This window comes from Gorilla gorilla, chromosome X, assembly GCF_029281585.2.
Source record: "Gorilla gorilla gorilla isolate KB3781 chromosome X, NHGRI_mGorGor1-v2.1_pri, whole genome shotgun sequence".
Taxonomy (NCBI): domain Eukaryota; kingdom Metazoa; phylum Chordata; class Mammalia; order Primates; family Hominidae; genus Gorilla; species Gorilla gorilla.
The window spans coordinates 131,209,650-131,280,654 of record NC_073247.2 but is presented as its reverse complement, the minus strand read 5'-3'; the positions used below and the strand labels follow the sequence as shown (position 1 = coordinate 131,280,654).

Sequence of the window (71,005 nt, the reverse complement as noted above, 5' to 3'; positions counted from 1 at the left end):
CACCTTGGCCTCCCAAAGTGCTGGTATTACAAGCGTGAGCCACCGCACCCGGCCTGATGTTTGGTTTTATAAGAAACTACCAAACTGTTTTCCAGAGTGACTGTATCATTTTACATTCCCAGCAGCAATGTCTGAGTGATCCAGTTTCTCCTCATTTTTGCCAGCATTTGGTATTGTCACTTTTTTTTTTTTTTTTTGAGATGGAGTCTTGCTCTGTCACTCAGGCTGAAGTGCAGTGGCACAATCTCGGCTCACTGCAACCTCTGTCTCCCAGGTTCAAGCGATTCTCCTGCCTCAGCCTCCTGAGAAGCTGGGATTACAGGCACACGCCACCATGCCAGGCTAATCTTTGTATTTTTAGTAGAGACGGGGTTTCACCATGTTGGTCAGGCTGATCTCGAACTCCTGACCTCATGATCTACCCCCCTCGGCCTCCCAAAGTGCGGGGATTACAGGCGTGAGCTACTGTGCCCAGCCATTGTCACTTATTTTAGCCATTCTAATAAGTGTATAGTGATACCTCATTGTGATTTTAAATTGCATTTCCCTGGTGGCTTGTGATGAACATCTTTTCATGTGCTTATTTGCAATCTGTCTATCCTCTTTGGTGAAGTATTTCGTTTATGTCTTTTGTTCATTTTTTAATTTGATTTTTTTTCTATTGAGTTTTAGGTACTACTAGTCTTCTGTCAAGTGTGTGGTTTACAGATATTTTCTCCCAGTCTGCATCTTGACCTTTCATCCTCTTCACAGTCTTTCAAGAGCAAAACTTTTTACTCTTTTTTTTTTTTTTTTTGAGACAGAGTCTCGCTCTGTCACCCAGACCTAGACTGGAGTGTAGTGGCACAATCTCGGCTCACTGCAACCTCCACCTCCCGGGTTTGAGTGATTCTCCTGCCTCAGTCTTACAAGTAGCTTGGACTACAGGTGTGTACCACCATGTCCAGCAATTTTTTTTTTTCTATTTTTGTAGAGCTGGGGGTTTGCCATGTTGGCCAGAGTGGTCTTGAATTCCTGACCTCAAGTGATCCGCCCACCTCGGCTTCCCAAAGTGCTGGGATTACAGGAGTGAGCCACCACACCCAGCCAAAACTTTTTAATTTCAATGACGTCCATTTTATCACCAGTTTCTTTATGGATCATGTTTGGTATCAAGCCTAAGAACTGTTTGCCTAACCCTAGATCCCACAGATTTTCTCCTGTGTTTTTTTTTTTCAATAAAAGTTTCATAATTTTATATTTAGGTTTATGATGTATTTTGAGTTAGTTTTGTGTAAGGTGTGAAGTTTAGGTTGTAGAGTTGTTTTTTTTTTTTTTTTTTTTTTTCCTATGGATGCCTACTAGTTCCGGCGCCATTTGTTGAGAAGGCTATCCTTCCTCCATTGAATTGCCTTGGCACCTTTGTCAATAATCAGTTGAGAATATTTGCTTGGGTCTGACTGTGAGTTCTTCCCCCATTAGCTTTTTTGCTTGGGTCTGACTGTGAGTTCTTCCCCCATTAGCTTTTCACCTAATAGGTTTAGCAGCCGTTGATAATTTCTTTTCTTTTTTCTTTTTTTTTTTTTTTTTTTTTTTTTTTTTGAGATGGAGTCTAGCTCTGTCGCCCAGGCTGGAGTGCAGTGGCGTGATCTCGGCTCGCTGCAGCCTCTGCCTCCCAGGTTCAAGCAGTTTTCCTGCCTCCGCCTCCTAAGTAGCTGGTATTACAGGTGTCCACCACCATGCCCGGGTAATTTTTGTATTTTTAGTAGAGATGGAGTTTCACCATGTTGGCCAGGCTGTTCTCGAACTCCTGACCTCAAGTGATCCACCCGCTTAGGCCTTCCAAAGTGCTGAGATTACAGGTGTGAGCCACCATGCCCGCCTGATGATCATTTTTTATTATAGGTTACAAAATGGTAGTAGTCCATTCCTTCATTTATTAGCTGGAATGCTTCTCTAAAAGACATTTTCCTCATCATCTCTTTGGTTGCTCTAAGTACAATTTATACAGGAAAATACAGGATAAATGTTTGCTTTCTTCCTTTCATATTTACCTATTTGCAGAATAATGACATGGTTCCTTCCATCCTCCAAAGGTGACCAATAATAGTTTGTAAGTATCATTATGAACTAATGAATTTTCAACATATTTGATATATTTCAATCCATTGCCATCATTGTTCTTATCGATATTTGAGTTGGCTCACTTTGCCAATAAGAGTCTATTCAAATTGGCTTCTGAGTCCATTTGACACAACACCTTTGATCTTTGACAGTTTCCTTGGTTTTAGGTGCTAGAAGATTTCTCAGGCTCACCTTAGACATTTCCTGCCACAGACTTAGAATCAGCCATTTCTCTAAGGACCCTGATTCCATTTCATGAGAAATGATAGAGACCACAGTCAAAACAAGTCATGAATTTATACTGATATTTTCAATTCAAATTAAAGATAAGGTTTTTGCTAAAATTTTTTGAGTTTATATTTGTATGTCTTATGCTGAAAAATCTTGATTCCTAATTAGTAACATAATTATTCATTTGATGGGTAAATATTTTAGGGCCGATTCTTTGCTTTTATAGCCAAGATACCCTGTTGATAAAGTCTTGTGGGAGCAATTATAAGACTGGCTTATTTTGAAGCTTTTTAAAAAAGACATCCTTACCTGTTTTAACTGTAGATTATATTAACTTAAATAGGTACAGCCCACGCTTGATGGAAAAAATTCTCCAAATGGCTGAAGGTATTGATATTGGGGAGATGCCTTCATATGATCTGGTGCTGTCCAAGCCTTCCAAAGGTCAAAAACGCCACCTCTCAACATGTGATGGTGAGTATACTTGTTTCTGAAAGGTGGGATTTGAAGAAACAACATGGCTTTAAAAAAAATGATATGAGTGTGGTATATGATTTCAAATAACATTGGTAACATTAGTTCTTACGGGTAAAAGAGTTTTAGCTTTTAATTATATACAATTTTTTGAGGATGCTAAATAGAATTGAAAACTAAGAATATTGAAATCATGTTATTATGCAGTCCTTGAAATTTATGTCATGGAACCGCCCTCTAAATAAAATCTTATACTGTGATCACTTGAGCATCTAAGTCACTAAATCCTTTTGGATGGGTCCAGGATGGACGAGCTTTCTACTGAGCAGTGTTACAGGGAGGAAGCTCTAGTGTCTAGTATAGCTTCATCAGAGTTCTTCCATAGCTTTAAATTTGGCATCTCACATAAATCATTAGTTTCCAGCTGTTGTTTGTTCTAGAAAGAAAATAGAGCAAACACCCTTTTGTGATGAATGGGTCAGAGCTGAGGTTTTGAAGTTGAAAACTTTCGGAATCTTTTGATAATTCTTTTTCTTTGATTTTTAGTCACAACTATGTAAAGCACCATCACAGAGTCACTCACCTCTGATACAAAAGAGAAAGGCTTTGTAACTGCCTCTGCTCATCATCTGTCTTGCGTTAGAGCCATCTGTTCCATTTTCAATCCTTAAGTGAGCTTTTCAGCATGGGTGGTATGAGATTGTACTGGAACAATCTTCCAGTCCACTTCACCTTCCAGCACAAGTGAAGAGTATACTTCACCTGTGCTTTAGCTCATTTGATGCAAAAGCAGCTACCAGTCTTGTGTGGTGGTGACCTGCATACTTGACTTAATGGTATATTTTCTATCAAGGGTCTTCCCTTACATGTGGAAAGACAGGGAGCATCCCTCCTTATGCTGGAATCTTACATTGATAATTGAGTCTCTTCACCCAAATGGCGTGAAGTTTTTGTGATGGAAGTGTCTCGTACCAACAATGCAGCTTGCAAATAATATGGTTGGTACTATTTTCCTGCTTGGTTCTTTTGAAATATTCCCATTTTAATGAATTGTAAATTTCACTCATTCTATAGGTCAAAATCCTCCTAAAAAGCAAGCCGGTTCCAAATTCCATGCGAGACCTCGTTTTGAGCCTGTACATTTTGTAGCTAGTAGTTCAAAAGATGAAAGACAGGAAGATCCTTATGGCCCTCAAACAAAAGAGGTAAATGAACAAACACATTTTCCCAGCATGCCAAGAGACATCTACCAAGATTATACTCAAGACTCTTTCAGTATACAAGATGGGAATTCTCAGTATTGTGATTCATCAGGATTCATTCTCACAAAAGACCAGCCTGTAACAGCCAACATGTATTTTGACAGTGGGAACCCTGCCCCAAGCACCACATCACAGCAGGCAAACTCTCAGTCAACTCCTGAGCCTTCACCATCACAGACATTTCCCGAGTCTGTGGTAGCCGAGAAGCAGTATTTTATTGAAAAATTAACGGCAACAATCTGGAAGAACCTTTCTAATCCAGAAATGACTTCTGGATCTGATAAAATTAATTATACATATATGTTAACTCGTTGTATTCAGGCGTGTAAGACAAATCCTGAGTATATATATGCTCCTTTAAAGGAAATTCCTCCTGCCGACATCCCCAAAAATAAAAAACTTCTAACTGATGGCTATGCTTGTGAAGTTAGATGCCAAAATATCTACTTAACTACAGGTTATGCTGGCAGCAAGAATGGGTCCAGGGATCGAGCTACAGAGCTAGCTGTAAAACTCTTGCAGAAACGTATTGAAGTTAGAGTTGTCCGGCGGAAATTCAAGCATACATTTGGAGAGGACCTCGTGGTGTGTCAGATTGGCATGTCCTCCTATGAATTTCCTCCAGCTCTGAAGCCACCAGAAGACCTGGTGGTGCTGGGTAAAGATGCTTCCGGGCAGCCAATTTTTAATGCTTCTGCCAAACACTGGACCAATTTTGTCATTACAGAAAATGCAAATGATGCAATTGGTATCCTTAACAATTCTGCCTCATTCAACAAGATGTCAATTGAATACAAATATGAGATGATGCCAAATCGCACATGGCGTTGTCGAGTGTTTTTACAAGATCACTGCTTAGCTGAAGGTTATGGAACCAAGAAAACAAGTAAACATGCAGCTGCCGACGAGGCTTTGAAAATTCTTCAAAAAACACAGCCCACTTATCCATCTGTCAAAAGTTCACAGTGCCATACAGGCTCTTCACCCAGAGGATCTGGAAAGAAGAAAGATATAAAGGATCTTGTAGTTTATGAGAATTCTTCAAATCCCGTGTGCACGCTGAACGACACAGCTCAGTTTAACCGAATGACAGTTGAGTATGTCTATGAAAGGATGACAGGCCTCCGCTGGAAATGCAAAGTGATTCTAGAGAGTGAAGTAATTGCAGAAGCAGTTGGGGTGAAGAAAACTGTCAAATATGAAGCTGCTGGGGAAGCTGTGAAAACCCTCAAAAAGACCCAGCCAACTGTCATTAACAACTTGAAGAAAGGAGCTGTTGAAGATGTGATTTCAAGAAATGAAATTCAGGGCCGCTCAGCAGAGGAGGCTTACAAACAGCAAATCAAAGAAGATAATATTGGAAATCAGCTGCTGAGAAAGATGGGTTGGACTGGTGGTGGTTTAGGTAAATCTGGTGAGGGCATACGGGAGCCTATCTCAGTCAAAGAGCAGCATAAGCGGGAAGGGCTTGGTCTGGATGTAGAGAGGGTGAATAAAATTGCCAAGAGAGATATTGAACAGATCATCAGAAACTACGCCCGCTCCGAGAGCCACACAGATTTGACTTTCTCTAGAGAGCTGACTAATGACGAACGGAAGCAAATACATCAGATTGCCCAGAAGTATGGTCTTAAGAGTAAGTCTCATGGGGTGGGCCATGATAGGTACCTAGTGGTAGGTAGAAAAAGACGGAAGGAAGACCTACTAGATCAGCTCAAACAGGAAGGCCAAGTGGGCCATTACGAGCTTGTTATGCCTCAAGCAAATTGAGATCTTACTAATTTATTTTGTAAATGCCTAATGAGGCAGATTTTTGAATTAAAGAAATGCTACATGTTCCGGTTGCAGAGTATATTCATAAGATGTCTCACCTTGTTCATTTCACATAGTGGTTTATTAGATATTGGAACCTAAAGAATTCTGTCCACTTGTATTAGCTTAATCCAGCAGATGATATTGTGCAGTTACTGTTTGTGTCTTTGATATTGCTGTGTCCCTCAGATTTTAGTAGTTTGACAAGCAAGAACACATATCCAAATGGAATTTTACCCTGAGAAATTATCATTTTAAAGGGCATAGCACAGCAATCTGCAACAATATGTAAAGTTGATATTGACTACAATAAAAATCCAGTCTTAATTACAGATTTACTGAAAATGTCAGATCATTTTGTATTAATCTATTTTCATCTTTGTGTGAAGCCAGTTATAGAATGTTTGACAATAAATTGTGCTGTACACGTAAATGTCCTTACCAACTAAATGATGTAAAACTTTTCTTAAAGTAATTTTAGTGTTCATTTATTTATAACTTCTACCATGTGATTTCCAGACTATTGGAAGTGATTTACTGTATCTTGTGATATATGGGTTTTAACAAATTCTAGTCTTCACGCTGAGAGAGCACTACTTGAGAGAGCAGTTGAAAGTTTCAAAAACTTTGGTTCAATCTGAAGAAAGGAAGCTTGAACTGTTTGTTCTTGGTGCCTTGCAGAGAGACTCACAGCAACTCTCCATTATAGCTTTCACATGGTTTGGATGTGCAGCACATCCAAGGCAACCACAGCTGTGGTAGAGCTTGGTAAAAGACTGAAGATACATTGGTGCTTTGATGAAAAGGTCAGTTGGCTGGTCCCTCTCTCAAAAAGCTTATTAAGCCTGAAAAGCCAACTTTGTAACATATTTAAAACTGCTATTTTCGCTTATTTCTGGAATGTAAAAAAAAAATGTATAAAAAGAATTAGTGTATGCTTCCTGAATAAAAAGGAGCCAAAGTTGATCAGAATGGTGGCGTGCTCATTTCCGGGCAGCAGCCTTGTAGCAACACTGGGTCTTTGGAGAAGGGAAGTGGTGTTTGCACAGAATAGTTCAGCACCCAGAGCACATGTGGATGAATGTCCGGATTTAACAGATAGGAATCAGTCAACTATCACTTTTTTCCTATGGACCAACATGCTGGCTTCAGCCAAATCTTAGGCTGCCCCCTTTTATGTGATTTTATTTTTGTATCTCAGATAAATCAAGTATAACCTCATAACAGCACAGGTGAATTTACCATTGATCACTAGACACCTCTAATGAAATGATGTTCAGGACAATTAGGTGGTTCACAGTGCTTGAAAACATTTAGCACCGTGCTTGACATGTAATTGGCCAACAAGAAATCGTAATTTCCTTTCCCCTGTTTTTTGTTTGTTTGTTTTTGAGATGCAGTTTCGCTCTTCTTGCCCAGGCTGGAGTGCAATGGCGCAGTCTCGACTCACTGCAACCTTCACCTCCTGGGTTCAAACGATTCTCCTGTGTCATCTTCCCAAGTAGCTGGGATTACAGGCACCCGCCACCACGCCCGGCTGATTTTTGTATTTTTAGTAGAGACGGGATTTCACCATGTTGGCCAGGCTGGTCTTGAAGTTCTGACCTCAGGTGATCTCCCTACCTTGGCCTCCCAAAGTGCTGGGATTACAGGCTTGAGCCACCGTGCCTGGCCCTGTTTTTTATATTTTACATTAAGCAGCTGCCCACTGTAGTTAAATTAATGCTTAAAAAATATAAAGGGATTAGCCTTTACACCTGGATTTCTGTAACTGGTAATCATCTACGGTAACTAAACAGTGTGATAATTGTTTTCCATTAACCGTCTTCCTACAGTGCATAGCCTTTCTTAATGTTGGTAGGAAGAGAAATGAGGTGTACATTTTATTTTGCCACTTCATATTAACATTGGCAAAAAAAATTAAGCAAAATATTTATAGATTTTATAGGATTACAATTTGTTTTTTCAGACAGGGTCCCACTCCGGTTACCCAGTCTGGAGTGCAGTGGCGCAGTCTTGGCTCACTGCAACCTCCACCTTCCGAGTAGCTGGGACTTCAGGTGCGCACCGCCTGGCCTGGCTAATTTTTTGTATTTTTAGTAGAGATGGGATTCTGGTCTCTGCCAAAGAGACCAGCTTGGTCTCAAGCTCCTGGAGTTACGCAGTCCACCCTTCTCAGCCTCCCAAAGTGCTGGGATTACAGGCATGAGCCACTACACCCAGGCTACAATTTTGTTTGTTTTGTTTTTAATTTACAAGGTTCATGCCAACCTTCAGAAGCTATGGTTGCATTTGTGAGTTAGAAAAAACCTGTCTTCAATTCTCTGAGTAAGAGTGGCTTTGGGATTAAGGGATATGAAAACTTCACTGATTACTCTCTTTACGTTTCTTTCTTCCCCCAAATGATTTTGAGGCGGGGAAAGGTAGGGGATTGTTAAATATAATCTGGTTTGTCTAGGTGAGTCCAACAGAACAGAATATTAAGGTAGTTACAGTTAGGAAGGCTCCCAAATAATTGCGCCAAGTAGATACAAATTTGGTTACTGGATTTGAGGGGCCAGATTGCCTAACTTCTTAGGATCTGTGATACTGATATAGAATTAGAGCAAAATCACTTACCTTGCTTGAGGATAAAATAATGTTGAGAATGGCGTTGGCATGAATGAGCTGCTGACAAGCTTGCTGTTGTTCCATTTTGTTCCATTTTGTCCCCTTTCAGTTGGTTACTGTATTTTCCCTTTCTTTGAAATGTAGTCATTCTTAACCCAGTAACCTTCCTATAAAATCTGTACAGGTACATGAGCAATTTCAAATTTTATTTGGATTAAGTGTTTTTTATACTGAGGAACTAACTGTTCTTTCCATTTTATATCTAGCTTTTAGTCTCACAGATCTACTTTTTGGATGTTTTTCCTCCCCTTTGATTGCAAAATGAATGGCAATATCATGCACTTTGTTGGGATTCTTTTTTAGTAGTATACAATGCATTCTCTTTGCTATGAGTAACCCCTGAAGCTGGAGATGGGTCCTAAATAAAGGATTCTAATTGCAGCTTTGGTTCTTCATCATACCTCCTTCCCCACATCAGCACGTGCAGAATTGAAAAGTTCAAACCTGACTGCCATTTGAAAAAGGGACATTGCAAATTTGTTTTCATTAACTTTGTTATCAATACATGTAGCCTGTGGTGTTAAAAATTTTAAAGGGAGAAAGAGGCAATTAGCATGAAATGTTCAAATGAATGGTTTGTGGTGCCTTTGACCATGCATATGTTGTTTTGGGAGGTCAGCTTGTTGGCTCTGTTGTAAGGTTTTAAACGGATTATCCTATGAAAGAGATTGGGTATAGTGTTTCTCAGGAGGTGTACAAAAGAAAAAAGTTATTAAACCTGACCATTCTGAGTCTCGCCTTACATTGTTTCAGGTATGATTAACAGTGTCAATATTTAAAGCACTCAGCCACATAGCAGGATGAAAAAGTTAATGTAAAACTAACCCACCAAATAGAAAAATTTAATGTGGTTCTACTTTGAAGCAGAAATGGATTTGAGGGAAACTATTAAGCAAATTGAAGGACATTGCTCCTAGGTGAAACAATCCAAGTAATGTGGTAATTAGTGCAGATTGTACTCCATACTGAGGCTTCAAGTACCATGTCTTAAAAGATGAGTGAGATACATGTGTCATAAGGACTTAACTTCATTTAGCCCCATCCACCCAACCAAACAAGTACCAAGAGGTGGTAGTTTTTACAAAGTCATTGTCCTTGCCTCTTTCAAATGAGATGGGTTGCTCCTCAGAAGAAAGTAGTTTTGTTTAATCAAAGTGATTGAGGATATCTGTACTCCCAAACTTTACATAGGATTTAAAATACCATCTAGGCCGGGCGCGGTGGCTCAGGCTTGTAATCCCAGCACTTTGGGAGGCCGAGGCAGGTGGATCATGAGGTCAGGAGTTTAAGACCAGCCTAGCCAACACAGTGAAACCCCGTCTCTACTAAAAATACAAAAATTAGCTGGGCATGGTGGCGAGCGCCTGTAATCCCAGCTACCCAGGAGGCTGAGGCAGGAGAATCGTTTGAACCCAGGAGGCAGAGGTGGCAGTGAGCCAAAATTGCACCACTGCACTCCAGTCTGGGCGACAGAGCTAGACTCCGTCTCAAAAAAAAAAAAAAAAAATAGTTTGGTACTGTTTGTTTTTGAGCTAGGGCTTTTAAAGAGGTGGTATGTCAGGATCAACAAGTTAGATTTTGGTCTCTGAGGGTGCTGATAAATACCTAGGTTGGTTTATCCCTGCCCCCCCCCCACCCCCCATAACTTCATTCCCTTGATTGATTATAATGTATACTGAGGTAACTTTATTTAATAATTTTACATTCTGTTAAATTTTTTTTTTTTTTTTTTTTGAGAGGAAGTCTCACTCTGTCACCAGGCTGGAGTGCAGTAGCGCGATCTTGGCTCACTGCAACCTCCGCCTCCTGGGTTCAAGCGATTCTCCTGCCTCAGCCTCCCAAGCAGCTGGGACTACAGGGGCATGCCACCACGCCTGGCTAATTTCTTTTTGTATTTTTAGCAGAGACAGGGTTTCACTGTGTTAGCCAGGATGGTTGATCTTCTGACCTCGTGATCTGCCCGCCTCGGCCTCCCAAAGTGCTGGGATTACAGGCGTGAACCACTGTGCCCGGCAACATATTCTGTTAATATATTTAAAAAGCATTACCACTTATGACTGGAAAGAAAAAAAAAGTTCTCTCCAGAAGTATCTGTCTTGTCTTTTCCCCTCCCAGAATGAGTATTTTTGCTTTTACCTTAATGTTTGAGGGGGGAAATGAATAGATATGAGATCCCAATAAGAAACCAATACAAAAAGTTTATACTGAGCTAAAAAAAAAAAAAAAGATACCTTGACTATGAAATTTTAAGGTTATTTTTATTTACAACTTTTGAAAAATGTACATTTTTTTTTACATGGGTTACTTGTGCAAAGTTAGATTTGGAAGTGATGATAAATGCATAAAAGGTGACAATAGAACATTAGACAAAACATTTACAAGCCTTGTCCCATACTGCTACTTAAAGGTACTATATATCTAAAAGTATAAATATCCAAAAAAAGATCGCAGACATTGGCTTTAAGGTTCTCAGATGCTGAAAGGGAAGAAATTAAAGCATGCAGCAATAACTCAGGATTTGAGTGGAAAATAGTTTGCCACAGATATGCTATGCTCCCTTCCTTGAATTCATTAAAACTCTAAAATAAAGATGGACAATTGAGTTTATTCACTTAGGGCAGCACTGATCCTTTAAAAAGATTAAAGGAGCTCCAACTTTCCCTAGCTCAAAAACTTATGATTGTTTCCATTCCTCTGCTCCCACACCTCTTTTAAAAAGCAAAAACCCAGAAGACCAATAATTCTGAAACAGCATGAGTGTGCCCAGTCAGCAGCTTGCAAAGAGAGGATGTGTCAGTTACTACAGTTGCTGTACTCCTTTAGCTGAGTCCTTCAACTTTCTCCTTCTTGCCAGTAAATACTACGTTGTAATTCATATGACTGAGATCTTAGTATCACAGGATTTTTAGCTCCCATTCCTCCTTCAAAATTGTTTACATGGATTTGTTTCTATTCTCTGTAGGCCATATTCCAAACACATTCACTTCTAAATCCAACACAAGTGAAGGACCAGCCAGGATGAAACACTTCAGCAATCATTTTGTTAAAAATAACATCCTGGTCATCAAGCTAAGCATAAGCACCTCTTGTATAACAATTCGTCTTAAAAGCTTAAAGTACAATAATAAAAATAACTGCCTGAAAACTGGAAATGAAATACAACAGAAAAACTGAAGCATTAGTAATTTTTGCAAGTAACCCAGGTACAGTACATTTGATTTCATAGAGGGTGTTTTCTGATGTTTAAGGAGAGGGTAGAAGGGGTAGGAAAACTTGGCAAGGAAGATGGAAACAGCACAACAGTTATTTTGCTTTTAATAAAGTAAATGTAATGACAGGAGTAGGGAGGTGACAAACACATCAATATATATTTTTCTTATGGCCAGCTTCTTTAAACTGTACCCGGGGTCAACAATCGCGCCAGCTTTGTTCTACTATTGCAGAAACACGCTTTTCATATTCCCGTTTGTTCTCCTGGTACAGCTGAGCAGCCTGGCTGTTTGCTGGACTGTTGGGATTGGGTTCATCCAACAGAGACTAAAGAGACAATTTTTAAAAATGTCAGTTCCTTAATGCAAAACAACTATTTTATAAGGTAGTGACACTCAATTGAATTGTCCTAAGTACAGCTACATTTCTTGTCTTTAGCATACAAACCCAGAGTTATGTGAATCTGCTAGTAGCTAGGAAAATATATGCGGCTTTTTTTTTTTTTAAGGGAGAAGAGTCTCACTATGTTGCCCAGGCTGGTCTCAAACTCCTGAACTCAAGCAATCCTCCCACCTTGGCCTGCCAAAGTGCTGAGGTTACAGGTGTGAGCGACTGCACCCAGCTGACTTGGGCCTTAATGGTCTACTTTTCATCTATAAAACAAACAAGCTTTGACCAAAAATAAAAAGATCTATTACATTATGACTTTCAAAAACAATTCAATTGCTAATATAAACATATTAAAATTATAGTTCGTCACATTAAGGAAAAATTCACCTGTATGGATGTTAGAATGGAAGACACATCATAGGTTGGACTCCAACGGTTCTGAAGTATGTCCAGACATATACTACCATCTGCATAGACTAAGAACAAAGAAGTAGGTACATTAAACGTAACAAGACCACTAAGGTTTTAACATTATAGACAAAACAAAAATAGTCAAGAATACTTCGCTTTTGAAGTTTAAAGATTCCTATGTTGCTTCCCAGTTAACTGCCTAAAAAGATAGGTCATAACCACCACTAGTGAAATAATCAGGATGATCAGAGAATGTCAGATGTGATCAGTATAAAACTGGAAGATATTTAGTGTTCATCCTTTGGAAAAGGCTGCCCTATTATCCAGGAAATCAGAAACATTTTTGAACAGGGTCCCTAGCTATCCACAGACATGTGGGAAATTCATTCCACCAAATTTGTAGGCTGTATCCCCTATCTGAAATAACAAAAGATCACTCAGAGTTCACAAGATTTCATTTTGGCATAAAGATAAACATATCTGATACCCTGAAAAATACTTCATTAACCTAAATAAAAGGCAAGCTGTTCTAGGCTTACTACTATTTTAAAAAGTGCAAAGTGGTAAGTTAGAATCACCTGTGGTGCTTTTCTGACATACCGTATGCCTGGCCTTCAACAACAGAATCCTATTCAGTAGGTTTGGAGTGGGGCGAAGGCATCTGTATTTTTAAAATGTTCCACAGTAATTCTGATATGCGTCCAATGAAAACTACTTTTCTAAACGCTAGTGAAAATAATTACAACACAAGACTATCCCAATCTGGCCTAGCATTAAAAGGAAACCTCAAGAGCATCCTTCATTTTGTTTAATAAGTAAATGACAAAGGCCATCAAAATCAGGAGGCTCCCAGACTCCAAGCAAAGGGAAAATACCTCCACTGCTTCAGTTCTAGGACAAGACAGCCACAGACAACCAAGAACAAGTTCAGCTTTCAGGAAGCAGCAAGCTGCCTAAATAAATACTCAGGCACCACAAAATACACAGGAAATGTGGAATACTCCATAATAAACACTATAGTAGTTTAAAACACTGTACTAAAAGTGATACTTGCCATTTGGATGGAACATCTTAGAGACAAATCTAACTGTAGGTGGTTTATTTGGATATTCTTCAGTGAATTCTATTGTAAGTTTAAATGTTCCTGTGGTTAGAAAAGAAAGATTTAAGAAAATGTATTTATCACTTTGTTCAGTAGTACTTTGTTTTTAATGCTATGTGGGTTTTTCCAAGTATTAAATAATGCAAAGATACAGGGTAGAGAGGAAAGGCCAGGTAAGAAATACATCTCTAGGAATTGCTCTAAGAACTACTCAAATGTGATTTTTTGTTTTGCCATTAGTTTCCCCCAAACTTGAAGACAGCCATCATAAACACAAAATTACTGCTTACAAGATTTTAGCCACTGTACATTTTGAAAACATCCTTAAAATAAGAAACTGGGCCCAAAATTTGGCGTTATTCCTTTAGAAGACCAAAAGACCTCAAAGGCCTAGTCAGCTGCCATCTTAAACTCGCCAGTGATTTTTAGACAGACTAGAAAGAATGAAAGCACAAAGGTTCAAAAACCAATGCCAGAATACAAATCCATAATCAAGTTATTTTTAAAATAGAAGGGAATAAGTATAAAAGTGTTCATACTGGTTCCTTTTCATGTCATAGTGACCCTATAATGAAAACTTAATTGAATTTAAGCCAGGAAAAACTTCATAGTCCCTCTCAGAAACCCTTAAGTATGGCTCATAAGGTACTTCACTATAAAATCAACTCAATTATTCACACATATGGAGGGAATTAATGGCAGAAATAATTTTAAAATCACATTTGGTTTAGATTGCATTCATGTTTCCAGCAAATTTATTTTTCTAATGTTTATGCTACTATTGAAATGAAATTATTTTTCTTAAATATATGTCAACCTAAGGTAGCAGGAGGCCCTAAAGCATAGTAGGTTATAAACTTACTTACAAGGCATGGACAAACTGGATCTCATTCAAGAATTGTTAAGATGTGATCTGAAGAGATTATGTCCTTTAAAATATTATTTTCAATTGTTTGTTAAATAAATTGAAGAAAACAATTGAGCAATGTTTTTTCCTGACTGAAATCTGTTCAAGTAAACTTAAACGAATCAGTTACTATATGGTATAAAGTGATGCATGTTCCACTATATTACTCTGGTCCATTTAACAAATTATTCTAAAACAACAGACCATACTTCAGTGTATTTCTTACTGGTTCCTTCAGAGTTAGCAATTTATTTCCTTTTTGTTCTCATTAAAAGGTTTATCACTGCTTAAGAAAAAGAGAGAAGACTATAATCATTCTAGGACTAGATCTGTGACAAAACAGTATCAAAAAGTTTGTTTTTAGCAAGCTCATTGGAAACAATTTGCTAACAAAGCTGCCCTTACTATGAACAAGTGTCTCAAAGCTTCAAAATAATATAAAATACAACATATAGAGACATTATATTCCTCAAATTATTGTTACTCCCTATTTTCTTTTCAAAGCCAGACCTGAAGATACTATGTATTATAACTAAGGAAAGAAAGTAAAATCTTATGGAATGGACAAACATATGCCCATTAGAAGTATGGAAGTATGTCCATCAGAACATACTTCACCTTAATCACCACCTGGTCATAAATCTTCCTCTTTCTGAGGAAGAAAGCACAGTTCTTCCTTTTCAGTATTTATTGACACTATAATATGCAAGAAAAAGCGGGAATGTGTTAGAGTTCAAAACTTTGAGTTTCCTCATGTATTATGATCTCAAGTGTAAACACATTTGGATCAATGTTGCAATCTGACTAAATTATGGGTAAGAGACACTGCTCTAAAACTGGGCAGATGTAATAGCACATGGAGATCCCAGCTACTTTAAAACCATCACTAAATATGGTATCTAAAGGTAGTAAAGCAAGACATAGGGAAGCCGTAAGCAAAAACAGTAAAACACACTGCTAAGAGCATGAGCTCTGCAGTCAGACAGGTCTGGGCCCAAGTCCTTGCTTTGGTACTTACTAGCTGTGAGACTTTGGGGAAGGTGTTCTCCTTGACTAAACCTTAAGTTCCTCATTTGTAAAATGAGATTAATAATAGTACCCACCATACAGCATTGTTGTGAAGTTTAAATGAGAGAAATATGCATAGTTCCACAAAGTTAAGTGCTCCAAAACCATGAGCAACTATTTTTGCTATAATAATTCTAAAGTTTCACATCTCTAGACTCAGCTGAAGGAGGCAAAACCCAAAAATCAGAACTATCAGTAAGAAATATACAATTAAGGCATTCAGATATTAAACAGTACTTTTAGGTCTACATCAAACACTCACAGTTCAAAGCAAGTTGAGTACCTATATTGGTGGCTCACAAGTTCCTTGACTTGAGCTTTCTGCATACACTTGCCCAGAAGTTCAACTAAGTGATTTACCTAGCTACCAAAGAAGTTAATCGCAAGTCTTTTAAAACAGTTCACTTAATATCTTGAGAAGTGAAGCAACCTATTTATGTCTACTTGAATATAAATTAAGACTTAACCCAAATCTTATTCAAGGTACACATTAAAAAGAGGGTAAAAACTTCACACTTTTAGTCACACTAATCAGAACCTGTTTAGTATAACCTTCAATGTAATTTCTAAGCTCTAAAACAAATGTTAAGGGAATTTAAAATCCCAGAATTAGTATTATGCAGTCTGAGACTACAGCTTACCCTCTGAATATTTAGAAGGCTAGGCTTTAAAATAACTGAAAATTTAAGCCTCACCATTGTTGTACATAATGTATACTAATTTTGTTCATCTTCCCGAGGAGGCTAAGACATCGTAAGGAAAGTATCAATTAATCAATCTATACAGGGAGACCACCAAAATTACATAAACGTGTTAAGTGACTGATGTATGGCAATAAGGAGTGATATGGTTGAACTAGAGGGGGTATATGTTCTGCCTAAAGACACTCACAAAGTCAAGTTTTGGAAAATACTGTGTTGGCCAAAGAAAACACACCTGCAGGTGTTTTCTGCCATTTGGCCACCAGTTTGTGACCCCTGAGAAGAAAGCAAAATACATATAACTCCAAAATTATTTTTGATGACTGAAAATCGATTTTTCAAGTAATATCCAAAACTCTTCATCATAGGATTTATTTATCTTTAAAACACTCTTAGTGGACTTTAGAGATTCATTTTGAAAAAGATTTTATGACTCAGAAACATTTCCAAAAATTAAAAAAAATAAAAAAGATATATACCCCAATTCTAAAGAACACATCTATTATGAAAAGCAAATACCAGTACCTTACCATGTCTATTAACAATTTTTAGATTATGTGATGAAGATTATATTCCATAACCTTTGTATTTAGCATGTATACCAAGATATTCTGATGAGGAAGCATTTCTCCCCAATGTTTTGGTGGTGTAAGCTCTTGAGAATATATTCCTCTTACTTCGAGTGTGTGAAGTTAAACCAAAATACCCTTAAGTGTTGCTTTTCTTAAGATTTCATCACTCTAACTAGGACCTGGTTGTTCCAGAAACTTCCATAACGAACAGTTTACAACAAAGAAGCAAAAGTAGTTTTGGGGTTCTTAATTAATAACATAATACATTGGAAACAGCAAAATCAACTATGCCACTTATCCCTAATCAGTCTTTTCTCTAACTGTAAATTCCCCAACTATAAATAAAGGGTATTCAAAAAATGGTTAAGGCTGGGCACGGCTGCTCATGCCTGTAATCATAGCACTTTGGGAGGCCGAGGTGGGTGGATCACCTCAGGTCAGGAGTTCGAGACCAGCCTGCCCAACATAGTGAAACCCCCTCTTTACTAAAAAATACAAAAATTAGCTGGGCATGGTGGTAGGTGCCTGCAATCCCAGCTACTTGGGAGGCTGAGGCAGAAGAATTGCTTGAACCTGGGAGGCAGAGGCTGCAGTGAGCTGAGCTCGTGCCACTGCACTCCAGCCTGGGCGACAAGAGCAAAACTCCATCTCAAAAAAAAAAAAAAAAAAAGCTAAAATTTTTTTTGTGGGGGAACCACAGGCCACAGTGTTCCAGACACCTGAGGAAGCATCCATCGGTAGCAGACTGTTCAACAGAACAAATCAGCCTGAGTAATTCCTTTCAGTAATGCTAGGATGGAGATACACATCATCAAAAATAGAACCAGTAATGTCAAAGGTGACAGTCCTGGTAGATAATGGACTCCATAAGTACCTTTTCAATTCATACCACTTAAGAGAAGCACCCTTGAAATATTTAGGTAGCCAATCCCCAGCAAAGTGATGTACTATTAATAAAGCTGTGCCCAGCATAAAACAGAGTAAAACGAGGAAAAAAGAAGCCAATGAAAACAAAGCCTACTACAGCTAAAGCAAATACACAGTTAATCTGTACATTTAAAGCTCAGGTATAAAGAACTAGTGCTGGCCGGGTGCGGTGGCTCAAGCCTGTAGTCCCAGCACTTTGGGAGGCCAAGGCGGGTGGATCCCAAGGTCAGGAGTTTGAGACCAGCCTGGCCAACATGGTGAAACCCCGTCTCTACTAAAGATACAAAAAATTAGCCGGGCGCGGTGTCGCGCACCTGTAATCCCAGCTACTCAGGAGGCTGAGGCAGGAGAATCGCTTGAACCTGGGAGGCGGAGGTTGCAGTGAGCCGAGATCACACCATCGCACTCCAGTCTGGGTGACAGGGCGCAACTCCGTCTCAAAAAAACAAAAACAAAAAACAAACAAACAAAAAAACTAGTGCCAATCTGGTAGAAGAAAATTAAGTCTAGCTATAGTTTCTTGCTACAAATCAGTTCAAATGATTAACCGCGCCAAAGTAGTATGCCCTTACAATCACTGTTTCCTGCTGTCATTTCTTTTCTTTGCAGCCCTGAAGAGTAATGATATTTACCCAGGAGGTAAAGGTAAAGAGGAAGCTAAAAATATTCAGGTGACTGTCCACAGTTTCCTGGGGAAATCTAAGTACTTGAGATTAATTACAGACTTAGTTGAAATTGACTTACCTCACAACATTTTGTGGACTGGTAGCATCAAAAAGCAATCCGGCTCAGCAACATAAGTATGTATTAAGCAGTTTGCAGAAATGTTTTTGTTCCCACCTTCAAACTGAAGTGTGTGTGTGTGTGTGTGTATAAATGCTATGTGACCGAAGGAAATCACTGAGGAAAAAAATAACAGAAAGATCCTTTTCCTTTTTTTTAAAACCTCAAATATTAAAGAATTTCATGAGGTCAAATACTTTAATCATCCTTTAAATGTATTAAACTTTCAAAAAACAACCACACACAAACTGAGTGTAGAACTATCAGTATCATTTTTCTGGTTGTGATAGGGTCTAGTCATTCAAGATGTTACCAAACGGGAGGGTTTGGGTAGAGGACTGGGTTAAGGGTATAAAGGGTGTCTCTATTATTTCTTGCAACTGCATATGAATCTATAATTATCTAAAATCAGAAAGTTTTTAAAAAGCAATTTACACGTGTTTTTAAAAGTTAAACCTAAATCAATTAAAAATTATGTACCTACTGGTACATGTAGTACTTTCAGATAGGCAGGACACTGATCAAAAGGGTACATTAAGGCTAACTTCAATTGTCAAGCTGCTTTGAAATTACTCATCATAACGTCTTGATGAAAGCACACACTGCAAATTCACTTAAAAATAAGAAAGAATACTGTACTCAAATGAGGCATTTAAGACCATCTTAGAGCAGTGAGGCTGACAGGCATTCAATGTCAGATTGTAGAAACCAGACAGTTGTATGCAAGGGATTCTCGCATCCACTCAACATCCAACACACATCTACCAAGCACCTGCTGAACACAATTCCTGCCCTTGGGGTAGAATTCTGAACCAGATGGTCTCTGGGGTCTCTGCTGACTATCAGCAACTGGTTGGGTTTATACTAATTCAGTGATGGAGGGCTGAATTTAGCAGAATCACAGCCCAAGCCTCAAAAATCCTTAATACCAGTGCTATGATTGCTCCTTTTAAAAAGTGACTGCCTTACCCAGATTTTTTTTAAGAAAGCAAGAAGAAAGGTGCAGTTCTAGTCAAGCATACAATATCCAGAACAACCAGCCACACACTGCATTCCACTCAAGCCTTTAGCAGACAGAGGCTAGGCAGAGGCAGGTTCCTAAGCAGGAGACACTTCCAGGATGACTGGGAACCCTTTCGCCAGATGACCAGTCTCCTGAAAAGTGGGTAAAGAAACTCTCTCTTACCATCCTCAAACGGGGTCCCTTCAGGCCTGCAACACAGAGAAAAATGGTCAGTTCCCACTTAAGGGGCCCCCTTCTCCCTGCTTCATCTGAGATGGCTATCCCGAGCTCTGCCATCTCCAGCACCGCTGCCGGGGTCGGAAGCCACTACAAATGGATGTCCCGGGCTCAGAGACACAGGGCAAGCCGCCGCGCCTAACCGCCACCACTCCCCGCCCCGCCCCCTAGAACCCCAAGCGGTTCCCCCTGGCAGCGGGAACTGAGCTAATCGAGGCACAGGCTCCGGGGAGGCGCCTAGGCCCAGCCAGACCCAAACATTTTCCCCTACCCCCTCGGCCTCCGCGGGGGGCCCGCCCCGGAGCGCAGACCGAAGCGGCTCGCGTCCCCAGTTTTCTCGCCACCGCCACGAACGCAGACTCACCCGAAAATGACTGCGTTCCACACCATTATGTTGTTCTCGGACGGAGCCCCGCTGACTCCGGCTGGAGGATCCTCCTGCAACCTTCGGGAAGACAGACAGGGGTCCCCCTAGGCCGGCACTGGCGCCCGCTCCCGGCCGCTCCCCAGCCCTCCCCGCCCGGCGCGCCTCGGGACCCGCCCTGTGCCCCAACTCGCAACCCCCGGCCTCGGCCGTCCCCTCGGTTTACCTCTTGAAGTCCCGCATGAGGCGCCGCCGAGCCGGAGTGGACATGTCGCGAGCGGGGTCAGGGGTGGGGCATACACTGGGGTCTCGGGTTCCCGCGGCGGGCGACGAGGCCGAAGAGGCTGGAGAAGCCGGAGAAGGGGAGGCGGAAGCACCCAGAGGAACCGCGCTGCCTCTCCGAAGTCGAGGGTCGGTCTGGCGCCGGCTAAGCACCACCCCAGTGTAGACGGGGGCTGAACCAACCTGAGAGCAGAGAGAGGGGGGTGGAACGTCGAGCGCCGGACAGGCCGTACCAAGACGGGGCGGGGGGTGCGCGAGGAAAGTTGCTTATGTCATTAAAGCCCCACGGGAGGCCCGGGGCGGGGCCGCGAGCGCAGAGGCTTAGGGTACGCCGGAGCCCCGGGCGCTGGAGGAGCTCGTGGTGGAACGGGGTCCATCCCCACCTGCTAATTCTAAGGCAAACCCTGGGAAGTTTTCGGCTTTTTTTCTTTTTCTCTTTTTTTCTTTTTCTATTCGTTTTTGTTTGTTTTGTGACCAGATCATTCATGAAAGCGCGCACTATGCCCGGGGAGGAGAGGGGAGAAGTTTGGAAGTCCCAAACTAGAGGACGAAGGAGTGGGCGGAGGTAAAACCGGTTCTCAAAAAGCGGCAACTCTAGGGTGCACAACCCCTGCGGACACCGGAGACTGGGGTCGGAGGGGTGGGGAGAGGAGTGATTGGTTGAAATCACGGAAAATCAAAAGAATAAATCGGCCTTGACTATGACGGGGGGGCGGGGCGGGGCTGTGGGATTGAATGCAGGATTGGGCGCTCAATGTTTAGGCCAATGATCACCCCAGGGCAGAATGAAATAGTGTTGTAAGTCCTGTGGGAGGGAATGGGAGCTTAAGGCAGGCAGAGTAGGGTTTTGTTTTGTTTTGTTTTTGTTTTGTTTTGTTTTGGGCACTCACAATTTGGCTCTGGAACCACATTTCCCCTTGGTAGTTCAACAAGCCAAGCGGCTATTTATGTTCAGAAGAGTCCAAGATATGAGACTATCCGACTGCAGGGAGTTGCAAGGACAGTGGGTCTGAAGTAAAAGGAACGTGGAAAAGCTGCAGGTTGCAGGAAGAGTCACAGTCCGTGGACCTGCAAAAGCAATAACAGTTTTAAAGGATAATTTTTAAAGGTCAACCCAAAATAACTTAGAAGATAGGCATAATACACATTTAAAAATTATTGAAAATAGGAGAAAGGTAGATTTGGGTTAAGTCATCAAGAGTTTTGAATGCCAAGCTAATGGATTCCTTGGAAGTCCATTGAGCAGGGAAGTGACATCATTAGAGCTGTGCTTATCAGAGATTGGTCTCAAGAGAGCAGGCAGGAGACTCTTGCAGTATCTAGGTGCGAGATACTGAAGCAGGCAGTGACAATAAAGGCGAGGATATGAATGAATGGGGAGGACTTGGCAACAGGCTGAATATGGGGCAAGAGAGAGGAAGGAGTCAACAGTGGCTGAAAGTCTAAGCCCCGAGATAACGGGATTTGAAGGTGCCATTAACAGAATTACAGAATAGAGAGGGAGGGACAAGTTTGCGAAAGGAAATTTTGGGTGGGACTTACTGAGTTCATGGGACTGGTGAGACATCCCCGTGAAGATGTCCAGAAGATATCGGATGTGCAGGAATTTGTTTCTAACATGAGAAGCAGGAGGCACTTGACAATGGTAGTGATTCTAGCTGCTGCTTAACAACAGGTACTTTCATGGTCAAGGATTTCTATCTCCCATTAACTCCAACATATCAGTTAAGGCAAGTCTCCCTAATAGCATCACATTATGGCTGTAGTAGGAAGGGGGTACAAAAATTAAAAAAAAAAAACTTTTTTTCCTCTCATCTAAGAACTTGCAGTCTACTAACACATACATACACACATATGAAATCAACAAAAGCAAGATCTACAAAAGCAAGTATATTCGTTTTCATCACTGCTTAACAAATCACAAGTTGTTGGCCAAGCCCAATTCATTGCAGTTGTAGGACTTTGGTCCCTATTTCCTTACTAGCTGCCACCTGGGAACTACTCTCAGCTCCTAGAGGCCGCCTGCATTCCTTGCCAAGTGGCCTACTCCATCTTCAAAGTCATCAACAGAGAATGTCTCTTCCACCACATCCCTCTCACTCTTTGAATCTTGTTTTCAGGAAGAGCACAGTCTACTTTAAAGGCTTATCAGATTATGTCAGACCCACCCCATGGATAATTTCCCTATGTTAAAAACATCTAATTTGGGACCTTTATTACATCTGCTAGATTTTGTCACTGCAGAACCTAGATTAGTATTTCATTTAATAACCGGGAGAAAGTGTGTGTATATACCAAGGACCAAGAATCTCAGGGGAGGGTAGCATCTTAGAAGTCTGCCTACGACAGCAACAGCAGAACCAGAACGGTTTCAGATTTTTTTTTTTTTTTTCAGATTTTGGAATTATTTGCATTATAAAAGTTTCAGGTTTTGGAGCATTTGGGATTTTAGATTTTCAGATTTGAGATCCTCAACTTGTAGAAGTGTGTGAAACCACAGATGCTGAGAGATTGCACAGCAGAGGAATCGTCATTCTGGTGGGATCAGGACAAGCTTCCTGAAATGGGTGTATTTCAATTTTGTTTCAACAGAGATGAAAGCGGAGCTTGAGAGAGAAGAACTTAAGCAGTTTATATGGGGGCAATGGCACAGACGAGGGCATGGAGCTAAACCCGTGGGCAGATGAGCTTGGCTAATGGACAGGTTCTTGGCTGGGGAATGATGAGACCTCAGCTAGGAAAAGTGAGGGCGACAGAAGTTGATTAAATGCCCTCAAATGCGAGAATGGGGAATTTAGGCAGCTTTTATAGGTGTTTGAGCATGAGAGAGATGTATTGAAAATATCCTGGCCGGGCGCGGTGTCTCACACCTGTAATCCCAGCACTTTGGGAGGCCGAGGCAGGTGGATCACGAGGTCAGCAGATCGAGACCATCCTGGCTAACATGGTGAAACCCCGTCTCCACTAAAAATACAAAAAATTATCCGGGCGTGGTGGTGGGCGCCTGTAGTCCCAGCTACTCCGGAGGCTGAAGCAGGAGAATGGCGTGAGCCCGAGAGGCGGAGCTTGCAGTGAGTGGAGATCGCGCCACTGCACTCCAGCCTGGGCGACAGAGCAAGACTCCGTCTCAAAAAAAAAAAAAAAAAAAAAAAATCCTTTTGAGGCCAGGCATGGTGGCTCACGCCTATAATCCCAGCACTTGGGAGGCCGAGGCAGGTAGATCACCTGAGGTCAGGAGTTCAAGACTAACCTGGCCAACATGGGGTAACCCCATCTCTACTAAAAATACAAAAAAATTAGCTGGGCGTGGTGGTGAGGACCTGTAGTTCGAGCTACTCGGGAGGCTGAGACAGAAGAATCGCTGGAACCCAGGAGGTAGAGGTTGCAGTGAGCAGAGATCATGCCACTACACTCCAGCCTGGGCGACACGACCAGACAAAAAAAAAAAGAGAAAGAAAAAGAAAATACCCTATTAAGAAGTGGCATGTACTGTACTAAAAAGTATGAAAGGGACTGAGAAGCTCCTGCTACTGGATATACATGTCTGAAATTTACTGAAGGATATAGATGTATGTAAGTTTGTTGTGAGCTTGTCTGTTTTTTGAAACCCCCTTTCTCTTCCTTTCTTGGACTACATAATCAAGAAAACTAAGGGCTGGGCTCAGTGGCTCAAGCCTGCAATCGCAGCACTTGGAGAGACCAAGTGGATCACCTGAGGTCAGGAGTTTGAGACCAGCCTGACCAACATGGAGAAACCCCGTCTCTACTAAAAATACAAAATTAACCGGGCATGGTGGTGCATGCCTATAATCCCAGCTATTCCGGAGGCTGAGGCAGGAGAATTGCTTGAACCTGGGAGGCGGAGGTTACAGGGAGCTGAGATCGCACCATTGCACTCCAGCCTGGGCAACAAGAGCGAAACTCCGTCTCAGAAAACAAAACACAAACAAACAAAAAAACTCAGGAGCATGACCCAAATGGTTGGAAGCCCCCTGGCACCTGCATGGGAGTAGCATTCTCTGACTAAGGAATGAAACTGCATTGCAGGAACACCGTGCCCCCACATTCCTCAGCAGAAGCAGGGTTGTCATAGCAAGCAGCAATACAGAAGATTGTTTTCCAGCATGATGATTATCAGGCTAGAACATACTAACTATAGCACAGTTTGGCCAAGCATTCTTCTACCCTTTTTTCACCTTGACATCTTGAAGAAATACCCTCTTCACAGCCAAGCACCACCCCTACCCAAGAGCAGGGGTCCAGAAAGGACAAGTCTCCTCAATTTAAAGAAAAGTGGGCTGGGCACAGTGGCTCATGCCTGTAATCCCAGCATTTTGGGAGGTGGAGGTGGGAGGATCGCTTGAAGTGAGGAGTTTGAGATCAGTCTGGGCAAAAATGCAAGACTTGTCTCAAAAAAAACAAAAAAATTGTGAAATTTCATTCATGAAGATTTCAACATGAAAAATAGATTTTTATTTTCCTGAAGTATTTTGGGTTAGGAGAAGAGACGAAATTAAAGATCATTTCTTGCCTTATCAGGCTGTAAGTTTGTATTTCTGTTATCCAGTGAAGGCAAAGGACTTTTACTTTCCTACGGTTTTCACCTTTGTTGATAAAATTTAGTACAAACAGCAACAAAGCACCAACAGAAAATAAAATCGAAAGGTCTTTCTTGATTCAAATAATCTCAGAAATTATTTCAAGAGAATCACTTTTAGGAAGCAACAGTTAGCAAAGTGTGTGCTCTTGCTCTTGACAACTTGTAGTATGTTGTTCACCTTCAGCCTCTAGGACATAAGTGGTGGGGGGAAGAGAGAGAGACAAAGAGGTTGGGATGGAGGGAGGGGAATATCAAAGCTGAGGGAAATGGGGAAATTAAGGCCTTGAAAATGGGATTTCAGGCCAGGCACAGTGGCTCACGCCTGTAATCCGAGCACTTTGGGAGGCCGAGGCAGGTGGATCACCTGAGGTCAGGAGTTTGAGACCAGCCTGGCCAGCATGGTAAAACCCCGTCTCTATTAAAAATACAAAAAAATTAGCTAAGCGTGGTGGTGCGTGCCTGTAATCCCAGCTACCTGGAAGGCTGAGGCAGGAGAATCGCTGGAACCTGGGAGGCAGAGGCTGCAGTGAGCCGAGATCACGCCACTACACTCCAGCCTGGGTGACAGAGCCAGACTCCGTCTCAAAAAAAAAAAAGGATTTCACTACCTGCTAAATTACTCAATCAAAGAAAACAAAGGCATGGTGTGGTATGCTGAATAATGCACAACCCTGCCCCCTCCGCCCCCCAACCCAGATCTCCATTTCCTTATCTCTGTAACTGGTGAATATGTTACCTTACATGGCAAAAGGGACTTTGCAGATGTGATTAAATTAAGAATCTTGACATGGGGCTATTATCCTGGATTAAAGGGGTGGGCCTGACGCAATCACACCAGTCCTTATACGAGGGATGAAGTAGGAGTCAAAGAGGAGGCCATGTGATGACTGAAGCAGAGATTGGAGTGATGTGGCCACCAGGGAAGGAGCCAAAGTATGTCTGCAGTAGGAGTTGGAAGAGGCAAAAGATGGAAGCCTGAAGCCCCCAGAAGCAATCAGACCTGCTGACACCTTGACTTTAGACCACTGATATTGGTTTTGGACTTCTGATGTCCAAAACTCTAAGATAATACATTTGTGTTGTCTTAAGCCACCAAGTTTGTGGTAACTTGTTACAGCAGTAATATGAAACTAATACACATGTCTACCATGTTGTACATGGGAATTCAATCAAACCAGCCACATCCATCAGACCAGGGCTCAGCAAACTGCAGCCAAATCTAACCTGCCATTATTTGTCTATGGCCTACAAACTAAGAATGGCTTTCTATATTCTTAAACGGTTGAAAAAAGTCAAAAGATTTAATAATATTTTGTAACACATGAAAATTACATGAAATTCAAATTTCAATGCCCATAAATAAAGTTTCACTGGGACACAGCCATGCTCTTTCATTTATGCACAGTCATCCCTTGGTATGCACAGGGGATTGGTTCCAGGGTCCCTCTCAGATACCAAAATCCACAGATGCTAAAGTCCCTCATTCGGCCCTCCATATCTGTGGGTCTTGCATCCACAGATGTGGAGGGCCTGCTGTATTGGCCGTGGCTGCATCTGTGCTACAATGGCAGAGTTGAGTGACAGAGACTGTGTGTGGTGCTCTCATCACCTCATACTGCTGCTCCAAGTACTACAAATTGCAGGTATGCAGCATAACTTCACAGTGTATTGAATACCACATGTATCTACCATGGCATTAAAAAAAGTTATAAGTGCATACCTATTGTATCAAAAGTAAAGAAAGTGGACTTTGAAGGTCTTGCTTTTAAGGTACAATGGAGTGTGGATTACTTAGTTACCAAATTAGATGTGGGAGCATTGTGTTTGTTACACAATGACACCATCACATTGCTACAAGATACAAGGTACATCAATGTCACCAGACTAAGCATTCATCACAATATTCCCAACTCAGAGGAGAGCAATGGCTAGTAAAATTTAAAATTTTAAGTAGAATATCTTATTATGGCAAAATTCATAATAAAACTAAAAAATAGGCCAGGCGCATTGGCTCATGCCTGTAATCCCAGCACTTTGGGAGGCTGAGGTGTGCGAATCACGAGGTCAGGAGTTCGAGGCCAGCTTGGCCAACATGGGAAAACCCCATCTCGGCCGGGCGCGGGGGATCACGCCTGTAATCCCAGCACTTTGGGAGGCCGAGGTGGGCAGATCACGAGGTCAGGAGATCGAGACCAGCTTGGCCAACATGGGAAAACCCCATCTCGGCAGGGCGCGGGAGATCACGCCTGTAATCCCAGCACTTTGGGAGGCCGAGGTGGGCGGATCATGAGGTCAGGAGATCGAGACCATCCTGTCTAACACAGTGAAACTTCATCTCTACTAAAAATACAAAAAATTTGCCGGGCGTGGTGGCGGGCGCCTGTAGTCCCAGCTACTTGGGAGGCTGAGGCAGGAGAATGGCGTGAACCCGGGAGGTGGAGCTTGCAGTGAGCCGAGATGGCACCACTGCACTCCAGCCTGGGCGACAGAGCGAGACTCCGTCTCAAAAAAAAAAAAAAAAAAGAAAAAAAAAAAAAGAAAACCCCATCTCTACCAAAAATACAAAAAGTAGCCGAGTGTGGTGGCGCATGCCTGTAATCCCAGCTACTCAGGAGGCTGAGGCAGGAGAATTGCTTGAACCTGGGAGGTGGAGGTTGCAGTGAGCCGAGATCATGCCATCGCCCTCCAGCCTGGGCGACAGAGCGAGACTCCATCCCCCCCCGTCAAAAAAAAGGAAAAAATAAAAATAAGCCTATAGTCAAAGTAAGTTTCTGAGTGGCTCCTTTGTTAGCCAACCAAGGAAAGTCATTTACTGATACTGAGCTAAATTGTGTTTGGCTGCAGAAGTCAAAGAAATAGGCTCAAGAAAAATAAAACTTGTGAAGACTATTCACCTTTCAGCAAGAACAGTGGCTCTAAGAGTTGAGGACATTGAAAGCAACATCAAAACAAAAACAAACAAACAAAAAAGGGCAAGGCACGGTGGCTCACACCTGTAATCTCAGCACTTTGAAAGCCTGCAGCAGAAGGATTGCTTGAGCCCAACAGTTCAAGACTAGCCTGGGCAACATAGCAAGACCTTGTCTCTACAAAAAAATTTTAAAAAAAAGTAGCCGATGTGGTGGTGTGCATCTGTGGTCCCAGCTACTAGGGAGGCTAAGGTGGGAGGATCACTTGAGCCCAGGAATTTGAGGCTGCAGTGAGCTGTGATCATGCCACTGCACTCCAGCCTGGGTGACAGAGCAAGACCCTGTCTCAAAAACAAAAACAAAAACAAAAACAAAGCAAATGATTTCAAGTGGTTTTCCTTGGCTCCTGATGAATGTTTACCAATATTGCTCAGTTGTTGTTTTTTACTCAAGGAGTCAATGTTGAGTTTAAAGTGACTGAAGAATTGGACCGGGCATGGTGGCTCACTCCTGTAATCTCAGCACTTTGGGAGGCCGACGTGGGCAGATCACTTGAGGTGAGGAGTTTGAGATCAGCCTGGCCAACATGGTGAAACCCTGCCTCTACTAAAAATACAAAAAAAAAAAAAAATTAGCCAGGCATGGTGGCATGTGCCTGTAATCCCAGCTACTCAGGAGGCTGAGGCAGGAGAGTTGATTGAACCTGGGAGGTGGAGGTTGCAATGAGCCAAGATTGTGCCACTGCACTCCAGCCTGGGTGACAGAGCCAGACTCTGTCTCAAAAAAAAAAAAAAAAAAAATGGCCTGGGAGTATGGTCTGTGTGGAACAACTGCAGATGAGAGTATTTTCAAAGAAGTCAAGAAAACACTAATTCAATTCAGTCTAAAGCATAATTTGCTAAGATGTATTACAAATATGTATGGAGCAGAAAAGGTTTAGACAAATGTACAATACTTGTCAAAATGTAAGTTGTTTAAAATCCTGTAGTTATTAATTGTATTATTAAACAGCAGGTACTTTGCAAAAAACAAACAAACAAACAAACTTGAATCTGTCTTGTGTTATTCTTGACAGTAGTGTCAACAGTGAAGTTCAGCTGGGCGCGGTGGCTCACACCTGTAATCCCAGCACTTTGGGAGACCAAGGTGGGTGGATCATGAGGTCAGGAGTTCAAGATTTTAGAAAATTTGAATTTGAATTTGAATTTGAATTCAAAATTTTAGAAAATTTTCTAAATGAGAAGAACCCCACCCTTGACCACTATTATTGAACATGAATAGTTTTAAAAAATGGCTTTTGCCATAGACTTAGTAATGTTCCTTAATGAATTTAACCTAAAATTATAAGGCAAAACAGTGTTTATACCTGAAACCTGTACTGCAGTAAAGTCATTCAATGACATCCCACATTGTTTGAATCACAAACAATGTCAAGGTGCTTTAATCACTTCTCGTGCTGTCAAAAGTTAAAAATCCAGATTTATATTCCCACACAAATTTGCGGTGGAAGTATTCTTGTACATGAATGTTCATAGCAGCATTATCTATATAATAACCAAAAAGTGAAAACATCCCCGTTGTCTGCCAATTGATGAATGAACAAAATGTGATATATCCATATGATGAAATATTATTCAGCCATAAAAAGGAAAGAAGTACTGTAACATGGATGAACCTTGAAAACAGTATGGTAAATGAAAGAAGCCAGACAAATGGCCACATATTGTAGGATTCCATTTATATGAAATGTCCAGAATAGGCAAATCCACAGAGATAAAAAGTAGATTAGTGGTTGCTGTGGGCTGGGAAGGTGGGGGGTGTGCGGGTCGTGGTGACTACTAATGGGTATAAGATTTCTTTTTGAGATGATGGAAATGTTCTGGAATTAGTGGTGATGGTTACACAACTTTGTGAATACACTAAAAACCACCCAATTACACATTTTAAAAGGGTGAATTTTATGTTACGTGAATTATATCAACTAAAAAATAAGATACCTAAAAAATTAGGTACTCATCTGGAATAGTCATTAAAATCAAAATCATATTTAGAAACACACCCAAATCAGTATCTCATATATATATATAAAATATAAACTATATAATGCATAGTCCTTTATTTAGCTGGTCTTATATATACATATGTGTATATATACATATAAATGCATGCGTTATAGAAATGTAAAGAATTTATATAATATTAAGGGTGTTGTGAGAAAGCCCACCAATCTTCATTGAGAAGTGACTCCCAGATCACAGGAGTCCCAGCTAACTTGGCCAAGACAAAGTAGGTTCTGGGAGGCTCCAGGCGCACCCCCGTATATCTTAGCCTGATAGGACAGCCCGGAAGTTTATAAGACTTCTGCTAACACGTGACCAGCGTAGCCACAAGGAAAAGGTGCAAGGCGCACTCGTGACGTCATTTCGGCGCGACCCTCTTCTTGGCGTAGAGTTTTCAGATTGCTGTTGTGAACCATGCCGAAAGTAGTGTCTCGGTCAGTAGTCTGCTCTGACACTCGGGACCGGGAGGAATATGACGACGGCGAGAAGCCCCTCCATGTTTACTACTGTTTGTGCGGCCAGATGGTCCTAGTGCTGGGTGAGTAGCCGGGAACTGCGGGGGCGTCTGCAAGGAGCCAGACTTCGGGTTCTTGAAGGCGAATTTCCTCTGGCTGTGATCTGGGAGCCACTTCTCAACGAAGATTGGTGGGTTTTCTCTCTCCGACTAAATCCTCCCTACGCATCCCCGCCCCACTCCAGGGCATTTTTTTTTCCTGCTTTTTGTTTAGCCTTGTGACTCTGTATCCAGACCTTCCTCAAAACTAAACTCCTTCAGGAGAACAAAAATAGAAACAAACATATTGTATTTCCCTCTTAATCCACTGTCTTCAAAAACTACTGCCTCTAGAAGCTTTATAACGTTTCTGCTGGATACCAAGATGCTGCAGTTGCTCTTACCTCACAGCAAACGAAAATAAAACCCTCCCTTGATCCTGTATTCCCCTCCAGCTGTAACCCCATTTCGTTGCTTCTTTTATAGCAAAGCTTCTCAAAAGAGTTGCCTATATTGGCTGTCTTTGCATCCTGACTTCTCATTCTCTCCTGACCTCACTTCAGGTAGGCTTTCCTTCCCACCTCATCATCTTAACCATATTTGGCTCCATGTTAACAGTTCTAGTGGTCAGTTATCAATGTTCATTTTAATTCTTCTCTCAGTGGCATTTGACAGAGGTAATCATTTCATTCCTTTTGCAACATGTTTTTTATTTGCTTCCAAGACTCCATACTCACTTGATTTTCCTCCTACCTCATATTCCCCCCCCCCCTTTTTTTTTTGAGATGGAGTCTCACTCTGCTGCCCAGGCTGGAGTGCAATGGTGCAATCTCGGCTCACTGCAAGCTCTGCCTCCCGGATTCAAGTGATTCTCCTGCCTCAGCCTCCCGAGTAGCTGGGATTACAGGCGCCTGCCACCACGCCCGGTTGATTTTTGTGTTTTTAGTAGAGACGGGGGTTTCACTACGTTGGCCAGGCTGGTCTCGAACTCCTGACCTCGTGATCCACCCGCCTCGGCCTCCCAAGGTGCTGGGATTACAGGCGTGAGCCACCGCGCCCAGCCTTAGATTTTTCCCCTTCTTGTCTGGCTCCCTTTTCTCTCTCAGACTTTTAGGCATTCCAAGGCCCTATAGCTCAGTACTCTCACCTATTCTCACTCTGTACCCACCCCCTAGGTGATCTCATTCATTCCCAAGCTTTAAATACAACTGACATGCTGGTAACTCCCAGATGTTCATCTTTAACCTGCACCTCTCCTGAGACTCCAATTCCCTATTCAACATCTCCACTTGAATGTCTAGTGGGCCTCTCAAATATATCGTGCTGAAAATTGAGTTCATGACCTCTACACCCGCTCTCCAATTGCTCCTCTTATAGTCATCCCTATTGCAGTCAGTAGTACAACTATTCATCCAGTATCTCAGACCAAAACCTGGAATCAGTCTTGACTTCTGTCTGTCACGTACCTTACATCTGTCCAGTCCATCAGGAAATCCTGCAGGTGCTTTCGTGAAAATGTATGCAGGATCTGACTGCTTCTTACCACCTCCATTCCTTTTTCTTTTTGAGACAGAGGGAATCTCACTCTGTCACCCAGGCTGGAGTGCTGCGGCGCGGTCTCAGCTCACTGCAACTTCCGCCTCCCAGGTTCAAGCGATTCTCCTGCCTCAGCCTCCCAAGTAGTGTGCGCCACCAGGCCCGGCTAGTTTTTTTTTTTTTTTTTTTTGAGATGGAGTTTTGCTCTTCTTGCCCAGGCTGGAGTGCAGTGGTGCGATCTTGGCTCACTGCAACTTCCATCTCCCAGGTTGAAGCGATTCTCCTGCCTCAACCTCCCTAGTAGCTGGGATTACAGGCATGTGCCACCACGCCCGGCTAATTTTGTATTTTTAGTAGAGACGGGGTTTCACCATGTTGGCCAGGCTGGTCTTGAACTCCTGACCTCAAGTGATCCACCCACCTAGGCCTCCCAAAGTGCTGGGATTACAGGCATGAGCCGCCACGGCCGGCCTACCATCTCCACTTCTAACACTGTAGTCCAAGCTACTACCATCTTTCACCTGGATTGGCACAATAGTCTCTTGCTCTCGTTGCTTCCGCTCTTTTCCACATAGTAGCCAGAGTCCTGTTCAAAACCAATGGTTTCATATAACACTGAGAATAAAACCAAAGTCCATCCATACCAAGACCCTTGATCAGGCCTGTGGCTACCTCTCAGGCTTCATCCCCTAACAGTCTTCCTCTTGCTCATCGCACTTCAGCCACAGTGGCCTTTTTGCTTTTTCTCCATCATGTCAAAAGTGTTCCTGCCCCCCAGTGCCTTTTTAATTGGTATTTCTTCTGCCCCAAAAACTTTTCCCTCAATCCCTCCCTTACTTGATTCAGGTCTCTGCTAAAATGTAATTTCCTTAGAGAACCCTTCCCTGATTACCTTATCTAAAACAGCATCCCTGTCACTTTGTCCTCTTACCCTGCTTAATATTTAGCACTTATCATTACCCGAAATCATATTATAATTATTTTAAAATATGTTGCCTCTTCCACTAGAATGTAAGCTTCATCAGGGCCGGGACTTTTTTTTTTTTTTTTTTTTTTTTGAAACAGTGTCTAGCTCTTGTAGCCCAGGCTGGAGTGCAATGGTGCGATCTCACCTCACTGCAACCTCTGCCTCCCAGGTTCAAGTGATTCTCCTGCGTCAGCCTCCCGAGTAGCTGGGATTACAGGCACCTGCCACCATGTCTGGCTAATTTTTTTTTTTTTTTTTTGAGACGGAGTTTCGCTCTTGTTGCCCAGGCTGGAGTGCAATGGCACCATCTCGGCTCACTGCACCCTCCGTCTCCTGGGTTCAAGCGATTCTCCTGCCTCAGCCTCCCGAGTAGCTGGGATTACAGGCGTGCACCACCATGCTCAGCTAATTTTGTATTTTTTTAGTAGAGACAGGGTTTCTCCATGTTGGTCAGGCCGGTCTCAAACTCCCGACCTCAGGTGATCCGCCAGCCTCGGCCTCCCAAAGTGCTGGGATTACAGACGTGAGCAACCGCACCCGGCTAATTTTTGTATTTTTAGGAGAGACGGGGTTTCACCATGTTGGCCAGGCTGGTCTCGAACTCCTGACCTCAGGTGATCCACCTGTCTTGGCTTCCCAAAGTGCTGGGATTACAGGCGTGAGCCACCGTGCCCGGCCAGGGCGGAGACTTTATCTGCTTTGTTGTTTGCTGAATCTTCAGCACAGTGTTAGAACAGTGCCTGCTACCTAGAGGGCCCTCACATATTTATCGAAGAAATTAATTCTTGGTAAGGAGGTGTGGTGGAAACAGCATGTGCTTTTGAATCGCTTAGAGTTGGGTCTGAATTCTTGTTCTGCTTCTTATTAGATGCATGGTATATCTCTTACCCTTTTTAACCTCAGTTCCTTCATCTTTAAAACAGGAACAACAAATCTCTACTTTAACCATTCATTGTGAAGAGTAAATGAGCTGACATGTAAACTGCCTAGTGTTCTCTAACTCCTCTCTTCACCTCCTCTATTCATCTTGAATTACTCTGACCACTTGACTTTCTCTGTGATCCTTTAGGTGCTTAATTTGCATTATATAAATTTTCTTTTTTTTTCTTTTTTTTCTTTTGAGAGACGGAGTTTTCCTCTGTTGCTCAGGCAGGAGTGCAGTGGTGTGATCCCAGCTCACTGCAACCCTCTGCCTCCTGGGTTCAAGCGATTCTCCTGCCTCAGCTTCCCAACTAGCTGGGACTACAGGTGTGTGCCATCATGCCCTGCTAATTTTTGTATGTTTTAGTAGAGACGGTTTCGCTATATGTTGGCCAGGCTGGTCTTGAACTTCTGACCTCAGGTGATCCACCTGCCACCTCAGCCTCCCAAAGTGCTGGATTACAAGCGTGAGCCACCGCACACGGCCCATTATATCAATTTTCAATCTGCTTTACAACTGTACCTAATTTGTTTACTGTGTTTTCATTGTTTTCAGATTAAAATTCCTCCAACTAGGATGGATCATTTGTATACTATATAATCACCCTCTCCCTTCCTTTTTTTTTTTTTTTTTTTTTTTGATGGAGTCTCACTCTGTTGCCCAGGCTGGAGTGCAATGGCGTGATATTGGCTCACTGCAACCTCCACCTGGCCCAGCTACTTGGGAGGCTGAGGCGAGGCTGGTCTTGAACTACTGACCTCAGGTGATCTGCCCGTCTTGACCTCCCAAAGTGCTGGGATTACAGGCATGAGCCACCTCGCCTGGCCTTTTTTTTTTTTTTTTGTAAAACAGAGACAGGGTCTTGCTGTGTTGCCCAGGCAGGAGTACAGTGGCTATTCACAGGCACAGTCATGGAACACTACAGCATTGCACTCCTGTTCTCAAGCAATCGCCCTGCCTCATTCTTCTGAGTAGCTGAGACTATAGGTGCATGCCACCACGCCCAGCCTCTCTCCTTTTCTTAGCACATACCCACTTTTCCCAGTGCTTCCTCGTAGGCATTCCAGTATGCTTGATTGTGTCTCCTGATTCTAATGCATTATAACACAAACCAAGTGTACTATGATCACAGAAATACTTACAGAAACCTGAATTGCAGTACTGGGAAGGACTTTTGAGATAATATCATCTAACTCATCTTTCAAATGAGGCAAAAGTCTCCAAAGGAGGAAGTGATTTGCCAAAGATCACCAGGGTAGTAAGAGAGCTGGAACCAAATACCAAGGTCTCCTGATAGCAAGTCATTTTTAGGTGGAACATTCAATAATAGGTTTCAATAAGCATAGTAATTGTAGTAGAAAATTCTAGTGCTAGGGATCCCACTCAAAACTTCTCAGGATATTTTGCAGTGACTCATTTGCTATATTTTGCCATGACTCTGGTGACCAAATCTCTCCATTCCTTCAGACTGCCAGTTAGAGAAATTGCCCATGAGGCCCCGGGACCGGTCCCGTGTGATTGATGCTGCCAAACATGCCCATAAGTTTTGTAACACAGAAGATGAGGAGACTATGTATCTGCGGAGGTAAGAGGTTGATGCTCCCTGTTTAGGATTTCCCTATTGTGTTGGAGTCTGTTTCTGAATAATATAAATATCACATCTATTGTTGAACAGGTCAGTCGGTCCCAATACTTTGACATTTGTGGTGGTTTTCTAACTTCTGTTAATGTAGTAATATCTTTATTGTGCTTTGTTGAAATGGTGCTCACATGTGATTCCATTGCTTTTTTTTTTTAATTGAGATGGAGTCTCACTCACTCTGTTGCTCAGGCTGGAGTGCAGTGGCGTGACCTCGGCTTACTGCAACCTCCACCTCCCAGATTCAAGCAACTCTCTTGCCTCAGCCTCCCCAGTAGCTGGGATGACAGGCGTGCGCCACCACGCCCAGCTAATTTTTGTATTTTTAGTAGAGACGCGGTTTCACCATGTCAGCCAGGCTGGTCTTGAACTCCTGGCCTCAAGTGATCCTCCCTCCTTAGCCTCCCAAAGTGCTGGGATTACAGGCATAAGCCACTGTGCCCGGCCCCTCCATTGCCATTTGATAGCTGTAGTTTGTTTACAATTTACAGGTTTGAATGAGTTCATTCAACCTGTAATCTTGTGGAGCATACCGTGTGCCAGGCACTGAGCTAGGTACTGGATCTGTGAAGATGAATAAGGTATGATTTTTACCATTAAAGAGCTCATGACTTTGAGGGAATGACTCCTATTGTGATAGGAAAAAATACTGGTCTTCTGAACGAAAGGAAAAACAGGTGGGAGTGGGTCATTTGTCCTGAATGGTGGCCAGGAAAGGCTTCAAAAGATGATGGCATTTGTGTTTAGCCTGAACTAGGATTTCACCAAGTAGATGAAGGGAATGAAGAGCATTCCAGGTGGAAGGAATATGGAAACATTAAAAGCATCAAACATGGTGTGCTTTAGAAACCTGAATTGTCGTTTGTGACTGGAGCACAGGTTACTTTACAGGAACGGTATCATGCATACTAGGGTGAGGACAGAGTAAAGTGCTGAAGTGGACAAGTTTGGCCTTAATCTGTAGGCAATGAAGAGCCATCTCCGTTTTTTTTTGTTTGTTTTTTTTTTTTGACGGAGTTTTGCTCTTGTTGCCCAGGCTGGAGTGCAATGGTGTGATCTTGGCTCACTGCAACCTCCGCCTCCCAGGTTCAAGCGATTCTCCTGCCTCAGCGTCCTGAGTAGCTGGGATTTCAGGCACCTGCCACCACGCCTGGCTAATTTTTTGTATTTTTAGTAGAGATGGGATTTCACTATGTTGGCCAGGCTGGTCTTGAACTTCTGGCCTCAGGCGATCCACCTGCCTCTGCCTCCCAAAATGCTGGGATTAGAGGGGTGAGCCACTGCGCCTGGCCTATCTCTGTTTTTTAAGCAGGGGTGTGATGTGGTTAGCTCTGTTTTAGATATGGGAGTTTGGTATATATGGGAAATTGAACCCTGGGAAGGGATAAAATTACAGAGTGTGGAGCAAGCAGATAGGACTGAATATTTAAAAGACAGACAAAGGAATTGGAACAGAACCAGAACCTGGTGATGCAGAAAACAGGAGAGAGTATCAAGAAGTGTGTGGGGGTGTGGCTAGAGGACGGTCAGCAGCAGGTGCTAGAAGTCATGGAAAGGTCAATCCTAGGGAATTAAAAAATCCATCCATTAATGCAACAAATATTTCATTTACCGAGCTCCTACTATGTTCCAGGTACTATCCTAGAAGTCTGGAATATATACCAGTGTATTAGTTTTCTTTTTTTTGGAGACGGAGTCTCGCTCTGTCATCCAGGCTGGAGTACAGTGGCGCGATCTCGGCTCACTGCAAGCTCTGCCTCCCAGGTTCACGCCATTCTCCTGCCTCAGCCTCCTGAGTAGCTGGGACTACAGGCACCTGCCACCATGCCCGGCTAATTTTTTTTTTGTATTTTTAGTAGAGACGGGGTTTCACCGTGTTAGCCAGGATGGCCTCGATCTCCTGACCTCGTGGTCTGCCTGCCTCGGCCTCCCAAAGTGCTGGGATTACAGACGTGAGCCATCGTGCCCGGCCGCCAGTGTATTAGTTTTCTAGAGCTGCCATAGTTAAGTACTACAGCCTGGGTGTGGTGGCTCACGCCTGTAATCCCAACACTTTGAGAGGCTGAGGTGGGTGGATCACTTGAGACCAGGAGTTCGAGACCAGGCTGGCCAACGTAGTGAAACCCCATCTCTACTAAAAATACAAAAATTAGTTGGGCATGGTGGCGCATGTGCCTGTAATCCCAGCTATTCGGGAGGCTGGGATAGGAGAATTGCTTGTATGGGGAGGCAGAGGTTGCAGTGAGCTGAGATTGTGCCACTGTACTCCAGCCTGGGCGACAGAGTGAGACTCTGTCTCAAAAAATAAAAAAAAAATAAAGTACTACAAACTGGGTGGCCTAAAACAAGAGAAATTGTTTAATAGTTGTGGAGGCTAGAAGTCTGAAATCAAGGTGTTGGTAAGTCCATGCTCTCTCTCAAGATTGTAGGGGAGAATCCTTCCTTGCCTCATTCCTGCTTTTTGGCGTTTACCAGCAATCCTTGGCATTCCTTGGCTTGTATTGTAAATGCATCACTCCAGTCAGTGCTTGTATCGTCACATGGCATTCTCCCTTTCCCTGGCATTCTCCCTTTGCCTTTTCTTTTCTTATAAGGGCACCAATCATATTGGATTAAGGGCCCATCCTCCTCCAGTATGACATCATTTTAACTTAACTAATTATGTCTGCAACATCACTATTTCCAAATAAGGTCACATTCTGAGGTTCCTGGATGGATGTGGATTTTTTTTTCTTTTCTTTTTTTTTTTTTTTTTTTTTTTTTTGAGATGGTGTGTGCTATCATGCCTGGCTAGTTTTTGTGTTTTTAGTAGAGATGGGGTTTCACCATGTTGGTTGGCCAGGCTGGTCTCAAACTCTTGGACTCAAGTGATCCTCCCACCTCGGCCTCCCAAAGTGCTGGGATCACAGGCATGAGCCACTGTGCCCAGCCAGAATGTGAATTTTTAAGGGCCACTATCTAACCCAGTACAACCAGTAAACAGCAAAGAATCCTGCCCTGATGAAACTTTAGTGTTGAACCAGAAAAAGCTATAGGCTGACATCTAGCTACATGTTTTCTTTCTTTCTTTTCTTTTTTTTTTTTTTTTTGAGATAGAGTCTCGCTCTGTCACCCAAGCTGGAGTGCAGTGATGCGATCTCAACTCACTGCAACCTCTGCCTCCTGGGTTCGAGTGATCCTCCTGCCTCAGCCTCCCATGTAGCTGGGATTACGGTTGTGCACCACTATGCCTGGCTAATTTTTGTATTTTTAGTAGAGACAGGGTTTCACCACGTGAAGCTGCTCTTGTGAGCCTCCTTCTCCTTCTTTGGCCTTCTCAATCCTTTGGATTCTTTTTCTTCTGCCTGCCCCTCAAGTATTGGTATTCCATGCGGTTCTGACCTTGCTTTTGTCCCCACTCTCTTTATGCCTTCCTTGGGCATTCTTGTCACCTTACATGGCATTAGTTACACTTTTATGCTGATGGTAAAATCTAAATCTGCCTACTGTGCCTTCCTGTGTCCCAGAACTGGATAGCCAGTTGCCTACTCTACCTCTTCACCTGATGGCCTACTTTTCAGATCCAACATGATGAAGGCCAAACTTATCATTTCTCTACTGTGGACAGTACCACAGATCGATTCACTCAGCACCACTCCGACACTCTTCTTTTTTTTTTTTTTTTTGAGACGGAGTCTCACTCTGTCACCCAGGCTGGAGTGCAGTGGCGCGATCTCAGCTCACTGCAAGCTCTGCCTCCCGGGTTCAGGCCATTCTCCTGCCTCAGCCTCCTGAGTAGCTGGGACTACAGGTGCCTGCAACCACGCCCGGCTAATTTTTTGTATTTTTAGTAGAGACGGGGTTTCACTGTGTTAGCCGGGACGGTCTCGATCTCCTGACCTCGTGATCCGCCTACTTCGGCCTCCCAAAGTGCTGGGATTACAGGCGTACTCTGACACTCTTCTGCTACACCCTCCTATACACGAGTGTCTGTAAAGTTAGGGTGCATATTCCAGTCCCCTTCCCCCCAACAACTAAGATTCTGAATATGACTTAGCTTTGGCCAAGCAAAAGAGATGGAAGTAGATGTCAGCTGATGGGTGACTTCAAGCCTTTTTTACCCTTTATCCTTATTCCATCCTGCTTCTTGGGAAATGGACATGATAATTGGAGCACTAGCAGCCAGCCTGGCACTGGGAAGGAGAGGCCACAAGAATTGCAGAGCCTTTGCCCTGCTATCCTTGGGTCTCAACCAGTGCTCAGAACTGCCTTCCTCCTGATGTTACATGAGAGAACAAGCTCTTTTGTTAAAGCCATTGCAGTCAGGTCTCTATTACTATTAGCCAAATACTAGTCCTTCTTTTCCTTCTTCCTATGATGACACCAGGATTCATGCAGTGGCCCCAGCCAGAAATCTAGGAGTCAGTCTCTATTTGTCTCATCTGTCCCCACCATCCCACCATCCCCTGCATACATCTAGTCACTCACCATGTACTGTCGATTCTGCCTTCTAATCTCTTTTGTGGCTGCTGCCTCGTGTTCAGCCCTGCTGCACTGCCGTTATTTCAGTACCCAAAATCACTTACTTAGACTACTGAAGTGGCCTCTTAATTGGTCTTTTGGTCTCTAGTTTTGCTCTCTTCCAGTCTATCCTCTACTGCTTGAATTATCTGAAATACACATTATGTCAGTCACCTGGTTCAAATCTGTTAGTGACCCTTCATCACTTATAGCAATGCCTTTCAAACATTTTTAGATGAAAAATCCTTTCTTTAATTAAATTCTTACCCAGAAGTATAAATAAATAAGACTGATAAGCAGAAAGCTGCTCTGAGTGGGGAGGAGTCTAGCCCAATCCATTAAGGACTCCTCCCTCCTCCCCATCTGATTTCATTTAGGGATCATTGTGGAGTACAAGGAAAACACTCCTAGTTGGCTGGATAAAAATATAAGCCTGAATGCGCTCTATGATCTGTCCATCTTCATCTTCTGGTACTCTCTTGATTTTTTTTTTTTTTTTAAAGAACAAACATTTATCATTTTGTGTATTTTCTGTGGGTCAGGAATTCAAGAGCAAGCTTAGCTAGGTGATTCTGGTCTCATGAAGCTGCGATTAAGAAGATGACTATGTAAACAGTCATCTGAAGTCTTTTTTTTTTTTGAGGCAGGGTCTCACTCTGTCACGCAGGCTAGAGTGCGGTGGCACAATCACAGCTCACTGCAGTCTCGATCTCCTGGGCTCAAGTGATCCTCCCACCTCAGCCTCCTGAGTAGCTGGGACCATAGGCATGTGCCACCATGCCTGGCTAATTTTTAATTTTTTTTGTAAAGACAGGGTCTTCCTATGTTGCCCAGGCGGTTCTTGAACTCCTAGGCTCAAGCAATCCCCCTGCCTTGTCCTCCCAAAATGCTGGGATTACAGGTGTGAGCCACCATGCCTGGCCTGAAATCTTGATTAGGGCTGGAGAGTCATCTTCCAAGGTGTCTCATATGGTAGGCAGTTGAGTGCTAACTGTTGGCAAGAAGCCTCAGTTTCTCAACACAGGGATCTTTCCATAAGGCTGCTTGAGTATCCTCATGACATGGCAGCTGGCTTCCCACAATGTAAGTAATTCAGGAGAGCAAGGCAAAAGCCGCAATGTGTTTTATGGCTATGACTCAGAAGGCACACACAGTTGTTTCTGTGATGTCCTTTTGGTGTCACAAGTCAGCGCTATTCATTGTGGGAGGTGACTATACAAGGGTGTTAGTACCAGGGACAAGGATCATTGGGGGCCACCTTAGAGGCTAGCTACCACAGCCAGAATGGAGAATTTTTTTTTCTTGAGATGAAGTCTCACTCTATTGCCCAGGCTGGAGTGCAGTGGTGCAATCTCGGCTCACTGCAACCTCCACCTCCTGGGTTCAAGTGATTCTCCTGCCTCAGCTTCCCGAGTAGCTGGGATTACAGGCATGCACCACCATGCCTGGCTAATTTTCGTATTTTTAGTAGAGACGGTGTTTCACCATGTTGGCCAGGCTGGTCTCGAACTCCTGACCTCAAATGATCCACCCGCCTTGGCCTCCCAAAGTGCTGGGATTACAGGCGTGAGCCACCGTGCCCGGCCGAGAATGTTTTGTTTTGTTTTTGGTCACAGAGTCTTCCCTATCTCATATATTCCTTGAGATTCAGGATAGGAAAGAAAATCAAGGTCAATTATCCCAAACATCTAGCTCATATTAATCACTTCTTTATAGTCATACCACTTGAAATTCTTACCTCATTTACATTAAAGTCTCACTATTTCAATAAGATGAACTTTTTGAGAGCAGGAACCCTGCCTTATTTTTCTGAAACCCTTAGGACAGACATCTTGCCTGCTTCTTGGCACATAGTTAGAAATAGATACATTTTTATAAACTTGACAAAATCCAGTTTGTCATTGGTACTTGAAGATTAACTCATTGAGAAATATGCAGCCCCATTTATTTGATATTTCTATGTGTTTTGAAAGCTTGAACTTAACGGGATTGGCCGACTTCAGGATTCTAGGGGAAGTTCATTCTCTGTATGGTGAATCTCTCCCTTCAGTATGGGGTTGAATTTAGTCCCAGTGGGACCAGAGAGGGTATATAGAACCAAAAATATTATTAGTGCCCTGGTCCAGTGATGTCAATGAATTGGAGCACGTTTGACATAAGTAATACTTGTAAATGGAGAGGCAGAACATTAAAGATGATGGTCAGCACAGTCTGTATAGTTATATCCCAAGCAGTACCACTTTGTGACTTTGGGCAAGTAATCTTTTAGGCCCCCAATTTCCTTATCCTTCAATTGGGAAAATAATACCCATGTGTTGTCAAAGAGCAACTGGAAGTCTCCTACAGTACCAGAAAGACCACAAATAGTTATAATGACTTTGGAAAGTACTTTGGCAAGATCCATTATAGCTGAAGATGCATATAATGTGTGCCTTAGAAATTCTGCTTTTCATGTACACCTTAGCAAAGTGATTCTTAACCTTTGCTGTGTGCCGGAATCATCTGGAGGAGTTTTTTTTTGTTTGTTTTAATGCGAATGCCTCAGCTTTACCCTCAGAGATTTCGTTTCTGTTTTTCATTTTTTTTTTTTTTTTTTTGAGACAGAGTCTCACTTTGTTATATAGGCTGGAGTGCAGCGGTGCGATCTCCATTCACTGTAACCTCCGCCTCCCAGGTTCAAGCAATTCTTCCACCTCAGCCTCCTGAGTAGCTGGGATTACAGGCACCCGCCATCATACCTGGGTAATTTTTGTAGAGACAGGGTTTCACCATGTTGGCCAGGCTGGTCTTGAACTCCTGACCTCAGGTGATCTGCCCACCTCAGCCTCCCAAAGTGCTGGGATTACAGGCGTGAGCCACCACACCCAGCCGAGATTTAGTTTCTTTTAAATTGAGTTATAGTCTACATACCATAAAAGTCACCATTTTAAAGTGTATGATTCAGTGGTTTTAGTATGTTTGCAAGATTGTGCAAAAGATTGGACACCTCTGCCCTAGAGAAAGGAATGCTGCACAGAGGCCAAGAAAAGTCTGAACAGAGAGGCCTTGCTGGGTTTAGATCATGTGCTTTTTGTCCAATCACATTTCTACATGGTTGTCAATCATGCCTCTGTAACAAAGCTTCCATAAAAACCCAGGAGGACAGGGTTTGGGAAGCTTCTGGATGGCTGAATATGTGGAGGTTCCTGAAGGGTGGCGTGTCCAGGGAGGGCATGGAAGCTCCACGCCCCTTGCCCCTTACCTCACCCTGCGCATCTCTTCTCTGTATCCTTTGTGATATCCTCTGTAGTCAACTGGTAAACATTAACTATTTCCCTGAGTTCTGTGAGCTGCACTAGCAAAGTAATCGAACCCAAAGAGGGGGTCGTGGGAACCCCAACTTGAAGCTAGTTGGTCAGAAGTTCTGGAGGCCTGGCTAGGCATGGCGGCTCACGCCTGTAATCCTAGCACTTTGGGAGGCTGAAGCGGGCAGATCACTTGAGGTTAGGGGTTCGAGACCAGCCTGACCAACATGGCGAAACCCTGTCTCTACAAAAAAGTTGCAAAAATTAGCCGGGCAGCCAGGTGCAGTGGCTTATGCCTGTAATCCCAGCACTTTGGGAGCCTGAGGCAGGTGGATCATGAGGTCTGGAGATCGAGACCATCCTGACCAACACAGTGAAACCCCATCTCTACTAAAAATACAAAAAATTAGCTGGGCGTGGTGGTGCGCACCTGTAGTCCTCAGGAGGCTGAGGCAGGAGAATCGCTTGAACCTGGGAGGCGGAGGTTGCAATGAGCCGAGATGTGCCACTGCACTCCAATCTGGGTCACAGAGTGAGACTCAGTCTTAAAAAAAAAAAAAAAAGTTTTGGAAGCCTGGACTTGCGACTGGTATCTGGTTGGTGGCCGGTCTTGGGGACCAAGCCGTCAACCTGTGGTATCTGACGCTGTGTCCGAGTAGACAGTGTCAGAACTGAATTGGAGGACACCTAGCTGGCATCCATTTATTGGAGTGTGGGGAAAACCCCACACACATTTGGCCACAGAAGTCTTCTTCTGTGTTGAAGGTTGTTGTTGTGGTGTGAGATCAGAGGAAAAACCCAGGTTGACAGAGTTTTTCCCAAACAGCTGGCATTCACCAATAGACCATCTGCCTCAGTTGTACTGCCTGCCTGCCCGCTTCCTCGTTCCTCCCTCATCTCTGCCCTGGCCAGTCAAGTTGGAGGGGAACCTTAGGAAGGACAGGGGAAACAGAGGAAGTAGAAATTCTTTTTTTTTTTTTGAGACGGAGTTTTGCTCTTGTTGCCCAGGCTGGAATGCAGTGTTGCAATCTCGGTTCACTACAATCTCCACCTCCCGGGTTCAAGCGATTCTCCTGCCTCAGCCTCCCAAGTAGCTGGGATTACAGGCACGTACCACCATGCCTGGCTAATTTTTTGTATTTAGTAGAGATGGGGTTTCACCATGTTGGTCAGGCTGGTCTTGAGCTCCTGACCTCAGGTGATCCACCTGCCTTGGCCTCCCAGAGTGCTGGGATTACAGGTGTGAGCCGCCGCGCCTGGCCCCCATTTTTAAATTGGTGTATTTGTCTTTCTGTTGTTGAGTTGTAAGAATTCTATGTTATGCATACTAGTCCCTTATCATATATATGATTTGCAAATATTTTCTTTCATCCTGTGAATTGTTTTCTCACTTTTTTGATGATATTCTTTGAAGCACACAAGTTTTAAATTTTTATTATCCCATATATCTGATTTTTTTCTTCCATTGCTTGTGCTTTAGGCATCATATCTAAGAAATGGCCAGGCGTGGTGGCTCATGCTTGTAATCCTAGCACTTTGGGAGGCCGAGGTGGGTGAATCATTTGAGGCCAGGAGTTTGAAACTAGCCTGGCCAACATGGCGAAACCCCATGTGTACTAAAAACACAAAAATTAACCATATGTGGTGGTGCACACCTGTAGTCTCAGCTGCTCGGGGCTGAGGTAGGAGAGAATCGCTTGAACCTGGTAGGTGGAGGTTGTAGTGAGCCAGCCAAGATCGTGCTACTGTACTCCAGACTGGGTGACACAGCCCGAATCTGTTTCAAAAATAAGAAATGTTTGCCTAATCCAAGCATATGAAGATTTGCAGCTATGTTTTCTTCCAAGAGTTTTATAATTTTACTTCTTACATTTAGGTCTTTCATTCATCTTGAGTTAATTTTTGTATATAGCATGAGGTAGGGGGCTAAATTCATCCTTTTGCATGTGGCTATCTAGTTTTCCCAGGACCTTTTGTTAAAAAGACTGAGTTTTTCCCCCTTAATGGTCTTGGCACCCTTGTTGAAAATCAGTTAACCATATATGTATGGGTTTATTTTAGACTCTCAGTTCTATTCCATTGACCTGTATGTCTGTCCTTATACCAGTATCACCCTGTCTTTATTACTATAGCTTTTTAGTCAATTTTGAAATTGGGAAGTGTGAGTTCTCCAACTTTGTTCTTGTTTTTTCAAGATTGCTTTGGCTGTACTGGATTTCTTCCAATTGCATATTAATTTTAGGATCAGCTTAAATTTCTGTGAAAAAGCCAGCTGGGATTTTGAAAGGGATTGTGTTGAATCTGGAAATTCATTCGAGGAATATTGCCACCTTAACAATATTAAGTCTTCCAATCCGTGAACATCAAAATGTGTTTACATTTATTTAGGTCTTCTTTAATTTCTTTTGGTAATACTTTTTAGTTTTCAGTGGACATTTCTTGCACTTCTTTTGTTAAATTTATTCTAGGTGTTGAATAGAAGTAGTGAGAGTGGCATCTTTATCTTGTTCCTGATTTTAGGGGGAAAGCTTTCAGTCTTTCACTATTAAGTATGATGTTAGTTTATGTGGTGCTATGATTTGAATGTGTTCCCCAAAAGTTCATGTGTTGGAAACAATCTGTCTGCCCTATGAATGGATTACTGAGGCTCTGCTCTTATGCATGGATTAACGTTGCTGTCATGTGAGTAGGTCTGTTATTGCAGGAGCAGCTTTGTTTTAAAACCGAGCTTTCTCATACTTACTTGCCCTTCTGCCATGTTATGATGCAGCACGAAGGCTTTTGCCCAATGCCGGAGCCATGCTCTTATGCTTCCCAGCTTTCAGAACTGTGAGAAATCAATCTCTTTTATTTATAAATTATCCAGTCTGTGGTATTATGTTACAGTAACAGAAAATGCACTAAGACATGGGTAAACAGATGGGGGTTTTTCAGAGATGCCCTTTATTAGGTAGAGGAAGTTCCCTTCTATTCTTAGTATATTGAAGGGGTTTTGACTTTTGTCAAGTGCTTTTTCTATGTGTCTATTGAAATGATTATGTTTTTCTCTTTCCTTCTATCAATATGATGTGTTAATTTTTTTAGCTTTATTGAGGTATAATTGACAAAAATTGTATATGTTTAAGGGATACAGCTTGATATTTTGATATACATATACACTGTGAAATGATCACCACAATTAAGCTCATTAATGTATCTATCACCTCACAGTTACCATTTTCTTTGTGTGTGTAGGTAGTGAGGATACTTAAAAAATTTAGAATGTACAATACAGTATTGTTAACTATAGTTATGATGCTGTACAGTAGATCTCCAAAACTTACTCATCTTGCGTAACAGAAACTTTATATCCATTGGACAACAACCTCCCATTTCCTCCACCTTCAGCCCCTGGCAATCACCATTCTACTCTCTGCTTCTATGAGTTTGACTATTTTGGATTCCACAAACAAGTGAGATCATGTAGTATTTGTCTTTCTGTGTTTGGCTTATTTCATTTAGCATAATGTCCTCCAAGTCCATCCATATTATCACAAATGGCAGGATTTCCTTCTTTTCATAAGGCTGAATAATGTTCTGTTGTGTGTGCATGTGTGCGTGCGTGCCACCTTTTCTTTATCCATTTAGCCATTGATAGACATTTAGGTTGCTGCCGTATCTTGGCTGTTGTGAATAATGCTGCAATGAGCATGAGAGTGCACATATCTCTTTGAGATACTGAACTCATTTCCTTTGGATATATACCAAGAAGTGGGATTGCTGGATCATAGGGTAGTTCTATAATTTTCTGAGGAATCTCCCATACTGTGTTCCATAATGGCTGTACTAATTTACATTTTCACTAGCAGTGTATAAGCGTTCCCTTTTCTCCACATCCTCCCTAACATTTAATTTTTGTCTTTTTTTTTTTTTTTTTTTTTGAGACAGAGTCTTACTCTGTCACCAGGCTGGAGTGCAGTGGTGCAATCTCGGTTCACTGCAACCTCTACCTCCCGGGTTCAAGTGATTTCCCTGCCTCATCCTCCCTAGTAGCTGGGACTGCAGGCGCATGCCACCATGCCTGGCTAATTTTTTGTATCTTAGTAGAGATGGGGTTTCACCATGTTGGCCAGGATGGTCTCGATCTCCTGACCTTGTGATCCGCCTGCCTCGGCCTCCCACAGTGCTGGGATTATAGGCGTGAGCCACTGCACCTAGCCTTGTCTTTTTGATAATAGCCATTCTAACTGGAATGAGAGGATATCTCATTATGGTTTTTTTGTTTGTTTGTTTGTTTGTTTGTTTGAGACAGGGTCTTGCTCTGTTGTCCAGGCCGGAGTGCAGTGATGCAATCTTGGCTCACTGCAACCTCTGCCTCCCAGGTTCAAGCGATTCTCCTGCGTCAGCCTCCCAAGTAGCTGGGATTACAGGCATGTGTCACAACACCCAGCTAATTTTTGTATTTTTAGTAGAGACGGGGTTTTACCATGTTGGCCAGGCTGGTCTTGAACTGCTGGCCTCAAGTGATCTGCCTGCCTTGGCCTCCCAAAGTGCTGGCATTACAGGTGTGAGCTACCACGTCCGGCCCTCATTATGGTATTGATTTGCATTTCCCTGATGATTAGTCTTTTCATATACCTGTTGGCCATTTGTATGTCTTGGAGAAATGTCTGTTCAGGTCCATTGCCCATTTAAAAAATCAGGTTATTTATTTATTTGCTATTGAATTGTATGAATTATTATGTGAGAAAAGAAGATTGGTTTGACCACAGAAAAACCTAAAATTTCCACATGGTGGAAAAAGTCAAAGACAAATGACAAACTAGAGAATAAACAAGGCCCCTTAATCATTGCAAGTTTCCTTAATATAAAATTAAAAGGTAACTGAATAAACAAAGGACATGAACTAACAGTTCAAAACAAAGAAAATGCAAATGACTATTAAATATATGAAAAGATGTGTAACTTTACTCCTAAAAAAAGAAATACAAATTAAAAGATTCCATTTTTCACATGTGAGAATGGCAGTGATGCAATTTAACGGCATCCAGTGTTGGTGAGACTGTAGGGAAACAGGAACTCTCAGTATATTGGTAGTGTGAGTCTAAATTGGTTCAACTTCTATAGAGAGAAATTTGGCAGCATCTACCAGAATTTAAAATGTACACACTTCTAGGAATTTGTCCAACACGTAAAAGACATTTTGGTTCATCTATACAAAGGAATACAATGCGGTCCTTGTAAAGAATGAAGTAACTCTTTATCTATTGATATGGAATATATATATATATTTAACCAAGTTATATTTTTAAGTGAACAAAAGTAGAGAACAGCATACATTTGTCTAAAAAAGGAAAAAAATATTTTCTTTATGTACCAGTCAGAGTTCTTTGCTTATATATGCATCAGCTATCTCTAGGATGAACAGAAGAAACTAGAAACAGTATTTGCCTCTGGGGAAGGGAACTGGGTGGGTGGAGGATGAGTAGGGAAGATATTTTTTGTTTTATGCTCTTATGTATACCATATGCATATATTGCCTATTACAAAGTTGAAACAAGGGGAGGGGAAGTGAGGAGACCAGTCAGGACTGGCTGTTACAGTCGTCCAGGGAGTTGATAATGGTGGTGTAGGCTAAGATAGTGGCAGGGTGGAGACAAGCAGACAGATTCAAGGTCTTTTCTTGGAGATAAAAATCCATAGAATTTGGTGATGAAGTAAGTGTGGGAGATGAGGGGAAGAGAAGAATCAAGGATGAGTCCCAGGTTTCCGTTAAACAGCCGTGTGGGTGGAATTGAGTCCTTGTGTATATGACTTGGTGTCTAAGGTGGTATTGTGTGGGCTCTTGAGCTTGACTGCCTGGGCTCAAATTCAACCTCTGCTTCCTAGCTCCACGACTTTGGGCAAGCCATGTAATACTCTGTGGGCCTAGGTTCTTCATTCGTAAAGTGGGAATAATAATATGACATACCTCACAGAGTTGTTGTAAGGATTAAATGAGTTAATACATGTATACTTTTTTTTTTTTTTTTTTTTTTGAGATGGAGTCTCGTTCCGTCACCCAGGCTGGAGTGCAGTGGCGTGAACTCAGCTCACTGCAGCCTCTGCCTTCCAGGTTCAGGTGATTCTCCTGCCTCAGCCTCCTGAGTAGCTGGGATTACAGGCATCTGCCACCACGCCCAGCTAATTTTTATATTTTTAGTAGAGACGGGGTTTCCCCATGTTGGCCAGGATAGTCTCGAACTCCTTACCTCAAATGATCCACCCACCTGGGCCTCCCAAAGTGCTAGGATTGCAGGCGTGAGCCACTGTGCCCAGCCGAGTTAATACATGTATACTTTAGAATAGCTCTTGGCACATAGTAAAGGGTTTATAAGTGGTTGCCGCTATTATTGTTGTTGTTATTACTGCAACTACTATTGCTACCTATGATTATGACTACACTGCTCCTCCTCTTCCTCTTCCTTTGTCAGGGAGATACCTGACCTGTATCAGGGGCTCCATAAATGTTTGTTGCAGGAAGGGAGGAATGTTGAACCAATGAGTTGACCTATGAAATGAAAACTTTTTTTTTTTTTGAGATGGAGTTTCGCTCTTGTTGCCCAGGCTGGAGTGCAATGGCTCGCTCTTGGCTCACTGCAACCTCCGCCTCCCAGCTTCAAGCAATTCTCCTGCCTCAGCCTCCCGAGTAGCTGAGATTATAGGCATGCACCACTGCGCCCGGCTAATTTTGTATTTTTAGTAGAGACGGGGTTTCCCCATGTTGAGGCTGGTCTCGAACTCCTGACCTCAGGTGATCCGCCCGCCTCAGCCTCCCAGAGTGCTGGGATTACAGGCGTGAGCCACCGTGCCCTGCCCCCAAATGAAAACTTTTGAAAGGGCCTCTTAGCGTTTGAAGAAATGGGATAGTAAGGTTGATACATAATGAGATTTGTTCATATCTTTTTATTTTTTAACTTCCATTTTCTGTGCAGACCTGAAGGCATTGAACGACAGTACAGGAAGAAATGTGCAAAGTAAGTATTAACAATGTGGGTTTCTCCAGGCATAGGCAAGTAGAGGCATAATGTGTTAGGAAAATAATTATTTGGATACAACTCTCCATTATGTCTTTTTTTTTTTTTTGAGACAGAGTCTTGCTCTGTCGCCCAGGCTGGAGTGCAGTGGTGCAACCTCAGGTCACCGCAACCTCTGCCTCCTGGGTTTAAGCGATTCTCCTGCCTCAGCCTCTCTAGTAGCTGGGATTACAGGCACATGCCACCATGCCTGGCTAATTTTTGTATTTTTAGTAGAGACAGGGTTTCGACATGTTGGTCAGGCTGGTCTCGAACTCCTGACCTGAGTTCATCCGCCCACCTCAGCCTCCAAAACTGCTGGGATTACAGGCCTGAGCCACCTCGTCCGACCCCCATTATGTCTTTATCCTTATAATCTCAACTGCCTTCAGACTTCAACTATGCACAAATACCAATATGTTCCCCAAAGAGGCTAGTCAAAGTTGTATCTTTGACCAGCTGGCCAGAAAAATGAATTTTTTTTTTGAGACAGAGTCTTGCTCTTATTGCCCAGGCTGGAGTGCAGTGGCGTGATCTCCACTCACTGCAACCTCCACCTCCCGGGTTCAAGCAATTCTCCTGTGTCAACCTCCCGAGTAGCTGGGATTACAGGCACCTGCCACCATGCCTGGCTAATTTTTGTATTTTGAGTAGAGATGGGGTTTTGCCATGTTGGCCGGGCTGGTCTCAAACTCCTGATCTCAGGTGATCCACCTGCCTCGGCCTCCCAAAGTGCTGAGATTACAGGCGTGAGCCACCACGCCCGGCCTAAGTGATTCTTATCAGGTAGAGGTAGTTTTGGGAAACACTGAGAAGAGCCAGTCATTAGTTTATGCCACAAACAGAAATATTCCCAGAGTCTAAGCACACTTTGCAAATTGCTGTTTTGGGAATTTGGATTATGAGACCTCGCAGAAATTCACTGTGTCATTGCAGGTGTGGACTGCCGCTCTTCTACCAATCCCAGCCAAAGAATGCTCCTGTTACCTTCATTGTGGATGGAGCAGTAGTCAAGTTTGGCCAGGGCTTTGGGAAAACGAACATATATACTCAGAAACAAGAGCCTCCTAAGAAGGTAATTACCATTGAAGGAGAGACTGCTTAATATAGCTCTAGATTTAGCTCATGTTTTGAAATAAGATTATAGTGATGAGAAACTGCTCTTTATGGATGTATTCTTTTTATTTCTTTTTCTTTTTTTGTCTTTTTCTTATTTTATTTCTTTTTCTTTTTTCTTTATGGATATATTCTTATACTTTATTTTTATTTTTTAAAAGTTAAAAACAATTTGGGGGGTATATAGATGCACATATTTATGAGGTACATGAGATATTTTGATACAGGTATGCAATGTGTAATCACATCATGGAAAATGGGGTATTCATCCCCTCAAGCATGTATATGGATGCATTCTTTATTAATCGGGTGCCATTTTTGTGTATAAACAGATGCTACGTAATTGTAACGCCTATTATGTGTTCTCTCTTTCCTACAGTTGCCTCATGAGTAAGGTTAGAAATTGTATGGTTTTTACTCACATTAATTTCCTTCAAATTTTCTTCTTTTTATGGAGAGATATCATGTGTTATTTTACAAATTTTTTTTGAACAATTAAAAACAATGAATTAGGCTAATTAAAAAATATATTCCAACCTGGGCATGGTGGCTCATGCCTGTAATCCCAGCACTTTGGGAGGCAGAAGTGGGAGGATCACTTGAGGCCAGGAGTTTGAGACCAGCCTGGGCAGCATGGCGAGACCCTATCTCTACAAAAAAAAGTAAATTGGCTGGGTGTGATGGTATTCACCTATAGTTCTAGCTATTCAGGAGACTGAGGTGGGAGGATCACTGTAGCCCAGGAGTTTGAGGTTACAGTCAGCTATGATTGTGCCACTGCACTCCAGCCTGGGTGACAGTAAGACCCTGTCTCTTAAAAAAAATTAATTGGCCGGGTGCAGTGGCTCACTTCTGTAATCCTAGCACTTTGGGAGGCCGAGGCGGGCGGATCACCTGAGGTCAGGAGTTTGAGACCGGCCTGACAAACATGGAGAAACCCCGTCTCTACTAAAAATACAAAATTAGCTGGGCATGGTGGTGCATGCCTGTAATCCCAGCTACTCAGGAGGCTGAGGCAGGAGAATCGCTTGAACCCAGGAGGCGGAGGTTACGGAGCCGAGATCGCACCATTGCACTTCAGGCTGGGCAACAAGAGTGAGACTCCATCTCAAAAAAAAAAAAGTAATTAAAAATAAATTTTAAGAACCCATGATGGACCATGCATAGTGTCTCTCGCCTGTAATCCTAGCACTTTGGGAGGCCGAGGCAGGAGGATTGCCTGAGGCCAGGAGTTGGATACAAGCCTGAGACATTAAGCGTTAAGGATGCTTTTTTATACCTTCTGTCCTTCTTTTTTTTTTTTTTTTTTTTGCGAGACCCAGTCTCTACAAAAATGTAAAATTAGTCAGGCGTGGGGGCATATGCCTGTAATCCTAGCTACGTGGGAGGTTGAGGCAGGAAGATCACTTGAGCCCAGGAGTTTGAGGTTGCAGTGAGCTATGATTGTGCCACTGTATTCCAGCCTGGGCAGCAGAGTGAGATGCTATTTCAAAAAAATAAAGTAAATTAAAAAAAAATAAGAGCCTTTGATGGCAAATGTTAGAAAAATATGTAAATAAAAACATTGGCACTTTTAAATAGGTCATCCTGTCCCAAAGAGGTAGTGTTTCCCCCAGTACCCACAGCCCCTCACACAGGCGTGTGCACACACACTCACGGCTCATGGATCCTGTTTTGGTGAACCGGACTGAATTCTTCTTGCCTGCCACTCCAGGTGATGATGACCAAACGGACCAAAGACATGGGCAAGTTCAGTTCTGTCACCGTGTCTACCATTGATGAAGAGGAAGAGGAGATTGAGGCTGTAAGTGTCTCTGGTCTTAAGGAAACTGGAATTTGGGGAGAAGGGTACGAGGAAAGGGGACTCTAGAGCGGGAGACTTGGAGTAGTGGAAATATTAGAGACTTCACTTTTAGACCCTGCTCTGCTGATAAGAAACTATGGGCTGGGCGTGGTGGCTCACGCCTGTAATCCCAGCAGTTTGGGAGACCGAGACGGGCGGATCATAAGGTCAGGAGATCAAGACCAGCCTGGCCAACATGGTGAAACCCCGTTTCTACTAAAAATACAAAAAATTAGCTGGGCGTGTTGGTGCACGCCTGTAATCCCAGCTACTCGGGAGGCTGAGGCATGAGAATCGCTTGAACCCGGGAGGTGGAGGCTTCAGTGAGCCGAGATTGTGCCACTGCACTCCAGCCTGGGGACAGAGCGGGTCTCTGTCTCAAAAAAAAAAAAAAAAGAAAAGAAAAGAAACTCTGACTAAAAATACAAAAAATTAGCTGGGCGTGTTGGTGCACGCCTGTAATCCCAGCTACTCGGGAGGCTGAGGCATAAGAATCGCTTGAACCCGGGAGGTGGAGGCTTCAGTGAGCCGAGATTGTGCCACTGCACTCCAGCCTGGGGACAGCGGGTCTCTGTCTCAAAAAAAAAAAAAAAGAAAAGAAAAGAAACTCTGACAGTGAGCCAGTTCCTGTTTCCTTGAATCTCAGGGACATCTGTAAAATGAAAACGAAGGAGTTGGATGAGATCAGTGATTTTTCCCCCCATGCTATTTTTAGAGATGCCTTAGAGGGCAAAGTCCTCATCCCTCTTAATTTGAGAAACTACTGGACTGAAAGATTTCAGTTTCCTTCCAGCCCAACTCGTGGTTTGTGAGTCTGTCCTCAGTAGTAGTAGCAATTACCTTTATGGTTCTTCAGTATAACGATATTGATGGCAAGATGTCATCTGCTGTTTTACATATGTTTTGGTTAAAACGTAAATGCTACTGAAGAATCACTTGAACCCGGGAGGTGGAGGTTGCAGTGAGCCAAGATTGTGCTACTGCACTCCAGCCTGGGCAACAGAGTCAGTCTCTGTCTCAAAACAAACAAACAAACAAAATACCCTAAATGCTCCTGGATTACTGAAAAGATGGAGAATGGAAAAGGAACAGAGTCCTGCCATTTTAGTCATGATTTCGTGATTTGAGTAGTATACACTATGACTTAACGTCTTTGTTGTTATTCCTTGGTGAGACTTCCGGTTTAAGGATGCTCCTTTTTTCCTTCAGAGGGAAGTTGCTGACTCATATGCACAGAATGCCAAAGTGATTGAAAAACAGCTGGAGCGCAAAGGCATGAGCAAGAGGCGACTGCAAGAGCTGGTGAGTAGCAAGGGGTAGCAAGGTGCTGGGGCCCTATCATTTGGATGTCTTGGTCTGAAAGACCTTTCAGCAGGCAGGGAAATCTTGTAGGAAATCTGTTGGGAGGTTTTAGAGTAGTTGGCTGCCAGTTTTATAACCCTGGTCTGTGACTGTCAGTATACCCTACTCTGTAGTAGTGACCCCAGGATCTAGGCATTAAATGATGATACTTGTTATAGCCCTAACTAGGATGATATTTTATTTTCTGTATTTTATTTTTATTTTATTTATTTATTTATTTATTTTGGAGATGGAATCTGACTTTGTCGCCCAGGCTGGAGTGCCGTGGCGTGGTCTCAGCTCACTGCAACCTCTGCCTCCCGGGTTCAAGGGATTCTCCTGCCTCAGCCTCCCGAGTAGCTGGGACTACAGGCATGTGCCACCACGCCTGGCTAATTTTTGTATTTTTAGTAGAGATGGGGTTTCACCATGTTGGCCAGGCTGGTCTCGAACTCCTGACCTCAGGTGATCCGCCCGCCTCGGGCTCCCAAAGTGCTGGGATTTCAGGCGTGAGCCACCACGCCAGGCCAGGATGATATTTTAATCTGCTTCTTGTGGTCCAAGATCAGGAGTTAAAGGTCAGGGTTTCTGGACGTTGTCCCAGGATGTAATGGCACATGATAGGGCTACCTTGGTAGTACCAGGATTGGGGCTGGTCATTGCTTCTTAAAGCACTGGTGGTTTTCTGCACTATTCATGGGCTCATCTTAGAGCATATGGATCTGTGTATGATGGTGCCTATATATTTTTTTTTGACAATTACTTAAAATATTTCATCAAAATCAGATATCACTATGTTGGTGTCTCATCCAAAGGTATACCAGTCTCTTTGTGTCTGTAGTGAGTTTTTGGTGACAGAAGTGGTGGGTCCTGGGAGCTGCTTTACCTTGCCATAGTCGTTTAGAACAGTGCTTCTCAACCTTTCAAAGGCAGAAAGACCAGTGCTTTCCTTTTTTCAAATTTCCATGAACAGATTTGTAATTTATAAAATACAATAAAAATGAATTGTCTCAATTTTTATCAGATTTTTAAAATTACTATTGTGTCAAATTGCTATAAAAGCTTCTAAATGCTTACTATCCATTTTTGTACATATTTTATGTGGACCAATAGCAAATAGTTCATAGACCATATAACTTTAAGTAGCACTGTTCTAGAATGATGTTCTTCCTGTTCTGCCAAGAACAGCATACTGGTATGCCACAGTATTGGTTCCCTCAGCCCGTGGGGGGCACTGGGGCTGCTGGAATCCCTGCGCTGATTTCCTGTGGCCACAGCCTTGTCTTTTTGCCCATTTTGCCTACAAATAGCATTTTTTGTGTATGTGCTATAACATCAGAAAGGTTGGAAAGTAGATGTTAGAGGTATATAATGATTTGGGAACCATGATTCTAGTTTGTACACTAAATGAACATTAAGGGAGAGTGGGTTGGTTAGAATAAGGAAGGAAAATAATTTCGTGTCATGTATCAAGACATATGCTTTTTTTTTCTTTCTAGGCTGAATTGGAAGCCAAGAAAGCGAAAATGAAGGGGACCTTGATTGACAACCAGTTCAAATAACCAGGCCTTTTTCTGAGCCCTAGACTAGAGGCAAGCATTTAGATCAGGAGGCAAAGTAATTTCTTGATTACATAGACGGATTCCTATTTATGCCCTAGCAGAAGGCTTTACGTTGTTTCCCATTGATTCTCCTACATTCAGTGAGGTCTTTAACTGAGTCCATTTAACTTGCTTTCTTTTTTTTTTGAGACAAAGTCTTGCTCTTTCGCCCAGGATGGAGTGCAGTGGTGTGATCTCAGTTCACTGCAGCCTCCGCCTCCTGGGTTCAAGCAGTTCTCCTGCCTCAGCCTCCTGAGTAGCTGGGATTACAGGCATGTGCCACCACGCCTGGCTAATTTTTGTATTTTTAGTAGAGACAGGTTCCACCATGTTGGCCAGGCTGGTCTCGAACTCCTGACCTCAAATGATCCACCCACCTTGGCCTCCCAAAGTGCTGGGATTACAGGAGTGAGCCACCGTGCCCAGCCTTGCCCTGCTTTCTAGGAGATGGAGTTTTCTGAATTTTTCTGTATTTAGGTTTTCTGTACTATTTTTTGTCCACTTGATGCAAACTTCTTCAGCTGTGTAGAAACTTTATGAATAGATGAGTGCTTGAGTGTCTCCAGTCTCTAAAGTGGCTGCTTTTATTCTTTCTTCAAAGTTAATAACATGTTGCAAGATTTTTGGACAAAATATTATGGTGTGTCATAGGAAAAGCACCATGAATTATATTTAGGTATAGCAAGTCAGATCCTTTGAAGTGACTCTGTCTCTGTTCTTAGAAGGGTTCTTGGAATTGGCTGTGGTTTGAATCTTTCTACTGTCAGAGGAGACCCATTAAAAGCCAGAATCTGCATAAAGCTTTCTTTACTTCAAACACTGAAGCTGTAGGCGAGCCATCCCGTATCAACTTTATACTCAAAGAAGGAAAAGCCAGATTGCAGTGAGGGGGTAGGACAGCTCAGATCCAAATGAAAGTAGGGTCTCAAGTAACCCAAGGGTGGCCGGGTACGGTGGCTCACGCCTGTAATCCTAGCACTTTGGGAGGCAGAGGCGGGCAGATTGCCTGAGCTCAGGAGTTTGAGACCAGCCTGGGCAACATGGTGAAACCCTGTCTCTACTAAAATACAAAAGAAATTAGCCAGGTGTGGCGGCATACCCCTGTAGTCGCGGCTACTTGGGAGGCTGAGTCAGGAGAATTGCTTGAACTCGGGAGGTGGAGGTTGCAGTGAGCTGAGATTGCACCACTGTACTCCAGCACTCCAGCCTGGGCGACAGAGTGAGACTCTGTCTCTACGAAAAAAAAAAAAAAGTAACCCAAGGGAGGGAGCTACCTTCTAGTCAGGCAGCTGATACTGCTTCCTTGCATGGATACATGGGAGGGAGACGTTATAGATTAAGAAATGATAGCAAGATAAACAAAATGATTTGTTGGGTATCTTTTACTTTACATTTGCTATTTGCAGAGGAGTGTTGTATATATAGATGTTATTTTATGTCACACTGCTTCAGTGATACCTATATCCATGTGTTTGTATCCATGTTTTTATCCATTCAACTGTATTAAAAGGTGTTGGGACAGGAGTTGTGTTAACCTTCTTGTATTATCTACAAAAAGTTGCACTTAGTAGGTGCCCAAGGCAGGTTCGTGAAGTGCTACCGGGAGATGATAGTAGGATAGTAGGGCAGGTTTTTTTTTGTTTGTATGTTTTTGTTTTTGTTTGGTTTGTTTGTTTGTTTTGCATTTTTTCTGATCTCCTTATTTGCAAGGCAAAGTAGGTTAGATGTGAGCTAGCAAGAACTGGGAAAAAGAGGGGTGGGGATCCCAGGAAGGCCCAGGATGGGGCTGTGTTACCTTCTTCCCGGTTATTTTCCTGTATCCAGTGAAGTCTTTGCAACCAATTCTTCCTCTCCACCTTGTTTCCCGTCCTCATTCTGAGAGATAATTAACCGTCATGTGGATGACAAACCATAACCTCCTTACGGTTCCTTAACCTCAACTCCAGACAGTGACCTTTACCTTTCCTGCACTTTAGCCACAAACTCCCATACCACAGCCTGGATGTCATCCACTCCGCCTCTGAAATCCAGTACTCTGCTCTCTGACCACAACCTATCCTTGCTACTCTCATGTGCTCACTTCCTCTAAACCTATTTTATTTTGTTTTTAGATTTGAAGGGTGATTATTAACAGTAATAATGAAAAAATAGTAGTAAGAATAGCAACAATAATACTAGCTACCTTTTATTGAGCACTTACTATGTGTTGGATGCCATGGAAAGCACTTTACAGGTATTATCTTAATCTAAACAACACGACATCCTACGGGACAGGATTAACTGTTACCATCCTTGTTTTAGAAATGAGTACTCTGAGGCTCAGAGAGTTTTAAGTTTCTCAAGATCCTATAGCCGGTAAGCAATAAAGCCAAAAATCTGACTCTAAAACCTGAGTTCTTAACTATGCTGAACTCCCTCTATGAACTTAAAACATATGTATTATTCAGAACAGATCATAATTTCATTTTGAAAAATAAAGTGCAAAGTCAAGACAGTTGTATAGAGGACCCCCTGTAGCAAGTGTGTGGTTACCTTTCTACATATTTTCTGAAATACTTGTCTTTAGATACTAATCCTAAACCATTTCAACATCTGGTTGAAATTACGCATGTTGCTTCATCTGTAAGACTGTAAAACGTCATTAGCACCAAGCAAGCATATGCTTTTCATTATGTTTTACTCTTTTTTTTTTTTTTTTTTTTTTTTTTAGAGATGGAGTCTCGCTCTGTTGCCCAGACTGGAGTGCAGTGGCACGATCTTGGCTCACTGCAAGCTCCGCCTCCCGGGTTTACGCCATTCTCCTGCCTCAGCCTCCCGAGTAGCTGGGACTGCAGGCGCCTGCCACCACGCCCGGCTAATTTTTGTATTTTTTTTTTAGTAGAGACGGGGTTTCACCGCGTTAGCCAGGATGGTCTCGATCTCCTGACCTCGTGATCCGCCCGCCTTGGCCTCCCAAAGTGCTGGGATTACAGACGTGAGCCACTGCGCCTCATATTTAAATAGTTATTAAAATAACATGATATGTTAGTATTTAGTTTCTCTATTTTCTTTATTAACTTGTATTTTAACAGGAAATACAGCGTTTTACTGTTGGTATGAAGAGCCATGTTGACATTTTGGAGAGTCTTATCATATTTTTGTTTTTGTTTTTGCAAATTATCAAGTATGACAAAACATTAAAATGTTGCAAAATGTTCTCTATTAATTAGTGACATTTGGAAATGTCACTTTATTTTTTAAGATAAATTGAAAAGCTTTTTAAAAAACTAGGTTGCCTGAGCCATTTTAGGTTCCATGTCACTGTGCCCATGTCTCCTTGGTCTCTAATTTGCAACAGTTTCTTCATGGTATCTTGTAATTTTAATTTGCATTTCCCTAATGGCAGATGGTGTGGAACATATTGTTTTCCTTTTTTTTTTTTTTTAAACTGTGGTAAAAAACACATAAAGTTTACCATCTTAACCTTTCTTTTTTTTCTTTTTCTTTTTTTTTTTTTGAGACGGAGTTTTGTTGTCATAGTCCAGGCCGGAGTGCAATGGCGCGATCTCGGCTCACTGCAACCTCTGCCTCCCAGGTTCAAGCGATTCTCCTGCCTCAGCTTCCCAAGTAGCTGGGATTACAGGCGCCTGCCACTATGCCCGGCTAGTTTTTGTATTTTTAGTAGAGATGAGGTTTCTCCATGTTGGCCAGGCTGGTCTCGAACTCCTGACCTTGTGATCTGCCTGCCTTGGCCTCCCAAAGTGCTAGGATTACAGGTGTGAGCCACCGTGCCTGGCCCATCTTAACCATTTTTAATTGTGTAGTTCAGTAGTGTTAAGTATATTTGAATTGTTGTGATACAGATTTCCAGAACTTTTTCATGTTGTAAATCTGAAACTCTATACCTATTAAGTAACAACTCCCCCTTTCTCTCTCCCCACAACCCCTGGTAACCACCATTCTACTTTGTGTTTTTATGAATTTGACTACTTTAGATATCTCATATAAGTGGAATGATACAACATTTAACTTTTTGTGACTGGCTTATTTCACTTAGCATAATGTCCTCAATGTTAAATCATTAGAAAGGAAGAACACCTTCCTTTCTAAGGCTGAGTAATGTTCCCTTGTATGTGTATACCACATTTTGTTTATCCATTCATCCGTCAATGGACATTTGGGTTGCTTCCACCCCTTGCTATTGTGGAATAGTAGCACAATGAACATGAGTGTGCAAATATCTCTGAGACCCTGCTTTCAATTCTGATATATACCCAAAAGTGAAATTGCTGGTAGTTCTATTTTTAATTTTTTGAGGCACCTCCATACATACTGTTTTCCACAGCACTTGTACCATTTTACAATCTTTTTTTGTTTGTTTTTGAGACAGAGTCTCACTCTGTCACCCAAGCTGGAGTGCAGTGGTGCAATCTCAGCTCACTGCAACCTCTGCCTCCTGGGTTCAAGTGATTCTCTCACCTCAGCCTCCCAAGTAGCTGGGATTACAGGTGTGTGCCACCATGCCCAGCTCATTTTTGTATTTTTAGTAGAGATGGAGTTTCACCATGTTGGCCAGGCTGGTCTCAAACTCCTGACCTCAAGTGATCTGCCCACCTCAGCCTCCCAGAATGCTGGGATTACAGGCGTGAGTCACTGCGCCCGGCCACATTTTACAATGTTATCAACAATACACCAAGGCTCTAATTTCTCCACATCCTCACCAACACTTGTTATTTTTTTATTTTTATTTTTTTAATAGTAATCATCCTAATGGATGTGAGGTAGTATCTCATTGTAGGTTCTTTTTTTTTTTTCATTTCTCTAATGATTAGTGCTGTTGAGCATCTTTTCATATGCTTGTTGGCCATTTGTATATCATCTTTAGAGAAATGTCTATTCAAGTTCTTTTGATCATTTTAAAATTGGATTATTTGATTTTTTTGTGTGGTTGTTAATTTTTTTTTTTTTTTTTTTTTTTGAGACAGAGTTTCGCTCTGTCGTCCAGGCTGGAGTGCAGTGGCATAATCTCGGCTCACTGCAACCTCCACCTGCCAGGTTCAAGAGATTCTCCTGCCTCAGCCTCCTGAGTAGCTGCGACTACAGGTGTATGCTACCATGCCTGGCCAATTTTTGTATTTTTAGTAGAGACGGAGTTTCACCATGTTGGCCAGGCTGGTCTCGAATTGACCTCAAGTGATCCACCCACCTCAGCCTTCCAAAGTGCTGGGATTACAGGTGTGAGCCACTGCTCCCGGCCTCCAGTATACATTTTAGAATTGGCTTGTTGGTATCTCCAGTATTCTTTCTGGGATTTTGATTGGGATTGTGTAAAATCGAAAAATCACGTTGGGGAGAATTGACATCTTAATAATATTACATCTTCCAACCCATGAGCAAAGTGTATCTTTCCACTTTCCATTTGTTTAGATCTTTGATTTCTTTCATCAGTGTTTTGTTATTTTTTTCGTGTATAGGTCCTGCAGATATTTTGTTTAAATTTATACCTAAGTACTTCATTTTTCCAGTGCTATTGTAAATCTTACCTTCTTTTAAAACTATAACATCTGTCCTACAAACTCTCAATTTAGAATCAGTCCTACAATATGTTTTGTCTGATCTCTTACCCAAATAGTTGAGTGTTCATGTCTTGTCAATGAGTGGATATTTGGCACTGTGAATTTATGGTTCCAATGTCAGATGGGTTCTTACCACAGCTAGTCAATCCTAATGTATGTTTTGGGTCAGCAACTCTCCTGTTTCCCTAAGGAACAGTTTACAGCTGCTTTCTTCAAGCCTCTCCCTGCAAGCTCTCTCTCTTGGTAGATGACCAGAGAGGGATCTCCAAAGCACCAGCAACTTAAGGGCACACTTAGTTGTGTCTGCCTCCATCTTTTTCTCTTTCAAATCTCAGAGGAAGAGATCCCCCTCTTCCTACTTAAGGCTAATCTACTTTTAGTCATTCAACTAGTATACATTGAGTATCTATTATATGCCAGATATTGCACTAGGAGCTTGGGGGCATAGTAGAGAACAAAGCAGCTCACATTCTGAGGGCAGGGGTGACAGATGAACAAGTGAACAAGAAAATTATCTATGAAAATAGTGTGATATGATAGCGAGTGATGAGTAATCAAGGATGGGCTCTGAGGAGGGGACACATGAGCCACATAAGACCTGAAGGATCTGAATGAGCCAGCCATATAAGGATCAGGGGAAAGCGTTCCAGGTGATGATGGCATTAGAAAGGACAAAGGCCCTACAAAGGGAATAAGTTTACATGTTGGAGGAACAGAAATAAGGCCAGTGTGACTAGGTTGTAGTGAGTAAGAGAAAGCAAGCAAGTGGAAGGAGGCGAGGTCAGAGGAGTGAGCAGAAACCAGGCCATGTAGGGCCTTGCAGGCCTGAATAAGGATTTTGGTTCTTAAAAATACAGTGAGAAGTTATTGATTGAAGGCTTTTAAGCAGAGGAGTAACATGATATGATTTATAGGTTTTTTTTTTTTCTTTTATTTGAGATAGGGTCTCTGTTGCCCAGGCTGGAGTGCAGTGGCACCATCATAGCTCACTGTAGCCCCAACTTCCTGGGCTCAAGCAATCCTCCTACCTCAGCCTCCCAAGTAGTAGCTGGGACTACAGGCACGTGCTTCCACGCCTGGCTAATTTTTTCTATTTTTTGTAGAAAGAAATTCCTCCTTTCCTTTCCTTTTTCTTTTTCCTGTCCTTCCCTTTTTCCTGTCGTGTCCTGTCCTGTCCTGTCCTTTTTTTCTCACTTGGTTGCCCTGGCTGGTCTTGAACTCCTGGGCTCAAGTGATCCTCCTGCCTTGGCCTCTCAAAGTGCTGGATTACAGACATATGCCACCTTGCCCAGCCAATTTATGTTTTAAAGTCATTCTAGGGTGGGTGCGGTGGCTCACGCTTATAATCCCAGCACTTTGGGAGGTTGAGGCAGGCAGATCACTTGAGGTCAGGAGTTCAAGACCAGCCTGGGCAACATGGTGAAACCCCACCTCTACTAAAAATAAAAAAATTAGCCAGGTGTGGTGGCACACACCTGTATGTAGTCCCACCTACTCTGGGGCTGAGGGGTGAGAATCGCTTGAACCTGGGAGGCAGAGGCTGCAGTGAGCCGACATTGTGCCACTGCACTCCAGCCTGGGCAACAGAGCAAGGCTCTGTCTCAAAAAAAAAAAAAAAGCCATTCTAGCTGCTACATGGAGAGTGGCTTTTTGGGAGGCAGAGTGGAAGCAGAGAGACCAATTAGGAGACCATGGCAGTAGTCCAGGTGAGAGGTGAGAATGGTTGGACCAGGGTAGTAAAAGAAGAATTGGAGAAAGTGAATGGATTTGAGATGTGTTTTGGAGGTTTTCCTATCAGGACTGGGTGATAGATTTGGTGTGAGAAGTGAGGGGAAGAGGGGAATCAAGGATAACTCCTCAATTGTGGCTAGAAAAACTGGGCAAATTGAAGTGTCATTTACTGAGATGGGGAAGAACAGCTTTCAAGGGAAAGCCAAGCACCATTTTGAACATGTTATGTTTGAAATGTCTGTTGACTAAGTGGAGTTGTCAGGTAGGCAGTTGGATATGTAGTCAGCTCAACTGGGAAGGTCTAGCTAGAAATATAAATTTGGGAGTTGTCAGTATATAGATGTTACTTAAAGCCATGAGACAGGATGAAATTGCCAAAGATCTAAATACAGATAGCAAAGGGAATAAGTCCAAGGATTGAGTCCTGGGGCATCATTTAATGGTCAAGAGAGGAGGAGAAATCAGCAAAAAAGACTGCAAAGGAATGGCTACTAAGGCTGGATGAAGACAGAGTAAAACTGAGAGTGAAGAGAAGCAAGTGTTTTACATGACTCAAGGTCCAGTTAAGAAAACAGAAAACAACTTTGGGAGGCCGAGGCAGGTGGATCACCTGAGGTCAGGAGTTCGAGACCAGCCTGACCAACATGGAGAAACCCCGTCTCTACTAAAAATACAAAATTAGCCGGGCGTGGTGGTGCATGCCTGTGATCCCAGCTACTCGGGAGGATGAGGCAGGAGAATTGCTTGAACCCCGGAGGTGGAGGTTGTGGTGAGCCGAGATCACACCATTGCACTCCAGCCTGGGCAACAAGAGCGAACAACCGTTTTAAAAAAGAAAAAAAGAAAACAAAACGTATTCAGAATTGTAAACAGAATTTAACATGAGGAACTGGTACTCAGGGGATAGAAGACCTTAGAATCCCAGGAAGGGATGATGAATTGATCCAGAGATTTAGCAACAGCAGGAAGCTACTTCACCTCTAGGGCTGGAGGGACAAAAGCAGAAGGTGGTATTACCCAAGTCCGGGATCAAGGACCACCCAGCAGAAGCAGGAACACCAGCCCAGCAGGAGCTTGGTCCATGGAGGGAGTGACTATCTAGTGGGAGCCACAGAAGAGATAGTCTGTGCTGGAGATGACACTCAAAACAGAGAGAAAGGGAGGAAATACCCTGGCTTCTTCCCTTCTCTTGCTTTCCAGTCTTCTGCCAAAGATTCCCATTCACAGGCCAAACCTCTCAGGAAGTCAGGAGGGAAAGGAGCCTGGGAAATGTTGTCTGCTGCACATAGCAGAGCAGGGGAAGAGTGGAATGGGGCCAGGCACGGTGGCTCACGCCTGTAATCCCAGCAACTTTGGGAGGCTGAGGCAAGTGGATCACTTGAGGTCAGGAGTTTGAGAAGCGGGGAATGAGTCTGAGAGCAAATAGACAAATGACCAGCCTGTGTTTAAAGGAGGAGGAAATGATCATCTGCCAAATGCCACAGACAAGATGAGGACTTGGAAATAACCACTGCATTTAGCAATGGGGAGGTCATTGGTGACTTTTACAAGCTGTTTGAATGGAGTGGCATAAGCGAAAGCCTAGCAGGACTGAGTTCAAGAGACAATGAAAGAAGAGGATTTGGAGGTAGTGAATATAGGTACTTTTTTCTGGAGTTTTGCTATGAAAGGGAAGAAGAGAAAGGGGGTGGTATTTGGAGGGGGAAGTAAGATTAACAGTATTTTCAAGATGGGAGAAATAACAGCATATTTGAATGCTGATAAGGAAAAATCCAAGAGAAGTAAAAACTGATAATGCAGGAGAGAGAAAATAACTGAAGCAATATACTTGAGTAGGCAGGAGGGAATGGGATCTGGTGCAGAAGCAGTACAATAATAGGATTTATTAATTTATTTTTTATTTATTTATTTTTTTGAGATGGAGTCTCACTCTGTCACCCAGGCTGGAGTGCGGTAGCACGATCTCGGCTCACCACAACCTCCACCTCCTGAGTACAAGTGATTTTCCTGCCTCACCCTCCCAAGTAACTGGGATTACAGGTGCGTGCCACCACCCCTGGCTAATTTTTGTATTTTTAGTAGAGATGGAGTTTTACCACGTTGGCCTGGCTGGTCTCAAACTCCTGACCTCGGGTGATTTGTCTGCCTCGGCCTCCCAAAGTGCTGGGATTACAGGCATGAGCCACTGCGCCTGGCCCAATGATAGGATTTATAGAAACTCAGAGTCACAGGATCTTCATCACTGAAGTTTAGAAAAGACCTTAGATGTCATACCCTCTAACCTCTTGTGTGCAGGAATTTCCTGTGTAGCCTCCTAGACACATACTGGTCCAGCCTTTGCTTTAAAGTCTCCAGGGATGGTAAACTTAGAGTTTCCCAAAACAGTCATTTTCATTTTCAGAGAAATACAATTAATTTTTCCTTTTGAAAACAACCAGATGGAATCGGTGCTTTTTTTTTTTTGAGACAGTTTCACTCTGTCTCCCACGCTGGAGTGCACTCTGTCTCCCACACTGGAGTGCATTGGCACGATCTCAGCTCACTGTAACCTCTGCCTCCCAGGCTGAAGAAACTCTTATGTTTCAGCCTCCCGAGTTGCTGGGATGCATCGATCAATGAAACAGAATAGTGAGCCCAGAAATAAATCCACGCATCTATAGCCAACAGATTTTCAACAAAAGCGCCAATAACACACATTAGGGAAAGGACAGTCTCTTCAATAAATGTTGCTGGGAAAACTGCATATCTATATGCAGAAGAATAAAACCAGACCCCTCTCTCTCACCATATACAAAAACTAACCGAGTGGATTAAAGGCTTAAATGTAGGATCTGAAACTGAAACAGCTAGAAGAAAAGGGAAATGCTTTATGACATTGGGCTGGGCAAGATTTTTTTTTTTTTTTCATATGAACTCAAAAGCAAAAATAGACAAGTAGGATTACATCAAACAAAAGCTGTCCACCAAAGGAAACAGTCCACAGAGTGAAGATATAACCTACATAATGGGAGAACATATTTGCAAATTCTACATCTGACAAGGGGTTAATATCCAGACTGTATAAGGAATTCAAACTCAATAGCAAAAACTCAATCCGATTTTTTTTTTTTTTGAGATGGAGTTTTGCACTTGTTGCCCAGGCTGGAGTGCAATGGCATGGTTCCGGCTCACTGCAACCTCACCCTCCCAGGTTCAAGTGATTCTCCTGCCTCAGCCTCCCAAGTAGCTGGGATTACAGGCGCCCGCCACCATGCCTAGCTAATTTTTGTATTTTTAGTAGAGACGGAGTTTCACCGTGTTGGCCAGGCTGGTCTTGAACTCCTGAGCTCAGGTGATCCACCTGCCTTGGCCTTCTAAAGTGCTGGGATTACAGGTGTGAGCCACCGTGCCCGGCCTTAATCTGATTTTTTTTTTTTTTTTTTTGAGACAGGGTCTCACTCTGTCACCCAAACTGGAGTGCAGTGGTGCGATCTCAGCTCACCACAACCTGCACCGTCCAGGCTCAAGTGATTCTCAGGCCTCAGCCTCCCAAGTAGCTGGGATTACAGGCGCGCACCACCACTGCCCGGCTATTTTTTGTATTTTTAGTAGAGATGGGGTATGTTGGCCAGGATGGTCTCGAACTCCTGACCTCAAATGATCCATCTGCCTCAGCCTCCCAAAATGCTGGGATTATAGGCGTGAGCCACCGCACCTGGCCTCAATCTGATTTTTAAACGGGCAAAATACCTTTATAGACATTTCTGAAAAGAAGGCATACAGAATGGCCAACAAGTATATGAAAAAATGCTGAACATCACTAATCAGGAAAATGCAAATCAAAGTGAGGTGATGTGAGGGAGATATCACCTCACTTTAGTTAGAATGGCTATTATCAAAAAGACAAAAGGTAAGGGTTGGCGAGGATGTGGAGAAAAGGGAACCCTTACACACTGCTGGTGGAAATGTAAATTACTACAGCCATTATGGAACACAGTATGGGATGTTCCTCAGAAAATTAAAAATAGAACTACCATATGATACAGCAATCCCAGTTCATATATATGTATGTGTGTATGTGTGTATATATACACATACATACACACACACGCACATATATATACATATACACGATGGAATATTATTCAGCCATAAAAAGAAATGAAATCCCATCATTTGTAACAACATGGATGAACCTAGAGGACATTATGTTAAGTGAAATTAGCCAGACGCAGAAAGGGAAATACCCCATAATCTCACTCATATTGAATGTAAAAAAAAGTTGATTTTATAGAAGTAGAGGATAGAACAGTGGTTACTACAGCCTGGGGAGGGGGAAGGAGGGATGGCAGAGATTGGTCAATAGGTACAAAGTTACAATTAGGAGGAATAAGTTCTGATGTTCTGTTACACAGTAGGATGATTATTGTTAACAATAATGTATATTTCAAAATACAAGAAAGGATTTTGAGTGTTATCACATACAAATGATAAATATTTGAGGTGCTGGATATGTTAATTACCCTGATTTGATCATTACACATTGTATACGTGTATCAGAACATCACATTGTATCCCATAATATGTACAGTTATTATGTGTCAATTAAAAATTAAGAAAAATGTGGGAGCCAGGCAGGGAGGTTCATACCTGTAATCCTAGCACTTTGGGAGGCCAAGGCAGGAGGATCACTTGAGCCCAGGAGTTCGAGAGCAGCCTAGGCAACATGGTGAGACCCTGTCTCTATTTTTAAAAAGTTTTTTTTTTAAGAAAAATATATGAGGTATTAATATTTAAAAGAAAGTGACACATTTATCATTGTTTTAATTAGGCTCTTTTGAATGTTAGAAAATGAGAGGGATTAATTGTAAGGATACACATGGAAATGAACTAGGAATAGAAGAAAACTTTTAAATTATGATTAATGGCATCTATTAAAAAATCCTACAGCAAGCATACTTAAAAGCTTGCCTCCTGAAGTTGGAAATGAGACAAAGATTCCCTTTATTACCGTGGTACTGGGAATCCTAGCCAGTGCAACGAGAAGAAAAGGAAACAAAACGTTTAAAGACTTGGAAGAAATAACAACGTCATTATTTGTAGAAAACATGATTGTGTATATAGAATATCCAAAATAACTGAAGAATAAATATTTGAATTGATAAATGAATTTAGAAAAGTTGGCCAGTTGCTGTGGCTCACGCCTGTAATCCCAGCAGTTGGGAAGCCGAGGTGGGTGGATCACGAGGTCAGGAGTTCGAGACCAGCCTGGCCACTACTAAACCTCATCTCTACTAAAAATACAGAAATTAGCTGGGCGTGGTAGTGTGCATCTGTAGTCCCAGCTACTCGGAAGGCTGAGGCAGGAGAATCGCTTGAACCCAGGAGGCGGAGGTGGCAGTGAGCCGAGATTGCGCCACTGCACTCCAGCCTGGGTGACAGAGCAAGACTCCATCTCAAAAAGAAAAGAAGTTGCTGGACATGCGGTTAATATAGAAAACCAATTGTATTCTGTATCTAAGTAACCAGCAGTTGGAAACGTAACATTTAAAATTAGACATATTAAATGATTAAAATAGCATAAAGATACCTAAGGATAAATCTAAGAAAGTATTATGCAGGCCTTTACATAGAAGACTATAAAATATCGTTGAGAAAAATTAAAACCTGAGTAAATGGAATGATACACTGTGTTCATGTGGAAGACTCAATAGCTTTAAAGTGTCAGTTCTCCACAAACTGATTTATAGATTCAGTGAGACCACAATAAAAATCTCAACAATTGTGTGTGTGTGTCCACGTGTGCATGTGTCCACGTGGTGCTGGGCAGGGGGCAGGGGAGACTTGACAAGCTAATTTAAATTTATAAAGCAAGGAGAAGGTCCAAGAATAGGAGTGAAATTTATACAGAATGAAAAGGTCCAATATCACTCTTGAGGAACAAGGTGATAGGACTTGTTCTACTAGATATTGTTTTATTATATATTGAAAGTAATTTAAACAGTATGGTATTGGCCCAGTGATGGACAACAGATCAATGAAACAATAGAGAGTCCAGAAACAGGCTCACATGTGCAGTCACTAGATGTACAGCAAAGGCGCCCCTGCTATTCAGTGAGGAAATAATTTTTTTCTTTTCTTTTTTCTTTTTTTTCGAGATGGAGTTTTGCTCTTGTCATTCAGGCTGGAGTGCAATGGCGCGGTCTCGGCTCACTGCAACCTTTGCCTCCCAGGTTCAAGCGATTCTCGTGCCTCAGTCTCCTGAGTAGCTGGGATTACAGGCGCGCACTACCACACCTGGCTAATTTTTGTATTTTTAGTAGAGACAGGGTTTCACCATGTTGGTCAGGCTGGTCTCGAACTCCTGACCTCAGGTGATCCACCCGCTTCAGCCTTCAAAGTGCTGGGATTACAGGTGTGAGCCACCACGCCCGGCCGGAAAGAATTTTTTTGTAATAAATTTTGCTAAGACAATTGTCTATTCCCATGGCAAAAAGAAAACTTGACCCCCTACCTCACATCATCCACAAAAGTCAATTCCAGGTAAATGAGATCTAAATGTAAAAAGCAAAGTGGTAAAACTTCTAGAAAATAATAAAAACATTTTCATTATCTCTGGGAAATGAAAGACCTCTTAAGACAAAACCGCTAACCATGAAAGAAGAGATGGATACCACATTCAGTGTAAGAGCACCAGCTCAGGCTAGGCACGGTGGCTCATGTCTGTAATCCCAGCACTTTGGGAGGCTGAGGTGGGTGGATCGTGAGGTCAGGAGTTCAAGACCAGCCTGGCCAAGATGGTGAAACACCATCTGTACTAAAAGAAAAAAAAAAACAAAAACAACAACAAAAACAAAAATTAGCCAGGCGTGGTGGCGGGCGCCTGTAGTCCCAGCTACTCGGGAGGCTGAGGCAGAGAATCTCTTGAACCCAGGAGGTGGAGATTGCAGTGAGCCGAGATGGTGCCACTGCACTCCAGCCTGGGCAACAGAGCGAGACTCCCTCTCAAAAAAAAAAAAAAAAAAAAAAAAGCACCTGCTCATCAAAAGATGCTATCGAGGGTAGAAAAGCTACAGAGAAGGTGAAGATACTTGTAAGACAAAAATCGTGAAGGGCTTGTGTCCAAAGTGTCTAAAGAGTTCCTTCTAACCTTTTTTTTTTTTTTTAATTGAGATGGAGTCTCGCTCTGTCGCCCAGACTGGAGCGCAGTGGCGCCATCTCAGCTCACTGCAGCCTCTGCTGCCCAGATTCAAGCGATTCTCCTGCCTCAGCCTCCCAAGTAGCTGGGACTGCAGATGCCCACCACCACGCCTGGCTAATGATGTATTTTTAGTAGAGATGGAATTTCACAATGTTGGCCAGGCTGGTCTTGAATTCCTGACCTCA

At 42.6% G+C, this 71,005-nt stretch overlaps 3 protein-coding genes across 5 annotated transcripts in view; 2 read left to right on the top strand and 1 right to left on the bottom strand.

The window, feature by feature from the left end:
- The window catches only part of NKRF (NFKB repressing factor), a 15,915-nt gene extending 9,061 nt beyond the window's left edge, over positions 1 to 6,854 (top strand). Inside the window, exons 2-3 of the mRNA XM_004064777.5 lie at positions 2,678 to 2,808; positions 3,883 to 6,854. Coding sequence (XP_004064825.2) covers positions 2,678 to 2,808; positions 3,883 to 5,840 — 2,089 coding nt within the window. The 3' untranslated portion in view covers positions 5,841 to 6,854. The remainder of the gene's footprint in view (positions 1 to 2,677; positions 2,809 to 3,882) is intronic.
- A 3,937-nt stretch (positions 6,855 to 10,791) lies between these two features.
- UBE2A (ubiquitin conjugating enzyme E2 A) lies at positions 10,792 to 21,187 on the bottom strand. Of its 2 annotated transcripts, XM_004064779.3 has the most exons (7): positions 20,893 to 21,187; positions 20,454 to 20,692; positions 20,228 to 20,308; positions 19,810 to 19,835; positions 13,618 to 13,707; positions 12,540 to 12,628; positions 10,792 to 12,089 (listed from the first exon to the last, which is right to left on the bottom strand). In XM_004064779.3, the coding sequence occupies exons 2-7, from the start codon at positions 20,495 to 20,497 to the stop codon at positions 11,961 to 11,963; spliced, it is 459 nt and encodes a 152-aa protein (XP_004064827.1). In that variant the 5' UTR covers positions 20,498 to 20,692; positions 20,893 to 21,187; the 3' UTR covers positions 10,792 to 11,960. The 2 variants fall into 2 exon arrangements, with proteins under 2 accessions (XP_004064827.1, XP_063559176.1); XM_063703106.1 differs by having other exon boundaries at positions 20,454 to 21,091.
- Positions 21,188 to 30,404: 9,217 nt separating this feature from the next.
- Positions 30,405 to 57,878, top strand: STEEP1 (STING1 ER exit protein 1). Of its 2 annotated transcripts, none has more exons than XM_004064774.4 (7): positions 30,405 to 30,616; positions 35,464 to 35,581; positions 50,373 to 50,414; positions 51,390 to 51,528; positions 53,284 to 53,373; positions 54,622 to 54,714; positions 56,253 to 57,878. In XM_004064774.4, exons 1-7 carry the CDS (start codon positions 30,493 to 30,495, stop codon positions 56,313 to 56,315), a joined length of 669 nt encoding a protein of 222 aa, XP_004064822.1. In that variant the 5' UTR covers positions 30,405 to 30,492; the 3' UTR covers positions 56,316 to 57,878. The 2 variants fall into 2 exon arrangements, with proteins under 2 accessions (XP_004064822.1, XP_055232205.1); XM_055376230.2 differs by lacking the exon at positions 30,405 to 30,616 and adding an exon at positions 34,220 to 34,322.
- The last annotated feature ends 13,127 nt before the right edge of the window (positions 57,879 to 71,005 follow it).

Excerpts from the sequence above, each read along its gene's own strand:
- UBE2A (XM_004064779.3), bottom strand. The coding sequence starts at position 20,497 with ATGTCCACTCCGGCTCGGCGGCGCCTCATGCGGGACTTCAAGAG. Across the intron at positions 13,708-19,809 it reads AGGGACCCCGTTTGAGGATG|GAACATTTAAACTTACAATA; the intron begins GTAAGAGAGAGT and ends TTCTAACCACAG. Across the intron at positions 12,090-12,539 it reads CCATTCTAACATCCATACAG|TCTCTGTTGGATGAACCCAA; the intron begins GTGAATTTTTCC and ends TTGTCTCTTTAG.
- STEEP1 (XM_004064774.4), top strand. The coding sequence starts at position 30,493 with ATGCCGAAAGTAGTGTCTCGGTCAGTAGTCTGCTCTGACACTCGGGAC. Across the intron at positions 50,415-51,389 it reads TACAGGAAGAAATGTGCAAA|GTGTGGACTGCCGCTCTTCT; the intron begins GTAAGTATTAAC and ends GTGTCATTGCAG. Across the intron at positions 53,374-54,621 it reads AGGAAGAGGAGATTGAGGCT|AGGGAAGTTGCTGACTCATA; the intron begins GTAAGTGTCTCT and ends TTTTTCCTTCAG.